The 60,049-nt window shown below is 41.4% G+C and overlaps 2 protein-coding genes across 4 annotated transcripts; one reads left to right on the top strand and one right to left on the bottom strand.

The window, feature by feature from the left end:
• Nucleotides 1–20,019: 20,019 nt before the first annotated feature.
• On the bottom strand, nt 20,020–47,631 carry ZBTB10 (zinc finger and BTB domain containing 10). Its single transcript, XM_010709079.4, has 5 exons — nt 46,417–47,631; nt 39,155–40,052; nt 27,178–27,351; nt 24,910–25,085; nt 20,020–22,749 (listed from the first exon to the last, which is right to left on the bottom strand). The coding sequence occupies exons 1-5, from the start codon at nt 47,329–47,331 to the stop codon at nt 22,444–22,446; spliced, it is 2,469 nt and encodes an 822-aa protein (XP_010707381.2). The 5' UTR covers nt 47,332–47,631; the 3' UTR covers nt 20,020–22,443.
• Nucleotides 47,632–47,663: 32 nt separating this feature from the next.
• LOC104910382 (uncharacterized) lies at nt 47,664–58,366 on the top strand. 3 transcript variants are annotated; one of them, XM_085221331.1, is made up of 5 exons: nt 47,664–48,207; nt 48,485–48,636; nt 50,445–50,547; nt 51,988–52,112; nt 56,506–58,366. In XM_085221331.1, exons 1-2 carry the CDS (start codon nt 47,731–47,733, stop codon nt 48,515–48,517), a joined length of 510 nt encoding a protein of 169 aa, XP_085077457.1. In that variant the 5' UTR covers nt 47,664–47,730; the 3' UTR covers nt 48,518–48,636; nt 50,445–50,547; nt 51,988–52,112; nt 56,506–58,366. The 3 variants fall into 3 exon arrangements, with proteins under 3 accessions (XP_085077457.1, XP_085077456.1, XP_085077459.1); XM_085221330.1 differs by lacking the exon at nt 50,445–50,547; XM_085221333.1 differs by lacking the exons at nt 50,445–50,547; nt 51,988–52,112.
• Nucleotides 58,367–60,049: the final 1,683 nt, after the last annotated feature.

Raw genomic sequence — 60,049 nt, 5'->3', positions numbered from 1 at the left:
GCTTGTGGCAGATGTACCAAGCTTGAGGATTAACAAAATAAAAGTTCCCCCTCCACACACCCTCAGTCAGGTGTCCTGCATCGAGGTCATTTATTCTGAGCAATGTTGTTAGGTTCTTTTATTTGCTTTCTGGTTTCTGAACTTGAGGGTGGACCTGACTCACATTTTCCAAGTACCATGTAAGCTGTAGAGCCTATGGTTTTTGTTCTGTTTTATTTTGTTTTTCCTTAGGAAAGTTCTGTTCTATTGCAAGCCCTTGATTCTCTAACTCAAATATTGAGAAGAAATATCAAGAATGAAATGAGCTGCAACAGAAAGCACAGAAGCTGGCACCTTCCCATTGCTCATTACTTAAACAAAACTGAGAGTCCAGAAGTGGTATGTGGTATTCTGTTTGCTGCAAATTAGAGCAGCACCTACCCATTTATTTGCTGTATCAAAATGTTGAATTCTAGCCAGAAGTAAGAAAGTTTTGGTTAGTATACGATTCAAGTTATCACGTGAACTTTGGCAAGAACAAGCTTGTACTACTCTATGATGAAGCCAACAATTCTTAAACAGTAATTTATAAGGAGAGCTGGCCAAAATGGCCAAACAAAAATCACTGCTCATGCAGAAAATGCCTTGTAGGAGATGAAGGTAGCTGTCCAATCCTAAATATTTACTGCTCCCTCTTGTATTAGATCCCTGAGGTGTGACTCTGCAGCTCACTGACACTTGGCCTTTTCTTACCCCAAAAGTTCATTCTCCAGCAGCTGGCCTCTGTTGCTTTGCGCCCTCCTCCCCAACCAGTTTGACCAGGCAGTACAATCACCTCCAGTCTCCAGCCTGACTGACCTCATTTATTCAGGAACTGTTACAGTTACTGCCCTTGCAGTTCTGGCTACAAAGCTATTATTCTGTGAAGAATTTGAGAGTGAAAACTTTGATCCAAATGCACACAGTGAATTTCCACTCCCTCAGATGAAATAGCCTTGTAGAATTAATTCCCTCCCTTTTCTTGAGGTACAAAGAGGAAAAATATATTGCAACCTTTAGGAAAATTGCTGGAGACAGTAGCAATTTTCCTCAGCTTGATCCCAAATACACTTATTTTATATTTCAAATGTGAGCTCGTGTGCTTGCTCACAGTGGTTTGTGCTTAGAGTGCTCTAGCACGGTTTGAAAAAGAGCTAAGTTTTTACCTCCTAACTCCATTTTGACATGCTGGCTGTCTTAAGTGTTGGCCCAATTTTTATACAGTGTCAAGCGCTGCGACTCTGAAAAAGAAGGCAGCATTCAAAACCAAGTGAAAAGAGTTGTGCTGCTGGCATAACTAGTGCAGAAAGAAATTGCAGAAATCTTAGTAACGTGCAGCTCTTAGACTACAGCACCACTAGGAATGTATTGTTTTAAGGCATCTGACATACATCAAAACAGTAGGCTCTGAACCCAGAGCTGTAAACTATCAGAAAAACGTTATAACAGAATGTTAGGAGATGTAACTGTCATTGCTGAATCAGTTATTTTTTTCAGTTTGCTACATTGATCTAATTCTATATAGTTTCAAGTATCATTTAAGCTCTTCTTAAGTATAAAGTCATATTAAAAATACAACAACCCTATATGATCTGATCTGCGCTTAATGTAGAATCATTTAAGTTAGAAAAGGCCTTCAAGATAATCAGGTACAACCACTAACCTGTCAGTGCTCTGTCCACACATCTTCCAGGAGTGAGGACTCCACCACTTCTCAGCAGTACCCCATGGTTTGGAGCCATACATGAGCCCATTTGGTATTTCAAGCAGAAATACCATTCCCTGGGGAAAGGGATGGAAGGTAAAGGTGTACAAATCTTGAAAGTAAGCTATGTCTCTGTCTATATGCAGAAACATAAAACACAAAAGCACAACACTGAGCAAAAACACAAAAATGCCTAAAACTAGCGCAGTACGGCCAACTTTTTTGAGCTTCCCAGCCACAGTACAAAAATCTTCATACAAATCATTAGCCACAAGCAACTACCTGTAATGAAAATGCTAAGTCACAGCATGAAACAGTGATTGAGTACCTGGGTAGGAAGGCAGGGCCAACTTAGGGAAGCTCAGCTGCATGCAAAGCACCTAAGTGATCAGAAGGGGTGGAGTCAGGATCCTCCCCTTCCTAGACCTCATTTAAGGGTTGGCAGTGGAGGTAAGGGTAGCCTGGTGGAGATCTTTGTCTTTGAAGGGTGAGTAGGTTTTTTTTTTTTCTTTTGTTTCTGCATCTATAGTTGCTGCACTTAAGCTTATCCTCACTTACTGCAGTCTAGGACTTTGCTACCCTCCTATTTCTGCTGTGCTTTCTGTCACACTACAGTGTTACAGTACTGTATTTAATTGTGCAATCAGCAGTCAGGGAGCACTACAATTGATTGCTAGGGGAGAAGAGAGAGTGCTGTGGAGTCCCATAACTGCCTTGCAGGAAAAGCCTGGCTGGAGGTTCAGGTGGGTTCCCAGGCAGTTCTGTGATGTTTCTCTAACCAGTGTGGCTGGCTCACTCCTTCCTGCAGGTTGTCCAGCAACCTGGATGCTAGCCTAGACCTGACCTACACTGGAAATGTTTGAATTACCACTGGGTTGAGTGGACTGAAGCAGATAAAGCATGTCACCAACAGCATTTTCCTCTGCTGCTTTTTTCCTTTTTCTGGGTAAAACTTCAGTCTCTGATTTTCCATCTTTCTGAAAGAATGTAAACTAGAACACATTAACCACTAATGGTTTGGCAGTAGCATTTTGTTGAGGAGGAGCTGCCAGTTTTAACATCATATGTCACATTTATAAGTGTTAGAAAATCCACAGAGATTCAGATATCCTCCAGGAAAGTATCAGTAAGTTAAATTGCTCATAGGTTAAGGAGTTCTAGCACATTGCAATGCTGACTGTTATATTTTAGTGCTGAAAATACTTAAGAAGTTTGAATAAACAAATAGCAAAAGTAGAGGATTTTGTAGATAAGTGAAATTGGGAATTATTAATATTCTGAAGTACAGCAACATGATGCATTAAGTGGTTTAATGTCTGTCAGTGTAAACAGATGAAGAACTAGCTGTGAAAAGAACAAGGTTTTATAGTTTCTGTTTCCAAAGAAATAAAAAAATCTAGATGCCTGTGATAATAGAAAGGGGAAAAACAAGACAAGATGCCACATGCAAATCTTACTTCTCTCTCCTTCAAGTGCTAAAAGGGTTTACCCATGTGGACTCATAGGTATGTATAGTGAGATGTTTACAGTGGCTGCTTGTTTAAGAAGCTAAAATCTTATTAGCTGGGTCATGATATCTGTGCCTGCCTCAAAGCCACTGCAATAAAACTGAATGAGACTAAAGTATAACTTGGGTCCCTTCATTAATATTTCAAGAGTGTCCTGTGATATTTGTGAATAAGTTTTATTTACTTCTACCTGGTTTTTAGACTGAGCAAGTCTCCTTTCAGTGCCTTTTATTCATTGAATGGGTAACAAAAGCAGTGAGTAGTGGAAGCAATGACTTCAACACATGCGCATTCTCCAAAGACTCCAGAGCATGACACACAGCTACTAGGTCTGTATGTGTTTCACACTTTTGGTGAACACAGGCATGCCTAATGATGTTGTTGACTGCCCCTTTCTTCGAATTTTAAGTCTGTGCTCTAGTGGAGACTTAATGCACCATCAAACTGGCTCTGGGGCATCTTGGTAGATTTAGCAGAAGTTGTTTTATTCTTGGGTCTCCAAAAGTTACTTGTCACTTGTTTGAGAACTGCTAAATCATGGCCTGAACCTCTGATTGACCACCTGATGTGAGCAATGAGTCAGCCCTGGGAGTGCAGATGAAGGCAATTCACCTGTGTTACTGGAAGGGGTGGAGCTTGGCTCCACCTCTCCTAGACCTCATTTAAGAGCTGACTACCAGTGGGGAAGGATCTCTTCTGGAGATCGCTCCTCTTAGAATTTTCTCAGCAAGCTCAGGATGAGGGTAAGCTTTCCATCCATTCTTCTTTGGTGTGATAACCTGTCTAGCCTAACTTTCCTGGATATTTCTTAATTATAACATCGTATATTCATTGATTATCCATCATCTCTTAATAGAACAATCAGGATAGAATAAATTGTGTCTTTCTGTTTTATCTGCTCTTGTGCTAACTTCTTTACATGTACTTAAATTATTGACAAGGGTGAGCTGATGCTACTCATGAAGACATGGCTGTGGCTTAGCCATGAGGCTGTTGTAGCATGTTGCTCTTTCAGCTTTCTTGACTGATATCAGCTGTAGCAAGTTCAGCAGACATTGACTGCCACCCTGATATGAGTTGTCCTGAACTGCAGTGAAGTTCCACCGAAGCACAGACAGGGCAGTTTGTTTCAGAGTTATGGTTAAGGCAGAGAGGCTCTTCATTGCAACCCTGATCTTGCTTATGCCCAGATTGGGTCCGTTGTGACAAAATATGTTGTAGAATATGGAAACTCAAAAGATCCCAGAGTAACTTTACCATGTAAGGACCTGGATCACCAAAAGCACTCTTTAATTACTTGCTGTAAGAAACTGGCCTATGTTCTGTGAAGCATGCTGCTAGGACCAATGTCAACGTACTTTGTAAACCTCAAGTTCTTCTTCTCCAGCAGCTATAGAACATTCATTAGACCACTGGCAAACAGAAGCTGGTATGGCCAAGCCAGAAGTCAGAACCTGCCCAGAAGCCAATATGTCAAGATGAAAGCATTTTAATTTCTAAGTTCTCTTGTCTACAATACTACTTTCTAAATTTGTTCATGTGCCATTTTGTCAAAAGACAGTTATCTTTTATGCAGTTTAATCTTTCTTCCAAAGCAAACTTTCAGCTCATCAGTAGAATGGATATTGTTCTTTGAGACAGGGACAAGATCGTTAGCAAACAATAGTGGTGAATGCAAATGTCATGCTATTTTAAACTTGCCATCCTGTTCTGCTTAATTCAGAACATAACTTACACAATTGAAACAGAAGTACAGAAGAAATTTTTGGTGCAAATAATGACTCCAGACCTATTTCAAGAAGTCTACATAAGGAGCTCCAATAGGTAAACTTACTTTTTTGTGTGTGTGCATGCTTAATGCATGCATAACACTAGGAAAATTGAGCCCTTTCACCATGTGGTGGTGCAGTCTTTTGTTACTGTTGATATGTCTTTATCTCTGTGACTAATCACGTAGGAAGAAACACCAGCACTTCAGATACCGATATTTAAGATGATACTGTGATTTTTACAGTGCTTTAGCTAAAACTTACAGAGGAAAGTACCCTAGTAGCTTTCAAACTTCTTTGCTCTAATAATGTGTCCATTGTTAAATGCTCAAAGAGAAAGACTTTACTTTTTTTTTCTTGTTTTTACAAGCACTTGGCAGGTCATAAATAAAACAGGAGAAAAACAAAGGAAGTAAAATTGTGCCAGCCCCCAAAGCACCTCAAGGTTCATTTAATTGTCAGGACTTTCCCAGTGAAGAGAAATTGCTTGTATAAAGCAAGATGTAAATCATTTGATGTGGGCAGTGTTCAGTTTCCCAATCTATCTTATCCATTTTCTTTTATTCTACTGTATCCCTTTATATTTATTTATATATATATATATAAAATGTTAGCAGCTGCAAACTGGTTAAGTTCAGATTACCTTAGTAATGAATACATCCTTAGATATCCCATATTTCTTCCAGTTGCAGGGAATTAAATGTGTTGTAACTGTAGATATAGTTGATAACACTTCTAATAAAAAAATTATATATTTGTGGAACATACCTAATGAGGTTCAATAAGACCAAGTGCAGGGTGCTGCACTTGGGTCGGGGCAATCCTAGGTAATTATACAAACTGGGGGAAGATCTCCTTGAGAGCAGCCCTGTGGTAGATGAGAAGCTGGACAGAAGCCAGCAGTGTGCACTTGCAGCCCGGAAGGCCAACTGTGTTCTGGGCTGCATTAAAAAAGGGGTGGTCAGCAGGGAGAGGGAGGTGATTGTACCCCTCTACTCAGCTCTTGTGAGGCCCCATCTGCAGTACTGTGTCCAGGTCTGAGGCCCCCAGTCCAGGAAGGATGTGGAGCTCTTGGAATGGGTCCAGAGGAGGGCTGGAGCACCTCTTCTATGAGGAAAGGTTGAGGGAACTGGGCCTCGTTTAGCTTGGAGAAGGGAAGGCTCTGGGGAGACCTCATTGTGACCTTTCAGTACTTGAAGTGAGCATATAAACAGGAGGGGGAACAGCTGTTTACAAGGGTGGATAGAGATAGGGCAAGGGAGAATGGTTTTAAATTGAGACAGGAGAGGTTTAGGTTAGATATTAGGAAGTTTTTCACTCAGAGGGTGGTGACACAATGGAACAGGTTGCCCAAGGAGGTTGTGGATGCCCCATTCCTGGAGGCATTCAAGGCCAGGCTGGATGTGGCTCTGGGCAGCCTGGTCTGCTGGTTGTTGACCCTGCACACAGCAGAGGGGTTAAAACTACATGATCATTGTGGTTCCGTTCAACCCAGGCCATTCTATGGCACCTGGAGTTCAAAGTTGGGGTAACCTACGTATTTTTGTGAGAGGGCCTTACAGCTTCAGTAAGAACTGTTAAGAATTAGTACTTCCTCTGGAAGGAGGGGAAAAAACCTAACAACCTGACCTTGAGGAACTTTTCATGACAGATGACCTAGCCATTTCTGCATCTGTGATTGTGTTGTGTTTCTTTAACCCACTTCAGTTTTACATGATTTCCTTTCTTTAGTTCGTTCAGATTAAGGGAAATACTCAAAAGACATTTGCAAGAGCCCATTATATTTCTGTATGTTTGATATTTAGACCTTCAAGATCATCAGTTCCAACCATCATTTGATCTACTGAGTCTTGTCAGTAAAGCACGTCACTTAGAGTTCTGTCTGCACATCAGTACCTCCACTGCTGTACTGAGTAGCCTATTCTTCTCTTAGAATTTGTTACTGACACCACCTCACTGCACTATCCTTTCAGGTAGGCATAGAGAGTGGTGAGGCCACTCCTCAGCCTCCTCTTCATCAGATCAAACAGTCCCAATATCTTTAGTTGCTCCTCTTAGGTCTTGTTTTCTAGTCCCTTCAACTACTTTATTGCTTTTCTCTGAATGTGTTCCAGAAACAAAATACTCATCTTGCTGTGAGGGGCCCAAGAACAAACACAGTACTCAAGGCGTGATCTCAACAGAGCTGAGTCCTGCAGCTCACACTATTTCTGACATAGGTCAGGAGGCTGTTGACCTTCTTGACCACCTAGGCACACTGCTGGCTTACAGTCAGCCAGCTATCAACCAGCTCTCCCAGATCCTTTCCTTCTGGGCAGCTTTCCGTCCACTCTTCCTGAAGCCTGTACTACTATGTGCAGTTGTCACTACATTGGTGCAGTACCCAGCACTAAGCTTTGTTGAATGCCATGCAACTACTAGATGTGGCCAATTGATCCAGCCTACCCATAACCACATGCAGAGCCTTCCTACCCTTAAGAAGATAAACAGTTCTGCCTACCTTAGTATCATCTGCAAACCTACTGGGGGTGCACTTGATCCCCTCACCCAGATCACTAATTTAACAAAGTGAAACAGAACTGTCCCCAAGACTGAACTCTGAGGTGACAGTTTCTAGATAAATGTGTGAGACTATGCATGTGCGAGCTTCTTTATTAAGCATTTTATGAGCAGATATGACAGACTTGACAATAAATTAATGGCTAAATATAATTTTATAGCTACATGTATTTTTATAGCTTCCTGAAAGCGAAGGTTTGTACAGACTTGCTTTAATTACATAATTATAAAACAATTCATAATGGCAAAAAGCTATCAGTTGACATTATCCGTGTATGTCAGCAACAGTTTATTTTGCTGAGCTTTTTCTTAACTCATGACTCCCTCTAATTATTATACTCTGCAAGTCTATCAAAGGTGAATACAGATTCTCACATGATAGATATTCTGATACAGTCTGCATATTATGGTGTTAAGAATGTAATTATAAGAAGCAGGCACTTCTAAGGAAATTCTTATCTAAAGAATTGGATTCCAATCTGAGGATTTCTTTGGCAGATTTAACATTGCCCAACTTTTTTTGACTCTGTTTGCCATGGCTGACTCATACATTTACTACTTCAAAGTTGCCATACCAATTAGTTTTTTGAAATGAAGAGTAAAGAATAGACAGGCTTACTCTTCGGCTCAAATTGCTAACAAAAACCTGGAGTTCTCTGGATTGCTGGAGATGATTGTCACTGTCATTTCCATGCATCCCTCTGTACCTCACAAATCCCATTTCCCTCAACAGAGAACCAGAGGAAGCATCATAATTCATGCCAACATTTAGCTCACAATGTTATTTTTCTAGGCTGTTTTCACAGCAAACTTCACTCCTTTACCTTTTAGCCTCTACTTTTCTGCCTCTTGGACATCCAGAAATTAAAGGACACATCAAATTGAATTGTTACATGATCAAATAAAGACTTTTGCTCCAGATTAAGACTCAAACTTAGGTGTCTACCTATTTAAACTGTGAACAGAACCTATGGAGTGATTCAGCTTACCTAAAAGAACCGCTCATTAACTTGTAGGCTAGATGAAATTCAACAGATGTCTTAGTCCAGACTTCCAATGCACTCAGGGTAATGACTGGCTCTGTACTGTCTCTAATGGCCTTCCAGTACTTGAAGGGAGCATATAAAAAAGAGGGGGAACAGCTGTTTATGAGGGTGGATAGTGATAAGACAAGGGGTTTTAAACTGAGGCAGGAGAGGTTTAAGTTAAATATTAGGAGGAGGTTTTTCACACAGAGACTGGTTGTGCACTGGAACTGGTTGCCCAAGGAGGTTGTAGATACCCCATCCCTGGAGGCATTCAAGACCAGGCTGGATGTGGCTCTGAGCAGCCTGGTCTGGTGGTTGGTGACCTTGCACTTAGCAGGGGGTTGAAACTTGATATCTTTGTGGTCCTTTTCAACCCAGGCCATTCTACGATAACGGGCAGCTTCCTTGGATGCAGACGCTTGCATTTGATTTTTTTTGATGTCAAACCAAACTCCAACCTACAGAATTAATTCAGTCTTTAAAGCTTAAAAAAAACCAAACGCTAAAAAATAAAAGAAAACACATAGGACTGGCAAATACCACTTAGGGTCTACGAGTCACCCACACCCTTCCTTAATAGCAGCTGAAGGTCAAGATTCTCAAAAACATCTAAAACTTCAATACCCATGTTGGGGAGCTGAACTTAGCACTAGCTCCACTTGGAAGGGGCTTATTTTATAATTTAAAAAAAAAAAAGTGCCTCCTGGGTTAAGCTTATCTTGTTGTACAGTAGTCAAGAGGAACAGATGAGATGAACATAGACAATCACGGTGAGATGAGTCTCTGGTGCTGCCACAAATCAGCACATGCCTTCATTTAAGTGAAAAAGTACGCCTGAGCTAAGGCTAGAGATTATGAATGTTTCATATACGTCACTGTAAATTAAGGCTAAGAGCTATATTCCCCAATTCTGATGAAAGTTTACTATTTTAGTTTTAGTAGAGCATGTAATTCAGTTTCTCTTCCTTTAATTACAAATGCTGCCTGTACACTTTTACTTTGTTCATTTTACCTCAGTTTATTGGTTGTTAAGAAGGCTGGTCTCTTTCCAGAAGCAAACTTCAATGTCTCTTCTAAGATGATCAGAGAGCTGAAACACCTCTCCTATGAGGAAAGGTTAAGGCAACTGGGCTTGTTGAGCTTGGAGAAGAGAAGGCTCCGGGAAGACCTCGTTGTGGCCTTTTGAAGGAAGTGTATAAACAGGAGTGGGAATGGCTGTTTATGAGGGTGGATAGTGATAGGGCAAGGGGGAATGGTTTTAAACTGAGACAGGGGAGGTTTAGGTTAGATATTAGAAGGAAGTTTTTCACACAGGGGGTGGTGACACTGGAACAGGTTGCCCAAGGAGGTGATATGCCCCATGCCTGGAGGCACTCAAGGCCAGGCTGGATGTGTCCCTGGGCAGCCTGGTCTGGTGGTTGGCGACCTTGCCCATAGCAACTTGGTGATCATTGCGGTCCTTTTCAACCCAGACCATTCTATGATTCCATGATTCTGACTGCACAACTCAGAGAAACAATGAATTTGTACTCCTCATTTCCCCTTTTTGGTCACAGTGACCAAAGGCAGCTGCATGCATAGGAGGGGGGGAGCAACACTGTACACACAGCACATCCCTGAAATCAAACAGTGCCTCGGAGGCTGGAGAATGGGAGACAGCTGAATGTGAGGAACACAGTGTGATGCAACAATACAGGTAGCTTGAAAATCAATACTGACATTTGGAGGAAAGTAGGCGAAAGGTAAATAACCTCTTTTGAAATTTTGTCAAGGTCTTTTATAAAAAATACATTTATAAAAAAAGAGGTGAAGGACAAAGGGTCTTGCTGCTACTTTGTTTCAACTGATTCCATGCAAATTGCTGCAAATCAAATCAAATGCACTTGCATCACTTCTTGACAAGGATCTAACACAAACACCTTCTGAGGAAAAACTTGAAAGAGAGTAAGAGTTGGGCTTCAGGAAGATATTTCATCTTTAAAAAGAATGAATTGTTCAGTTAAAGCTAAGTCCTAAAAGTGACTTAAATTGACGATTAACATTCTTTAACAGATTCTAATTTAACTGCAAATACATGACTTTTTACTCTTCTCCCTCTCGTTTTCCAAAATGCTATTCAATACATGAATTTTACAGACAATAACCATTCTTTGTGCCAAACTAAAGAACACATTTAAAATCACAGAATCATAGAATGGCCGGGGTTGAAAAGGACCTCAAAGACCACCAAGTTTCAACCCCCCTGCTGTGTGCAGGGTCGCCAACCACCAGACCAGGCTGCCCAGAGCCACATCCAGCCTGGCCTTGAATACCTCCAGGGATGGGGCATCCACAACCTCCTTGGGCAACCTGTTCCAGTGTGTCACCACCCTCTGTGTGAAAAACCTCCTCCTAATATCTAACCTAAACCTCCCCTGTCTCAGCTTAAGACCATTCCCCCTTGTCCTATCATTAAGATGTATGCAGCAGGTATCTGGATGACTGGTTATTTTACACAAATGCAAGCTGCAGGAAAGTTGCTACTAATGGAAGAAGTTACAAGGCTAAAGGCAGTGGAGAATTCCATTCAAAACATCTCACAAAAAAAAAAAAAAAAAAAGAACATGATAGACCCAGCAAGGACTGCACAAAACGACTTTATTTTCCAAAGAATGGCAGTGATGTAATCTTTTCCCCAGAATTGAATTCCTAACCTAGATTTTTATCAGTTGGAAATAGGATGCTCAATCTGAAGCCTTCCAGTCAGCATAACTAGAAAGCATGCAGAGAGCAATGGCTTTCTCTGCATTCTTAGACTGATTCATCATATAACTATATAGAAGTGCTGTGAAAGTAATGCCTCCTATTTGTTTCTATGGAAAATATAACAAAGAGCACAATAACACTGCTTGATAGAGCAAATTCTCAGCTACTAACCACTATTTTTCAACAGTCACCACCATGAGTTATGCATTCTTGGCAGAGATGAACAAGAGCCTGCATGCTGAATTCATAGAAATCTGCACCAGTGGAGGTGTCCCACTGCTTCCCAGCTGCTGTGACAGCAGTAGATGCACAGGAGAATGTTTCTGAATGAGCTTTGCAGAATATAAATTGCTGGGTGAAAATTTACCAAAATACCAAATGCTGTTGTTTGTTCTAGGACACAACGGTGCAGCTCCCAGAGCAGTAAGGAAAGTGTCTTGGTTTGAGAAATGGTGCTTTTATTTCCTTTCCCTCAGGAGAAGCCGATGGATGTGCAGCCTCTATTTGCTCTTCCACAGCCTGCAGAACCACCAGCCAGAAGGCACCTCAGAGCCCTTTCCTAAAGCATTCTCTTTCAGAATAAGTGATTTAATTACGTGAGGAACTGGGCATGGATTATTTTTACAGAAACAGAAAATTATTTTTGTTATTCTGAAAATAGCTGCCTAAGTACAGTAAGTTCCATACAGCTACAGCTCGGAATAAAAGGAGACTCATCCTTTCCACGACATACGTGCCAGTTCTCTCATTATTTCTTTTAAATCACCCTGACAAGCTCAAATTTTACCTCACTAAGATTTAACAACAGTAGCAAACTGATAAAGCTTAAGAGTAAAGTAGCTTATTAACACTGGCAGCTTAGCAGGCAAACATCATAAAAAGGATTTAAATCAGAAATGTAATCCCTGACCCTTGCTCTTTAGTTGATAACAGCAGAAGATATGAGGCACCAATAAACCTACAATATCAGTCACCAGTGACAAGAAGGAATAGTGGTACAAGCGTGACAGAAGTCTGCAAATCTGCCATCCATATCAACTATCTCATGTGATTTCTATTAAAAGATAAAGCTTGGTATCAAAGGTAGAAGGCTGAGCGTGCGCCGCCTCTTATGACACAGGACTTGCTGAATAACTCAAGTCTCAACACTATCATACTCTTCCCAGTGTTACTTAAAGAAGGGTGCAAGTTAAGCAACAGGAATCCTCTTGCCAGAGAGAAAGTACAGCAGCTGATATGCACGCATGTGTCCCTCAGGGGAACGTCAGGAGAAAATGGTGCTCTGCAGAAGATGAGTGCTGCTTAGGAAGATGCACCGTGGCCAAGACTTCCCTGTTGCAGGGCTGTTGGATGGTCCTTTGCATCTCGGTGCCTGAACTTCAGGGATTGATTTTTTTCTACTTCACCTGCCCCAAAGATCTGCTGTACTTGTTGAGATACAGCCACACTGTTTCATGTTTTACTCATACTTACAGCGGTGCCTAAAGACACGCGATTTGGCATGCAACCGCCTGAGACACATGTCCACAGGAATGTCCTTTATTTTAGCATCTGAAAAGCAATGGTTTGGTTAATTTTTCCCTTCTTTTTGCTGAAATTGTGTACAGCGTAGGCTTCACACAGGGTGTCCTTCAAACTATATTTTCAAAGCAGAAGCAGGTGTGGTGGTGGTTTTCATGTTGTTGTTTCAAATTCAGAATTTAAATCAGGCAATTTGAAGACAACGTTCAGCCTTCACATTGCAACAACAGGTTACAGATAAAGCTACAAGGTGCTAGCAAAGCTCTCCTGCACTGTTAGGAAAGATGGGTATAAAAAGCTCAGACTTCTCTGAGCGCCCCAGCACAAAAGTTCAAATTCCAGCAGGGCTGATTCAGCTCTTGCACCTCAGAAGCTGCACACATCCAATCCCATGCAGTTTTACTGGGAAAGGAATTCCTCCAAGCAGGGGTGCTGTGTGAAGGCTGGGATTCCCTCTCCTGTTGTATTTTCATTGCTTCCTGCTCACCACAGAGCTGACTGGCCGGCTCCATCAGGTCCAACCATCACCCAGGCACACACCACTCTAAGAGCTCAACACCAACTTACATAAAAATGACTTTCAGAAGTTTACTGTTAGCTCAATATAGTTCCATTGCAAGTTACATAAAACCTCAACCTAGATTTTAATATACTTCCCTTAAAATATTTTAGAAGAGTTGCTCAAGAAACCCAACATCAAACCCAAAACTAAAAGGTACTGCTCGCTTACAGGTTATTAAGAGCTCCAGCACATCAGCTCTCTATAGGATTCACAACATTTGCAGACAATTTTCAGTGAGAGTTGTTTGTCCAGTGTCCACAACCACTCCAAACATTCACTGTAACCATCTAATTTTCAGTAGATATGGGAAAAGCAAATAATCTTCAGCAACAGGAAAAAAGCAAGGCAGCATCAAAGGGGGGTGTGGGGGGGGAAGCAAAACGCTGGACCCAGTAGGAAATACTTATTTTAAGAATGGCAAAATCCTTTCTATTGTTTATTTTTAGCTCGTACTAATTAAATCAATGATTTCTGCATCTGTCAGCTCGCTTCAAGCCTTACAGACAGCTCTCCCCAGCTCCATGAGGGATTTGTCCTATAGAACTCCTTTCTGGAGCATTCATCTCTCTAGCAAAGAAAGTACGTGGGATCTACATGGCCTTTATTGCCAGCTCACATAACTAAAAAAAAAAAAAAAAAGATGGTTAAGAGCAAAACAAGTCCAAACTGTGAATAGAAATAGAACTATTTCTAGTTTATCTGCAAGATAAAGAGGTATGAATGATTTTTAGAGAGCGGTTGAGACTTTAGCCTGTGATGTGAAATGAGTCACCATCCATCACAATGATGAGACTCTAAAGTTAAACCATTTGATGTGGCAACTTAAAACCACATGTAGTTTTAGATTCTTTTCTGAGCATACATCAAAGAGAAGGAACCTCCATAATGCTCATTAGATGCCACATATTTACGCAGGTACTCCAACGCCTCAGTTCTTAAGAAGTGTTTCTCCCAGTATTTAGGGGTGCTAAAAGGAAGACTGAGACACTGACAGAACTGCATTCATGTGCAGAGGTGAAAACTTCCCTTGGACTGCCTGGCTGGCTATAGCACAAATAGATAGCAGGGCTTCTAAAAAGCACTGTCAGATGCTGTAATCAGACTGTAACATTTCAGTAGCTCGTATTATTCAAGCAGTACAAACAATGACACCTATGGTAAAGCAGCACTGAAACAAGGGCCTATTTTCTTACATGGTGCACAAGCACTAAAAATCACTGTATCAGCTCAGACTGACTGGGGGTCTCCTTTATATTGCCATGCAGGCTCCAAAACGAATGCTTCAGAGGAACATGCAGAACACTCCAGGGGAGGAGCCTACTTTCAGCATGAAGCTCTGCTATTCCTACCAGCTAACCACCTCTTCCACTGCATACAGTGGGCACCACATCTCTTTCCACATCTTCCTGAAAGGGAAAAACAGCATTTTAGGAAGAACCTAGGGCAGAATGACACATTTTAACAGGAAAAAAGTGATTCCCAGCTGTTTTGTGAACATTATGCATTCATATCTTTCTGTTTCTGCAATGTCAATAGATTATATAAAGCTGCAAATTGTGGCAGAGGAATGAAGGTAAAAAGGACCTTGAGATTACAACTGCAGTAGATTTGAAAAAAAGTTGAGTTAAATACAGTAGAAGTAACTTCTGCCAACTTATCCTAATTAGTGGAGTATATCCAGTGCAGTTTATGAATTCCTTGACATATCACAACCTCCATAAGATTTTAAAGCAAATGTCTACCTAAATTCCAATTAATCACAGATTAAAGGTAAACCTTTCCACCTCCTTTTCCAATTACTGGGATTTCTGGGCAAGAAGATGACAGCCACTGTCTGCACAGACATATTAATACTATATCTTATGACCTCGGCAGTCCAATTTCTGAAGTGCTGCTGAGAATAACTTGCAGAAATGTGGTATGACAACATTAAAAATCACAAGCAGGTCACTCATCAAATGAGTGTTCCATACAAAAATAATTACTTACATTAAAATAATCTTTCAATTAAACCAGCACTTAAAAAAAAAAAATACTGTCTCAATTTCAGCAATGAAAAACACAAGAAAAACATACCGGGTAGGACTTTTTTCATGACATACTTCCTTACTGACAACAGTGTCAGATCTACAGATCTACCACCCATAAAAAGGAGCTCAAGGTTTGTTTGAATGCACTGGAACTGTGGGACACAGTACGTAGGGAAAACGTAGCACACACTGCTGGATATCAAGTCTTTCACACAGAGGCATTTCAGGAGATGAGGACTGAGATTTGATTACTGTTTCTTAATGAAGTTGCCTGGCTCTAACAAATGACTGAGATGACAAATGCTTCTTACATTCAAACATGTAAACAATACATTTTCCATTTTACTCTATGCATATGAAGACAATGCTGTCTGAAGTAATCATTGAAGGAAGTTTTCTGTCATATAGAAAAACTGTCAAGTTTTTCTAACAAATGTAGCTCCAATATTTGTGCTTCAGCCTTCCTTTGGAAGGCACAGAGAGAGAACTTGATAATTGTGACATCCAGTGCCAATACAAACCTTAGAAAACACCTGCAGGTACATCAGGTGCTCAGAGCCCCATTCAGCCTGACCTTGAATGCCGCCAGGGATGGGGCATCGACCCAAGCAATGTGCTCCAGTGCTTCACCACCTCTATCATAAAAAATTCTTCCTTATATTCAATATAAATCTCCCTTCTTAGTTTGAAACCACAGGCCTCTCTCAGGTTACCTCACAGCCTTCTCTTCTGTATGCTGAACAGTCCCAGCTCTCTCAGGCTGTCCTCATAGAAGAGGTATTCCATCCCTTGGATCATTTTTGTGGCCCCTCTCTGGATGCATTCTAGCAGGTCCACATCACTCCTGTACCAAGGACTCCACGTCTGGACAAGTTCTCCAGGTGAGGCCTTACCTCCCTCGCCCAGCTGGCTGTACTTCTGATGCAGCCCAGCACATGGTTGGCTCTCTGGGCTGCCAGGGCACACTGCTGGGTCACGTCCAGCCCATTTCACTCAAAACTGAGTTTCCATGACCTCCCTACAAACTTTGCAGTCCATCTTCTACCACATCTGCTGTCCTCATATTCATTTCTATCCAACTGAATTTGCCAAGTTTTCACCTATTTCTTTTTCACGATGCTCCTTTCTAACTACAAGATTAATGCTGTTAAATCTGAAATTCTTAGGCACAAGAACTAAAACTTAGGCAAAACATAATAGTTTACATAAATTTAACAAGAAAACATCACGTAACATTACGCAGCAGACTTATCTATCCAGAACACAGAACTCAGCATTTTCTCTGCAGGGCAAACAAGACATTGAAGTTCTCAAGCCCTCAAAAGGGTACTCTTTGTGTACTCACAAAGGGCTGATGGCTTCCTGAACCAACTGAGGGAACCCACTTGTGCATAACCTAACAAAAGCAACAGTCATTTAGACAGAAGCCTGAAGTTCAAACACATCCAGCTTTAACCACCCCAGCAGCCTTTGAGAAACCGAGGTGAAAGCATTTCTTTGAAGCACCTGAGGTTGGCGTGGCTGGAGAGAAGAAACAAAACACCACGGCAAGGGGTTTAGGCACATAGCACGATCACTTCTGAAGGGATCCAATCTTTGCAGCACCCATCCTTTAAGTCAGCTCAAAATTGAGTTGAAGTTTGCCTAAAATCTAGTTTTAGGTACATATAGTTTTTAAAATGCTTGGAGATATCAGTTATCTGAACGTGATCTGCCTTATTAGGAGAGAAGCTTAAATTATAAAATGTGTTAGAAATTATATGCAGGAAATTGTACATAATCACCCACCAGAAGAAGTCTCTCTGCATCTAGTTGCAGAGGGTGAGGAGGCAGAGCATATAAAACAGATGGAATTAAATAGTTACATTTCAAATTTATTTGCAGAATGGTAAGTTAAAGATTGAGGAACAAATTATTAGAATTCCTGGAACTGTTTACGTATCAATGTGTGAGAAATGATTTATGTCCATGTTCTGAAGCAGCCAATCCAAAACACTTCAGGTAGGCAAAACATTACGTATATCTTAATTTCAACGTTTGTTCAAATTGCAGCAATGTGAAACACAAAGTACTTACAAAATTGGAAAATGAAATTGGCTGAAGTCATAGAAGCCTCCTAATGTATATTTTACCTTTTTCTTTTAACATAAAAATCCTTTTAAAAAACAGTGTATTTTATTTATATATATATTATATATAAATATATATATATGATCTTCAACACCTCCAAGTGTCCAGATCACCACCCCCCCCCCTCCTGCCCCTGGATTTCAAACATGTATTTTCTTTACTAAAAAAGGGCATATTTCGTTATAAACTTGCTAAAAAACTCTATGAAAAACAACTTCTTTTTCAGCATTGAACCTTTACCATCATGTTCAATGAAACACACTGTGCTACTAAAACACATGAAAGACAGATCTCAGTTCTAGGGAGTACACATTTATCGAATAAGAGAACGGACAACAGATTACACCCACAGTGCAGAAGGATGCTACGACTGCAGCGTATGGTAAAATACCTCCAGAAAAACTTCTCAGTGCTGTTAGTCTGGAAATGACCAACAAAACCAAAACTGGGATTCTTGCATAGCGTCTTCATCAAAAGGCTGTCACCAAATTGTGCTACAGAGAAGTACAGTGAAATGTTTGAAACGTTTGAGTAATGAGCAGAACTGTAATAACTCAAAACCAAACTGTTTTCTTATCACATTGCTTCCAACATTTTTTTCCTTTTTCACCTTCTTTTGGCAAGGGGAGTGGGGGTGTTGTTTTCATTTCCCATATTAGTTGCCAAGCCTATTTAACAACAACAAAATAAAAAGGATAAGCCAATAAAGTACAGTCATATGACAACACCTCTGCACCCACATAGAGTCAGCAGGCTGCAAAAATATTACGGATGAAATACTTGCATCACCAGCTGTCCAAAACCTTGAAGAAACCTATTAGAAGCCTTACCAACCTACAGCTAGGCAAAGCTCAGCAGAATGACTGCAGTGAGCCAGTAGAAACTTATCAGATGCCACAGCCTCAAACGTCATCTGGTGATGCTCTTCTGCTCAGAAGGAAGGGGGACAAGTAATAAATGACAACTGCACATCTGCAGAAATATATGTGCCTGCAAAGTAACAGCACCCTTATTAGGACCCCCAGTTTTAACCCTTACTTCTTCAGCTGCATTACTATGCTGACAACCAGGCATCCTCTTGGCTTAAAAACTAGTTATTTGACTAGAAAAAAAAAAAAAGGTTATTTGACTAGATGACGTATTGGTTAATGTAAATATGTATGTTTTCTATGCCATTGAAAAAATCCATTTTGCCTGAAAGCTGCACCTGACATTACAACTGAAAAATACGTGTCAACTAATTCCACTTAGGAACAAAAGACATAACTGCCTTCCTGCCATTACATCTCCTCTGACAGAGACTTTTAATCAAAGTGAATTTACTTAGCGATTCCATTTGGTCTGGCACCAATTCCCTGCAAGAAAGTGCTTTGTGGATTTTTTTCTAGAAGGCCATTACCACTGCTTCAAGGGACCAAAACAAGGAAACCCACTCTCCACAACACTTCTGCCAACAGACAGCCATGGAGAGGGGAGAACTCATTTGTCCATCTCAAATGCGCACGGCCCTCTTCAGAAAACTGCTCTTTCATGACACTGCCCCATATAAGCAACTCTCACTTAGTTTGGAAAGTATCAGGTGTCAAAAGAGAATGGAGCCGGGCTTTTTGGTGGCGCCCAGTGACAGGACAAGGGGCAATGGGCACAAACGGGAACACAAAGTTCCACGTGAATGGGAGGAAAATCTTCTTTACTGTGAGGGTGACAAAGCAGTGGAGCAGGCTGCCCTGAGAGGCTGTAGGGTTTCCTCTGGAGGTATTCAAGACCTGCTTGGATGTCTTTCTGCGTGACCTGCTGTAAGGATCCTGCTTCAGCAGGGGCACTGGACTCCATCTCCAGAAGTCCCTTTCAAGCCCTCCGTTTCTGTATTTTACCAGAAAACAAAATATGTTACTGGATATCAAATTAGAACATCTAGAAGGATAAGGGAGACCGTCTAAGGGCGGTGTTTATTTTTTTTTTAGTTCTCTATGATGTCTATTACAGCAGAGTGCCAGCATTTAAGAGGAAGTGCAAATTTGTTCCTACCTTTTACACTGTTCAAGAAATGTGAGTAGTCCCTTTTATAGTAATTGTTAGGAAATTCCTTTATGCACTCAAAGTAATATATTTAAAGTAATATCTGAGAGCAACAGAGAGCTGCAGATCACATTCAAACAAATCAATTTGGTTCTCCAGCACGAGAAGACTGGATCACCATTAAACGTCTCACACCACCTGCTGAAGAGTTAGCATCACATTGCAGTGGTCATCCCTCTCCCTCCAGCTCTACCAAGAGCAATTACACACAACATCTAAGGACAGCTCATCACTACCAAGGAAACAATGATTGTCACAACGCAACAGAACATTAAGGCCAGTGAGTAATAACCAAATATTTATAAATAACACTGATTTCTATTAAATCCTGCTTTTCCAAATATAACCAGAATAAAGCACAACAATTCTGTAGTGTACCAAGTGTATATTTCAATTTACTGTATGCAGTCTAACAACAAATTTGGTCATAATTTACCAGATATACATAAATGATTTAAGTAGTAAAAGAAGATTCAGTTCCAAGAGAATAAGTTCATACCTCGAGGGAAAAATAAACAAACAAAAAAAATCAACAGAAAAAGGAAGATACATTAAGAATGTAGAGCCAGGTCCAGTTTCTAAGCATTAAGTGAGCAGTATTCTAATAAAGCAGATTTAGGTGAATTTCAGATATATATATATATATTTATATATATAGACAGATCTACCAATTGTAAACTATGGTTTTAAAGGGGATAAATGGGATGGAAAAATCTTTATGCTATACTTACATATTCACAAAGCAGAACATTACTTTAACGTTTAAAATACTTTTTCATTCATATCATCTTTGCCCAACTAATTTCTACTTTGGACCCCACCAGAATTACACATTACTTGTTTCAGTATAGAACAATGAGAATAAAGATGTATTCTTCAGTGTAAAAAAAGAAAAAGAAAAGGCACCCACCCACCCCGCCCCGAGAAAACTAATCATCTGTCAGGTTTACAATAACGTGGAAACTACCAATGAAACAAATTGATGATAAAAAAAAGGTATTTTAATTCCCATATAACTGTAGTTCAAACTCAGCTTCAATCAGCAAAAACAATGTCTTCACATCATGTTACTGTTCTACTGATGGAAAGGACAACAGTAAAGCTCGTCTCTTTAAATACATACCAACTTGGATCAGATGGAGCACCATTAAGATTCTGTCCATCAAAGCATAGTTCAAGGTTATCACACAACTAGCATAATTTAGTTACCTGATATAAAATAGGAAAAATATACTCCTTTTAAAATTAAACAAAGCTGAAGAATATGGTGACCCTCAATTGGTTTTTATACAGTACTGTCACACTGGCCTAGCTATGTGTTATGATAAATGCTCTGCATATTTACTTGCTGTGACATAACAGCACATCAGATGGATTGTTCTGATGATTGCCTGAACTCGTTTGTCTTCGGCTAGACAACACACAAGAGTTTAAGATAAAGATGTAATGCCCTCCCCTCCCTACGAAAGAGGCCTGAAAATCATTGGTACAATATTACAAGCTTAAGAAAAAAAATCCACATCGCTACAAAAATTCAAGTTTAAATGCCTTATAGAAAATTTGAAATAAAGAGCATAGGGAGCAGATCATCCTGAAAAGTACACAACTCAAAGAGCGTTGTTTTGCTTTGGACTTTGTTTTGTTTTCCTTTTTTAAAAAAAGAAAATCCAGCAAATTAAATCGAGTTAAATGTAACTGGTTTATATTAAATGCTAGCAATATCCCATTAAATACAAAAGAATAAAAAATAGTTTGTGTTCATTTTAAATGACGAACAATGGGCACAAGAGCCTAGTGTCCAATTTATATCACATCAACTAGCCAAAAAGCGGACAAGAAATTATATATCAAAAAGTTGTTTAATATGACACTTTCTCCATTCCTTGGACTTTTATTTTGTAGGACTGAGGTATACAGCAGGGAAGTAAAAAATGTGAAGAGGGGGAGCCTTAGAGGGGGAAAGAAGCTTTATTACAGACATTTTTGAATATGACTGTCTCTTTTGACTAAGTGGCAGAAGAGCAGCCCATGCTCTGATCAGTCCATTACTTTGATAACCGGTCATTCCTCCTGCAAGATTACTCTGGAACTGTTAAGTCAATAGCAACTTTCTTGAAAATTCCAAACTGTGAAGAAATAGACTAAATTAATGCCATTATTAACTTCTCCAGTGCTTATCACCTGTACCACCTGCTGGCTTAAAGCCAAAACTTTTAAAACCAAATTTCAATAAATTCTTGGCATTATCCATGATGCATATTTAAGTAATTGGCTTTCACCTATCAGCATATGGGAGAGGTAAAGTTTGTATGGCAAAGACATGCTTGTGGAAGCAAGCCCACTAGCCCAAATTAGCATTACTGGTTCACTAGAAGTATGAGTGGATTTGGGGATGCTGTCTTTGTACTTCCATACCAAGTTGCAATCTTCATTCATGTTAACAGATACATGAATGTATAATGTAAGTACAGTTACTATATCTGAATAGGACCCAAGTAGCTATATCCTATAAATAATAAAAAATACATTTTTCTTTTGATAACTGACTGTAGATGTGAGGACTCTGTATAATTCAACCAAACGGTTGTATGCTGTACAGTCCTGTGCAAATATCATAAAAAAATTAATAATCCTTTTATTTTTTTTGCTATAAGGCTTTGACCCTACATTTTTCACAGCAACTTAACTACCATCCAGCCTGTACCATATTTCACAAGCCTTCAGTCCAAAATTCAAATAGTCAATCCATATAGTGTCCATCTGCAGCACCCTGAAGTCATATGCTCTCGTCAGTCATCTAAAGGCATACAAACTTCGCCAGATTCATCCCATCGAGACTGGTCATTCTGTTCTTCTACGTCATCACCAAGCTCTTCATCACCTTCTCCCACTTCATTTTCTTCATATTCTTCATCCCTAGGGAAATCTGTGTCCTGCACCTGGTCTGCTCCCTCTTGCCCTCCAGGCTGAGATTTATCTGCACAGTCTACACAAACTCCATAGCGTCGAGATCCGTGTCTTATTCCAACACTGGCTGCTAGCATGAAGATCTTCTTACATACCATGCATTTATACTTTTTATCCTTTTTATGCACCTATGGAGAAGAAAAATTAACAGCTGAAAATACATGCATCATACTAGAATACTACTAACAATAATTACTAATAAAAAAAAAAGTATCAATTCAATATTTTTCAGAGAAAGAGTACTACAAGAGATCCATTTCCACTTGAGCTATTCTCACAACCAACCACCACCTTACTGTTCAGCAGATAGCTAAACAGCTGTCCATTTGACAAGCAGTTATTGGCCACTCACTGTTCAGACAAAGCCACTGAATGGCACCGAAGACAACATAAGTTTATGTTGCACACAGTACCATAATAGACATGCTGTCCATTTAGAAAATTACCTTTACAATATAAAGCTCCAGAACCACCACAAACAAGAGTTTAAGTTCTGTGGGAAATGGAAGAGCATTCCACCTCCCCACTCCCACTAGCCAGTCAAGCAAAGCCAAGTTTAATATCTTTTCATTCCATTTCCAGCTTCTTCCTTAGGGTGAGCCTGCACGCAAAGTTGAACTACTGTGGACTAACTTGAGGAAAATAAATCTTAATACGTAGTCAATTAAGCAAGTGTTGCAAAGTTGTGCTTTTAAGAACAGGAAAGAATGAATTTCAGGCTATGTAACTAAGAGAAGAAAAACACAAAATTAGGCCAAAATACAAATAAGTACTTTAGTCCTTCCTTATCTCTACAGGATGTATTTTTCTCTAGCACCTAGACTTATTACCATACTGTTTTACACAAAATAAAATTCTTTAGATGTTCCCTGTGTGGGGTGGGGGAGGAATTGGTGTTCTGAATCCACTGTGCACTGCAGATTAAACAGAGAACTGAACTAACTCTACAACAATTTTCACTTTGTTTGACTTCATCTTTCCTGGAGGAAACATCTTTATCTCCAAGACCTGGTCAGATACTGTAGGACAGAAAACTGAAGTGCCACTCTACTGGACCTGTTACAAGACCTACAGGGTATTGTTGCTACCTCCTGGAGTAAAGCACCTCCATGGTGTCACCACCAAGGCAATAGTGACCTTACTTCTACTTAGTCACAGAACTGCTCCATGCCATCATCACCTTCATCACCTGTACATGCTACAGGAAAAGGTTCTTCAGACTTGGTAGCACCATAGCCCCTGATGTCCTCCCTTCACGCACTTATGTCTTCAAGTAAAAACAGGGGAGCAGGATGAGAGGGAGCAGTTTCATGGTGGAAACATGTTTATTTAAGGTGAGAGAATTCGAGTGGAATGTAAGGAACACCAGATCTAAGATTTACTTTGCAACTATTAACATAAGCTGCCTACCTGTGGAACAGTTCAAGAAATCTGAAAACTACTATGTATCAGTATCATAGAATGGCCTGGGTTGAAAAGGACCACAAAGATCATCTAGTTTCAACCCCCTGCTATGTGCAGGGTCACCAACCACCAGACCAGGCTGCCCAGAGCCACATCCAACCTGGCCTTGAATGCCTCCAGGGATGGGGCATCCACAACCTCCTTGGGCAACCTGGTCCAGGGCGTCACCATTCTCCGTGTGAAAAACTTTCTCCTAATATCTAATCTAAACCTCCCCTGTCTCAGTTTAAAACCATTCCCCCTTGTCCTAACACTGTCCACCCATGTAAAGTCGTATCCTCTCCTGTTCTTCAATACCTTCTAGAATTACATTCTTATAAGACTCTAGTCATCATTTTAAAAAAGGATTCTTAAATGATTTTATATATTATATTATAACAGGTTAGAAAGGAAAGTTGGGAAGCCTTGCAGCTCTTTACTGCATTCATTGCTAAAAGCAAGCAGCATTTTCTACTTATTTGGGAATAAGAAGCCAATTGCAAGGAGGCTACAGAGATCTAGAGGAACACCTTCACGATGAAGCAGGTTTAAAACATGTTGTAAAATAAGAATTGTTCTTATATTTTACTTTGTACTTTTAAGATGACAGCTTGGAGAAATACCATCATCTTCTCAACAACGATATGAAACTACCTTGAAATATTCTCAGTGTTTTTTGATACTGCATGTTCCCAGAAATAAAAAGAGACAGTTATTAAATAGATATATATCTCCATCCAATTTATTTACACTATGATGAATGTAAATGAAGACTCCACTTACACACATGCACTGCACACACACACACACACACACACACACACACACACACTGATACTACCTACCAAGGAATGTCTCTTGACGTGCTCTCTTCGAGTAAACAGCTTCCCACAGATGTCACAACTGAAAGACCTCACGCCTGTGTGAATGAGCAAGTGTCTCTTTAGTGTTCTTCTGTATTTGGCTACGTAATTACAGTGTGGACACTTCAGCTTGTTCATGATTAAAGCAGAGGAATCGCCTACAAGAAAACAAGCCATCAGTAGGAAAGATGATGAAACAAAAGATTTTTTTCAGTCTGTTCTGCCTGGTGAACAAAAATAAGCAAATGCCAAAACAATAATGCACCCACATGAGTTTTCATCAGCCACATCAGGACAATGTCTGCCTGCAGAAAACTACAGCATGTGGGTCCAGCATGCGTGATCTTGCTAGAAAAAACACTGATTTGTAAACAAGGAACATTAAGTACAGATCAATTATTTGGAAATAATAATTATTTCATGAGTCAGAGGAAGTGACCAGTTAGCAGTATTCCACATTACAGAAGTCAACTATAATCAAAACCACTTTGCTCTGGATTCTGTGGCATTCAGACAGTTAAAACCTTCTCCCAATATTTTTCTCTTAGAACCATGTGCAAGAACCACCCACCTGAAGATACAAATCACTATCAAAATTTTAAAAACACTATCAAAATTTTAAAAAGGTGTAACCAAGTAGAAATGAATGCTGACATTGACAAAAGGAGGACAGCACAAGACAATGTGATTCTGAAACAGCTGAAAAGGTGATCAGTTCTGCTCTTAGCTATTCTGCCCTCCAAATCTAATTTAGTTTAAGCATAGAAGAAAAAACGAAAGCAGAAAAGACTTCTGGAAGTAGCAATATCCCAGATCTTTCTTATGAAGAGAGTTATTTATATTGCTTGGACTAGGGACAACACAGCTTGCTCAAGGGTGATCTGCAAAACCAAGGTTTACTGCAGCTGCTTTTTGCTACATGAATCAGAAGAGCTTAGGATTCTGTGACAGTTGTGAAGAAGACCACACAGGAATAAAGACTTTGAGAAAAAGATATAGACTGGACTTACTGTGAGACAAGAATTTATGAACATGATTGTAACCATATACAAAGGGAGCATCCAAAAAGCTCTAAGGCCTCATGACTACGTATGAGAGTTTCTAAAGTTCACGCTGGCAGGAAGAAAGCAAAACCAGCCAGTTACATGCATGCCTCTGTGTAAGATGCACACACAGTCAAAAAGCATCAAAAACTCATAATGACATCCAAGTTAAATTTTGCTAGCATTCAAAAACGTGCCTTGGTATGTCTGAGTACTCATACAAGTTGCACGTCACCATGTCATGTGATGGGTTACATGGAAAAAAACAGTTTTTGAGCTGTAGGGCTTTTAACTGCAGTCTTATATACATCAGCAGGGGTCTGGACAGACGGGCATCAGGGTTGTAGGATAGGAACAGCAGGCAGATCTCAAAAGGCCTCTGTTTTAATCTCTTGCTCACTAGTGAATTTCACCTTCTGATGCCTCTATTTATTCCCTTGTAAAACTGAAATTCCTTGAAGTAAACCATAAACCACATACACAAGTAATATCTCAGTGTTACAGAGAAGAAGCAGGCATCACTACTGTCTGCTCTTGTAAGTTCTTAAGCTCTTCCTCTTCTTACTATGGTACACTTAAAGGATCTAGCAATAACTGTCTTAGATGTGGCGTTTTTGGGATACATTCCAAATGTATTCAGACAAAGTAATTACAGATAATTGTTCACATGAATAGGTTAAAGCACAGAAGCTGTATAATCTACTCTTTCACAACACCAATCTGACTGAAGAGCGCTTTAGTTACAGCTGCACTGAGTTCAAAGCATTTACTGTGATTAAATTTTTATTTATATATATGGAAGAATACTGAGATGCACTTTTTTTAAAAACAGATAAAAAGTTGATTAAGCATTCAAAGTCTATTTATCTGCTGTTAGCTTACTAACGAAGGTTAAAAAAAAACCAACAGAACAAACCAACGTCCTCAGTGGTCTGATTGTTGTCAGGTATCGTACCTCTATATGTAGATACAAGAGTTAAGTCATATTCTGTTTTCACCCTTCCATATATTTGAGTTCATTTCAGTCTCTCCAGAGAAGCAGTTTTATTGACATTAACCAAAAAGGTAAAAGGAAAAGAGGGAAGAATACGTAAACATGTAATCTAATAAATCTCTATGGAAGTTAATCAAGTATTACCAGCAGTGGCACACAGGTTAAAGAACTCGTAGCAGAAGCAAAAGAAAGCTCTGCATCAGATATACTTGCCATTTTCCCAAGCATCTTTTGGCCAAGATTCTGGCAGCAAACCATACTTGAAGTCACTTGAAGTACCCGGCAGCAGTCCATACTTGAAGTCACTTGAAGTACCCGGCAGTAGTCCATACTTGAAGTCACTTGATGTCCCCGGCAGCAGTCCATACTTGAAGTCACTTGATGTCCCTATTACAGACACAATACTACTTCAGCTTTCCTGCTTATCATCAGTCAGTTTGTATCTCAAACTATTTATCTTTCTTGAACTATGACAAAAAAAGTTTAAAACATTAAAACTCTTTCCATAGTCTTTCATACTGAGATGAATAAAGCTGCATTCCTGATTTAAACAAAATTAGGTCTTTGAATTACTCTCCATGGCATCATTTTTTCTCCCCATCTTGAGAAACATTCAAAGCGTCTTTCATACCACAAGAACATTTATGGTAAGGATATTTTATTCACTCACTATTATCATGACAGCACTAAGAAGTTTTCCAGTGGTTTCTCTTCAGAGCTGCTATGTTCAGTGACTTCATCTGGTCTACCACAAACAGAGTACTGGTTGGTACAAATGTACACATTTTCCATCAGAAGTGTGATTTTCTTTATTGCTTTAAACTATTTCAGTGGCATATAAAGTGTTTTACATACCTTTATTTATATAAAGTATCCCTACAGCTACATCTAAATCCTTTTTTGAATAATCATCCCCATTACTCTATGACCACATCAATTCAAGAGATCATAATTATTAGAAATAAACCAGCTTGAAATACTAATTTGGGTATTTACATTTGGTCTTTAGACAAGCTCTTCATGAAGTTTGTATGGTTTTTGTAGCTTTTTCCCCCTTAAAAAAACAGAATTAGTCAGAAACAAACAATAGCTTAAAAAGAAAAAGATATTTACTTCATTTTTACTTGTTTTAATTCTACACTTTTGTAATAAGTAATATCTGCATGAGTGAATACAGATTACATACAACACAGAACTATAAATAGTTCACCAAAAATCGCAGTAGGCATTTGACAATTGTGTTTGGAGGTCAAAGACTCTTCTGGCAAGAGAGCAAATCAATCTTACCCCGATCCCCAAGACAGGAGTTTGCTGGAAAACATGAACTCATAAATCCATTACTTTCACAGGCACAGAGTTGTTAAATAAACAAACTGCAATGGAAACTGGCACATTTCCTTTTATTTGTCCCGATGGTGCTGAGATTCCCACCACACTGGATTCCCAAACGTCACTGCTGTCAAAAACTTTGAGAGGGACTTCTCACAGCAAGTACATCTATTTTTTCTTCTCAAGCCTGAGACGGTCGGTTTTAATAGTCCACAGACTTCTTCACTTGTCCCTATACTGCTCGTTCCAAGGATTTTTCCAGGAAAGGAAATTCTCTCAGAGGGTAAACTACATTTTCATACAGCTAGTGGTAAAAGCAGCACACTGAAACACTCCTAACTCCCGGTTTTACTGGAAAAGAAGTACAGATTATATATCTTCACAGTATTAGGCACAGACATTAGTCATATTTAAGGCTCAAGCGGTATTACAGTTGGCAGCAGCAACTGCAGCTGCAACACAAGAAGACAACAGTTCAAAAGGAATTAAATGAACAAATAGGAAATCTAGAATTTTACCAGATCTTTCACACAATGGCAAACGATAAGCAAAGCAACTGCCAAACTACAGGGTCAGCATAAAGCTATTCCATCTATCTGAGCTTTTCACAAGCTGAGCTAGATTGGACAAAGTAAGAGAAACATCAGTATTTTAATTAATCCACCTAAATATTTTGGTATAAAAAGAAACTAGGGGAGCTACGGGGGAAGAAAGACGCAATCCCCCTCCACTTGATAGTGAGAGCATGAGAACAACAGTTTAATAAAACCCTTTTAAACTACAGACTCTAGTCGTTCTTATGTCCAAAAGAGGCAAGAACTCCTTATGCTAATTTGAAGCTATATACTCCTGCAATGCCAGCTCAACAGCTCAAGCAATAGAACAGATACCCTATGGACATGCCAACTAAACATTCCTTTGAGGTGAGCAGTAAACCTTCCTTCAGCAATGTGCAAGAAATGAAGCAGCACTGTTGTACATCTCTAGGCAACAGCAAAGAAACCTCAGGGCCCAAAAGCCTCCAAATTAAAGCAGGCTTTGGGAGCTAACAGAGAAAAACAAAACTGCAGTTTAAAACATTAGACTTTTTATTTATAAGCTGTCTCTCTCTCTGCCCCAATAGAAATGTCCTGTCTCTTGTTGAACAACAGAAGATCTACAGTTGAAGTACTTTAATCACTTTCCTCTCCCTTTTAAAAGGATTATCTGTAAAATCAACAGATTAAGGGCTGGACTGCTCACAGGTGTAGTGCATACACTGTGTATTGGCATATTACCTTACTTCCTTCAAAATAAGCATACACAAAAGACTGCCAATAAGTAAAGATCGACCAAACCAATCACATTTATAACACTGATGCTTGGAGAGTTCTTCTGGAACTAAGAGGACACACACTGAATGTCATAAGGATCACTTATGCTCACAGATGATATTGAAGTTTGAACAAACTTAAGAGCTCAAATCCCTGGGTAGGCCTAGATCTTAGTCTAAGACTCAGCAGAGAGCCAAAGAGACTTAAGAGCTATAGTCTAGTGCAGATAAAAAGCTACTAAATCTGTCTGCCTCCAATGCAAAAAGACCTACTGCAACATGAAAGAACACTGGTATAGATACCACAAGAGATAAGAGGTTGCTGCAGACATTTCAGTCTCTGCAGAATAAACGACTAAGTAAATCCTAATTACACCTAATACATACTCCTTCTCAAAATAATTGTTGACTTAGAAAGCCTACTTTCTAGATAGAACATATACCCATTGTGTTCAAAACAACTTTGAATGTCCAATGGCTCATCCACACAGGAAAGACAGAGAGTGTGAATAGGAAGTGCAATGCCTAACCTCTAGTAGCTTCCCCAAGATGGACACAGACAAGCTCCATACTGTTGCTAAGCTAGGCATAGGATGGTAGAGGACCCAACGGCTCAGATCAGTCTCTCCCATTGCCCCCCCAGGCTACAGATCCTCTCAAACCTGCCTGCAGCTGTAGTCACTGTCTAACTCGTTCCTGTCAAGGTAACATAACCCAACTGATTTTGACAGGATACTGAGGGCAACAGCATAAAACAGCTGTGCTGGTAGATCAGACAGAGAGGGACGAGGACACAAGAGAACACAGACAGTAGGGAGAAAAACAAAAAAGGCAAGTAATTAGAAGCAATGATCTTCATACCAGTTCATCTGTCTACAACCTTATCTTAACCTAAGCATACCTTTCAACAGCACTGTTCATTTCTAAAACAGGTATAAGCTAATAATTCAGATGTCAAATAGCCTCCAACATCCAGCCATACTCAGACTACGCATGGAGAAGAGGTTTCTACCAGCAATGCTATGCTTAAAAGAGAAACAAAATCAAAAGAACAAGCCACAAACCAAAATGATATGAATAAAGCAACACAAACTGATTAACTATCAGCATTAAAACTCTCAAGATGTCAGTCTGAGAAGAGATTAGGACAGTTCCAAATACAATTAAGCGGTTGCATAGGTTTTTACACAACAGAAAAACTTACAAAAGACTTTTGTGCTCTAAAACGTGCTCCTTCTCAGACAAAAGGATAAACTAGATTCAGAAACTGAATTGCAGTTTTAAAAGGCAAGAGGCGAGGGAGTATCATCAGAAAGAAAACATGTGAGCAGAAACATCCTTAGCTTGACAGTTTTGCTTTTTCTGCATCCAAAAATCTGCTGAACTTCTGGGAAGGAAAGGAGACATTGGGTGGGAGAAGATTATGTAGATCAATGAGAAGATCAATGATAGAAGCCTTTGAACAGGTCATTACAGAAACGGATACGGAGGTAGAGTGCATGGAAGGACACAAAACTTCACAGGAGATATAGCTGTCTGTAATAAATAACTTCTGTTTTCTCTACGCCTACAAGCACTCAAAACAGTGCCAAAAGAGGAAAAGGAATATGGCTTTTCCCTGCAACTTTTCTGACACTGACTGCTTATTCAGACCAATTCAAAAAAGACAGAAAGTAGATCAGATAAGCGATTAGGCCAGAGCTTTCAAGGATTGTAAGGAGAGCACTGGTAATCTACTGATACAATCTGGCTTGCTATTAGAGCTGGATTTGTTGCTTATGTTAAGTAACATGTGACAGAAAAAAAAACAGCACTGCCAAGAGCTACATACTGGCAAGGTGAAGAGAAGAAAATACATTGTACTGTTCATTCCCAGAGTATTACTCACTTTAACCTTGCTTCTGAAAAGAGGTCAAAGCAGATTACTTCTGAACTGCCTCTTGCAACAGAACCCTCTGCCAAACTGAAGATATTTTGCCAATCCAATCTACTAACACTCCAAATACCACTCCCAATTGCTTGTCATTTTTTGCTATTTCTCATTCATGAAAACTGGTTTACTGCTTCAACTACAGAAGCAGAACCACTAAATAACTCTGCCAGATAACCACCAATTGCTGTCAAACAATAATCTATTTATTGTATGTTCCCTCCAAAAGTCTGTCATTCACTGTCACTGCTTATAAAGCTAGCTTACTGATCTCTCCATAAAGGCTACAAAATTGAAACATGAGCTACTAAGGGCTGTCCTGATCCACATCATTTATTAGTGGACGAACTACTGATCTCAGGGAACAGACTCAAGGAAGAACTTAGATCAGAAGGAATCTCTGAAGGTCACTTAGTTCAACCCAGCTCAAAGCAAGGCTAACTTCAAAGCTGGATTATATCTGGCTTTGAACCTTGCCAAGTGTTAAATGTCTACGAAGATGGAGATTCTGTAAACCCTCTAAGAAATCTGCTCCAACAAAACTGCTTTCACAGTCCAGTCTGCGTGCAGGTAGAATTCCCCTCGCTGCAACAGATGCTTTTCAGAGGTGCACAGAGGAAGGCAGGTATCTGGATTCATATTCTATAAAATCCACTTAAGACGGTGACAGACCGCAGGTATATGCCCCTCCAGCTTCCCTATGCTAAATAAATTTTGTATCCCAGCCTATCCTCAACATTTCTCCAGCTCCCTGATTTCCTTAAGTACCCACCCACTGGACTCCCTCCTGCTTAATGATACCTTTCTCTTCCTGGGCTGCCCTGAACTGGGCACAGTATTTAAATGTGGTCTTGCAAGCCCTGAATTCAGGGAAATTATCCCTTCTCACAGCCTACTGGCTATGTTCTAGCTAATTCTGCCAGTATAAGGTTAGCCTTCACCATTGCTATGATGCATGCTGACTCACATTCAACCTGCTGCCCCTGAGGGCCCTTAGTTCCTCAGTTACTACACAGCCAGCCAGTGCTCAGCTGTATGATGCAGAGTTGTAGAAGAAAAGGCATTCAGTAAAAAAGGAAAGTTATCAATAAAAAAGGAAGTTACGCCCACTTCAGCCCTAATATAAGGGTTCTTCACATAGTAAAGCTGTTCTTTCTGCACTGGTAGGACATTGCTATTGCTCCCTATTAATCAGCTATATGTTGTTTTTAGGCCCTTCAAGGAAGAACTAAATTAAATCAAGACAAATATACAAAGAAATCATGCTTCTCCATTAGTATTTATTCTTACATAAAGACACAAGCACAGATACCATTGCTACCTAGATTGTTTTAGTCAGAACAACTTTTTATGCTAAACAGTTTTAAGAAAACATTCAAGAATGCTTCAATTTATGTTAGCTTCTCTACTAGTAGGCAGTCTCAGAAGTAGCAGCATCCTTGAGCAAAATGATTATCTCAGGATCATCCATTCCAGACAGACTTTGCCAAAGCCTGACAAGGACTGCCAAAGCACTGTGTCTTTTTGTGCAGCTTTGAAGAAAAGCAATGTACAAGACTAAGATGTAGATCTGTAAAAAATAGATTTGTACAAAACGAACAAGGAGCACAGATGAAAATCTTCCCAAACAAATAATATAAGCTCGCTATACAGTAGTATCCTACTCAGAGTAGGAAGTTTCTATGATACAAACACACTTCTGATTGTATATATTTACTGATTCCTGCCAGAAACTGGTACAAGAAAGAAATGCTGCCCATCTCAGTTTCTTCCACCCCATGAAATTACACTGTGACCTGTACAATACAACTTCAGGATTCTCACAATGCACAGAAGATGAATGGTTGTACAGCAAGAACTCAACAGGAGAAGCTGAAAACACAGCTGATAGGAAACATTCCCTGGTCAAACTTAACGTCAGTTGAAATGTATAGCCCATTATACTATACCTACAAATGCTGAGGTTGACCAACCCTTTCTCTCAAAGAAAACAAACAAAAGCAAAAGAACAATCAATCAAACCTTAAGGCCTGCCAACTCCAAGAAACTGAACAGCAATTATTCAGTTATACTTCTATAAACTCTTATGAGACAAAGTCACTCTAGTGTAAAAGCACTCACAGGCAGTTACTGTAGTTTAGTTGAATTGAACAGGTCTGTCAATGCAGAAAATCTGGAAGTTAAACAAGGAACTTATTGCCGTTTTTGTGTCAGTGAAGACAAAGTAATTATTAAATGTTCTTCACCAGTCTTCTAGCTTCAATCTAGGAGAAGACATGCATGCGAAGACAAATGTAGGAAATCAGGGAGCTGTGGCAAAAGACTATCTACTTTCTAGAATAACCATTATCAGGAAGAAAGTGTTTCTTTTTTTTTGTTTATATATTAAGTAATCTGTATTCTAAACACACTCCATTACAGTCAGCAGCAATCCAAGAGGATCTGAAACTTCTGGATCAAAATCACTTTCACTGCTCAACATGTTATAAAATTAATCAGATTTGACTTACTGAGCTATGTTTTTGAGGCACAGAAAGGGACACAGCTGAAAGAATAGCACAGCTAACTTCTGCAGCCAGCACTGCATATCCCAAATGAATCTGAAAGACATGCAGCCTCTGCTTTTCTTTATGCAGTTGCTGCCACTATCCTTACCATTTCTTAAATAGCCGAGGTAACGGAAAGATTAAGTCAGCACTTCAGACTGATGGTTTCTTTAATTCAAAATATTGCCTGTGTTTTGATTGCATTCCTTAAAATCATAAGATCAGTTGTTCATTCCATCAGAATGTGGGAATCTACCTGTATTCAGGATCATCCCTAAGAAAGGCAAATTTACTGGGCTGGCTAGATTCCTGGTTATTGGACTCTCTCTAGATGTCTTTCAAAATCCATGGGGCCTTTATTTCCTTATTACATAGGAAATGGAGCAAATAGAGAGGTTAAACATTCATTAAACAATTTTAATCTTTCAATCAGGGTATAGTACCAGGAAAGATGATTGAGGGGAAAAAAAGCTTCCTTTCCTAATGCTGTATTTGTTTTCTTTATATGCCAGACAATCCAGGCAAGCTCATCAGTCTTGATTTCTTCAAGTACAAAGTTACTTAACTCTACTGTAAAATGTTTATCAAGTTACGACTTGAGGGAGCAACATACGTCAAAAACTGTGACTAGCACTACACTTTTTTATAAGCAGTTTTAGACACTACTTGTAACGTTATGAAAAGTAGTTGCTTTTACAGCCAACTGGATTCAAATCCTTCCTACAAATTTATCCAGAAAAACTTTATTCCACAAAAGACTGTTTTCATCCTGTCCTTATTTTGTTACCCTTCTCGGACGCCCTCCAAACTAACATATCACATTACGTAGGCTGAAAATCATGCAAACAAATGGTCTGGTGTTAGCTTCACAAAACCAACTGAGTACACCATTAAAACGTCCCTAAGAATCAACATGGTCAGCTCTGGAAAGCATAAGGAAAAATTCACAGTCTTGTTATGAAGTCTACGAACAGAACGCATATTCCGAAACACAAACTCAAATGAAAAAAACAATTCAGTAATGGTGTAAATGTGTAAAATCTACAAATAGACACTAAAAGTATCATTAATTAGAATCACTGAGCTTTCATGTACTGGAAATTGACTAAAAGATACCGACTGATCGCACTGTTATTTCCCGCATGGTAAATGGTTAATTGCAGGATGCACTCTGGTTGTAAACAGTAAAGGCATTTTTAACAGATTATCAACTGGAAGGGAAACAACAAGATAGACTGTACTATTCAGTGAGAAGGAACTGAGCTATTTTATTTCACATAGTTAAATCTGGGGAGCATTTGAAAGCATCAGCAGAAGTAGATAAACAAAGCAAAAACACCATATCCAATTTCAAACTCATCTCAGCTTTACTAAGTTTTTTGAAGCCCAATGTGCTCCTTACAGGAAAGGTGTTAAATATAAAACCACTGGTAATGCAGAGTGAGAGGAAGGAGAACTGAAGTACCCTCATAGCTATCTGCGGGAAAACTCACATTCACATTTGTTTTACTGGGATAAGAGGCAAAAGCATTATTCAGAAAACTTTTACTATGATTTATCTTCCTAGTAGTGCCCAATCAGAAACTCCACTTAGTACAGAATTTATTTAAACAGCTTTGGGCTGGTTTTGTTTTGTTTTTTTCCTTCTCCCTCTCTATGCATTGGTTTCCATTTTAAGTTTTCATTATGAGAGCAGCAGTCCTTAAATTGGCTTCCCTTCCACCATGCCATCTACGGTACTTTCCCCCCCCCCCCCCCTCACAGAAAAGCCAAACAACCTAAAACCATCATCAAGGACACAGCAACTCACTTTGCATGTAATCAGACATCCAATAACCACAGCTGGTGTTAGGTATCCCCATCAGCACACCACAAAGTGTAAAAGTAGAAGCTCATTCTTTCTCTTTCAGCAACCAAAAGGACAGCAAACGTATTACTTAGCTTGCATTGCAAGAATTCACTATTCATTCTTTTTCTTCTAAACGCATTGTCTTATGTCTGTTCCAGAAAATATTTTCTCATGAGTTTTTAACTGCCTATTCATTTTGGTAGTTTTTCCATCTTCACAAAAAAACTTAATCCACAACTGAAAAGTTATCATGTAACCTGCAAGTTACTCTACAACCCATACAACCCATTCTTGTCATTCTTCCAATTCCCCACTCTTCTCTCTCCTCTCTCTTGCACTTTTTCTTGGGCGTGGAGGGAAGAACTACAGAGTGTTTTGTAGAACAAACGCACATGTCATCTATGGAACCTAACTTAACTTATCCAGCATGAAGTAGAGGAGAAAACACCAGCTACTGAAGCATAACTAAGACTGAAAGTAAGCAATATCATGCTCTACCTCCATCATCTCTCACATAATTTTTTTTAAAGTAAAGGTTTTAGTATAAAGATATTAACGAGGCTTCCAAAGTAGTTCTAGTACTGACAGAAGTATGTAATTATTTACTTAGGACCGCTCATGTTGCAGTCAAAGTACCAAGGAGATCATCAGTTGACAATACTCTGTTTTTTTAGTATACTTAGAAAATAAATTAATTCTCTACAATCATAAAGCTTTCCATGATTTTGGACTGACGCTGCAGCATAAATTCAATACATTTAATTCAGTTATTTTCATCAACACGTAGCATGGAATATATTTTATGACTTAATTCTGCAGTACAATGAATGACTGGAAACCTCAGTTATTTCTGTCCAGAAAACTGAGTAAGTTCACTACTTGTTCAGTCATCACTGAACTGCCCCACCATCTGTTGCTTCGACAACAAAGCTTCACTGCACCTATTCCAAGCCTGCAGAATGCAAACAAGCATTTACTTCTGTTGCTGAGCACACCATTTGTTAGCTGGATACTTACACTGTAATGTTTCAAACAGGAAAAAAACCATAACTGTCTAACCCAAATAAATCAGAAGTAAAAACCACGCACTAAATTGCGTCAGGAACTTGATATTTGTGCAATTTCTGGCAACTCAGATCCCCATTGCTGCTCCAGATTTTCTACTGCTCTTCTTAAAGCTGCTGCAACTAAATGCATGCTAGCAAGTAGTGCCATGCAGCACAAGTAGATCTGTTAATGTGGCTGCTAAAGACCCAACACTCCTACCATACACATTCAGAGCCGTTTTACTTCAGGCTAGATCTAACACTACTGCTGTGGACCCAAGGCCTGTTAGTGGTTGGCACCTAACAAGCACATTTCTAAAACACAGCTTCCATTTTCCTTCCACACAGAAGAAACTCTCCGCAGGCCAAGAATGCTTCAAAACATTAATCAAAGTACACTAAGAGAAGATCAGGAAATCCACTTTACAAGAGTACACTCTCAAGCTAAACTGAAAAGCTAGTGTGCACCTACCCACTGAGTTCGGAGACAAGTAGCCCCACTCAAGCATTTATAGAGTGAGTGTCAGTTCCTCAGCACAGCTGATTTCCCACATCTTGTTGTGTCACACTACTTGCTAACAGCACGTCCATCTCCTGTGTTGTCTGCTCCTGCTCTCAACCAAATATAGGTGCCTGTAGCTTCAGTCTGCAGTACTCTACTGTCACATGTTGTTGTGGTGCTCATGTATATGCGATATACAAATGCACAGCAGTACAGTGCAGCACAGAGATACCTCGTGCCCACTGCTGGACTGCTATTCACGTATTGCCTCCTCACACCTCAGCAGCTGCCAGCAACAGAGATAGACTTCTCACACTGTGGGCAAAGGCATCTTGGGGCCCCAGTACAATTGGCTTGGTCACGGCAATCCTGAAAGGATTTCTTTCAGTCTTGTTTTTCGAGGATACTGGGGATATAAGAACAAACTAAGGTCACCTCTCCTTCCACCAGAATGAAGACAGGTTTCCTAGGCATTCCTGAAAACTCAAGTCGCTTTCAAATCTCCTTTTTTCATCACTGGAATACAAAAATATCCACAGAAATATTCTGTACCCAAAGGTCTGAGTGTTGGTGTTTTTGTTAGACAGTTGAGTTTGGTGGGTTTTTGTTTTTTGTTTTCTTAAGCTAGTTAATTTATGTGTGGGTTGTTCCCCACACCCCAAATTCTCCATTTGAACCTGAGAAGCAAGGGTCATTCACAGGCCTCTGAGATATTTGAAAAAGACATGCATTTTAAAATGCCCCAGAAACATTAGTTTAAAGAACTTTGTTCTAGCTACATCTCTCATCCATGCTCTATTCAAGAGTCAACTCTGAAACTAAAAACATCCTGAAGTCATACTTCCAAGGTTGATAATCCACCTAGAAATGATACAGGCAAACAATAGTATTTCAAATACATGTTTCAGCTACTCATGCAATATAATAGTAATTAAAAACTGCATTACCCCAAATTCTATGTGACAGTATTTACCTAGAACACATTTAACCTTATTCTAGCATTCATTAACCAATGATCCTTGAGGAAAAAAGAAAACAAAAAACCAAGCCCACGAAAAGTCAGATCCCAAGATTTGTATAAAGGACAGTTCAACAAAAAGATCTTCTCTCTACTACGTGTCACTGTGGTATCTCTTCCCCATTTGCTTCGCAAATCTATCTGCCTTAAGAGTTAATAGGCAGCATTACTCCATCTTGTAGCTTTTCAGATATCCACAGAATTAGCAGTATTGGAACACTGATTTCTGCTTCGTTGACACTAAAGGAGATGACCACAAAAATTTCTGCTAACAAAAGGAAGGAAATTAATAAGGCCACCTCCATGCAATCAGCATCAGCTATCACTTCTTGATTTTGTGCCTGATTTTAGCAAGAGATTAAAATGCAGATATGAGGATTTTAGCTTCTACTAGCTGATAAGGACCTGCAACCAAACATCAGTTGTAAAGAACATGTTATGTACCGCATGGGATGGGTTAAACAGTTCTTTTCTCTAATTGAAGATGCACTGCTGCAGCACAAGAGGGAGAACCAGATTGTTGAAAAATGCTAAATACATGCTGATTTTACTAAAACACCCTACCCACCACCATACCTGTAAAAAAAGTTACATTGCCACGTACTTGATTCAGAAATTTAATTTTCAAATTATATGATTGATATTAAGCAATATTTACCTGCTTCTTCTTTAATGAATGACAGATCTTCTTCTGGATATGGGACTGATGGTTGCAACACTGAGCAATCTTCTGAGTTCTCTTCAGTATTAGGCGGTATATTATAAATAAATCTTTTTGCAGTTTGGTTTTTCCTTCTTGCTTTTCCAGGTTCTTGAACTGATTGTCCCTGTGAGCCCATGTCATTCCACACGAAAACTTTTCCCTCACCTTGAGACTCATTTTCAGCCATTTCAGGTGAGCTGTCCTGGACCCAACTGCAGTCATTCATTTGGTAGCTTTCAATTTGGGCCTCATCAATCGAATAACCATCGTTCTCAGTTTTTATGCTACTCGCCAAGTTGGTAAGGTTTCGTGTTGCCCAGAAGCTGGCAACTTTCTGATCCCTTGGAGACATACCATCCCTACTCACAGACCTCCTGTTATAATCCACTACAACGGTCTCCGGAGCTTCTGATTTTATACTTATGTTTAAGGCATCTTTAATGAAATTGCGGCAAGACTGGACAACCTCCGTCATCTGAAGGTAGCTGGCCACTGACATCACTTCAATGGCGTTTTGGCTCGTAAGCACGAGGTTACCAGAATACAAGAAGTCCAAAATGACAGAAAAACCTTGAACAGCAACAACATCTAAATAGGTAACAGTGGTTTGGTTACGGCTTTCTTTGTTTGTAAAGCAATACAGAGTCTTAAAGAAGCGGCTGCCTGCAACCAGGATGTTCTTGTGAGCTCTGAAGACCCTCCCACTCACCACAATATTGACATCACAAAGAATGCCTTTCTTCCTCTGCTCATTTAGTTCTTGCAGGAGCTGATAGCAGTAAGAGTTCTCATTTGGCCTGCTGTTAAAATCACAGTATCCTTCATTATTCAGTTCTGACGGTAACTCCGACTCCTGGAATTAGAAAGAGAAACAATTAGCTTTTCACAAATGTTCTCTTTAGTCCTGCAACACTACTAAAAGGATAAGAAACTAAAGATAGTGTTATTCCAATTTTTCTTAATTAGAATCTTGGTTATAAACGCAGGCTGGAATGCATGTTTGAAAGAACATTCCCATCATCTAAGAATCACATTCTCAGACTGCATCCTCCTCCCATATTTGGAACAAAACCACAAGAAAATTGCCATAAGGACAAAGGAAATAAAATTTGGGCCAAAAGTAAAGTAAGATTTAGCCAAGAATGAAGTACTTGACTTTGTTAACCCACACTACTAAAGATAAGCAGTCTCTTTCGTAAGATTTATCTGGATAGCTCTCACATATGCAGTTCATTCTTCCTTGGAAAACTCCACTTGAAGTTAATAGAGAACCTTGATCCAGACTCAACATTAGCTCATGCTGAGAGATGAATGCATAAAGATGATCAGTTTATCTCCCAACCTGTGTCTAACTGTTCTACACGTTCTAAAGAAACTATAGTACTAGAGTACTTATAACAGCAGGTATATTTCTACAGTTCTACAAATAAGGTGTTTTTTTTTTTTTTTTTAATTTTCCACTGTACAGGCTTTAAACTGAATACTGGTAATACAAGTGAACAGAATGCTGCAGGTGCCCAAAAGTTAGGCTTTCATTACACTACTTAGCCAAGACTTCCTTGAATCAAACTACACTGAAACTTCCCAGCAACACCATCTTTAATTGGTTATCATACTGACAACACGTACTTATATGCCTCTCCATGACCTTTTCAAGAAGTGATCTTAAACATGGCTTCAGACATTTCCAAGCAGTAGAATCAGACAATCCAACACCAAGAAATGAATTCCTAAATAATTAGTTCAGGCAGAAGCTGGTGAGTAACGAGAGGTTTGAAGCAGATTTTACAGTACTTTGTAACTGTTGTTTAGACAGTGATGATTCAGATCTGCTACAAGAGAAGCAGCTAGAAGAAAGCAGAAAACAACAACAAAAAAAAGCTCATACTTACATTAATTGATAGGTGCCATCAAGAGCACTGATGATGACAACACCTTTTTTTTCCCCCCACCAGATCTCTAAGACTCTTCCTTCCTAGCGATAAAGAATAGTTTGGAACTGGCTGGTTCCATTATAATTTTGGATAAGAATAGACTGCATTTTGCAAAATTCTTTCCTCTAACTTTCAAAAATGACTCACAGACCTGAGAGTTAGGGGGCATTAAAAACTGCACTACCTCAATATTACAGGTCAGCTTCAGTTAGTGGGTTTTCAAGAGCTCATGATGTAAACTGGGGCTAGAAAGTATCCTGAAAATGAGTACTACTCTTAATTTGGAATTATAGCAGAATTGGCTAAATAAAGAAGCCATTTTCCACCATACAGGAATTAGTGCCTTAAATCAGCACTTGCTTCAAGTTATAATGCCAGCGTGGATCACTAGAATGACAGCTGAGGTCATAGAATCATGAGGTCAAACTACATACTTCAGAAGAGATTATTTCTATCTCTAAGCAGCAAGCAATGTCCAACATGATCAGAAGAGAAACTTTCCAGAATCTCCTGCAGAGAAAATTCAGTTTGCTGCCACGTTCAAGACACTTCGAAACCTCTACCCCTTTTGGAAAAAAAAAAAAACCTTCAGTGGAAAAAAAGAAAAAAAGAAAGAAGTAGCAAGACAAGAATTAGGCTTTTATGTGAAAATGAGACACAGATCTTTGTCCAGACTCAGCTTACATTTTTCTGCGTGCTCTCTGACAAAGGCAAGCACTCCCTCTGATCAGAGCACTGAAACAGGAAGCACGTCCCAGATGCAACAGCTCAGCCTGCCACCAAGTTCTGAGCATTTCAGAGCCAAGCAAACTTTCTCTTAGTCCACAGTACAGTTTCAAAACTCTGACTACACTCACTTTGGGTCAGAATAAAAACAGAAGTGATGGTATTTAAAGTGTCGTCACTCTGGTCACAGCCAAACGTTAGTGATGTGTCTTACACACTGTCAGGCACATGCCACAATAGCTGACGGGACTTCATTTCCTGAGACCAGGCAACATTCAAAATTACTCTGCAGAAGGCCTTTTCTTTTTATGTTTGACTACACGGAAGTAAGGGATAAGTATCAGCAGTTAACAGAGAGCATACAGATCTTTTTTCCCACCTAACTGTAGTACTGAACACAAGAGGTTAACTGCTGTTGGAAGCCAACAACTCTAATGCTGCACCGTGAGCTAAACGAAAGCCCTGACATCGGAACAGTTAACAAGTCTGTGTAAACCAAGTGTGACAGAGTTAGCATTTACTATAGGAAAAATGAAAAAAATGTAATATCCCTTGGAGACTTTTAAACATCTCCCCTCTCTACAGAGAAAGTATAATACAATTCACTGGGAGGTAAAGTTAAGAAAATAATTACAGGAAAAAAAAAAACAAAAAAATTTGTTTTCAAATTTCTATTACCCACGTTATGCTCCTAGCAATCATCATAAGGGAACTGTTTTTCTGATGAGAACCACAAACTACTATTTCCTTACATGCCAATTATATTTTCAGAATACAAACAAAAATATTCCCCTAGCTTAAGTTACCTCACCGCCAAACAGCTTTGTCCTTGACAACTGATAAGAAGCCCAGAATAGAATGGAAGACTTTCATTCTTGTTTGTGGAATTTCCAGAATCAGCCTGAAAAGCTTCCTTCTGTAGGTGAGATTAAGCAGTGATCTAACAGAACACGAACTGAGCTCCGTTTCAGTTAACTGGTCTCCAAATGGACCCAAAGACAAAATGACTCCTCTGTATGTGCAACTCGGTAATGAAAGCCACCTAAAAGCTAACTGTAGCAGAAAGATGATCTGAAGCACTACTAGAAACTTGCTTCCTTTCTCACCGTGCCACCAGCACACTCTCCTCCTAAGAGTGAAAGCAGGAGGGAGATGAAGGAAAGCACTCTGACCACAGATTCCAACCCTGGCTGTATGCATATTTAAAGCAGTAAAGCCACATTTTTGCAATCCCTTCCCTACTGCCACACCTTGCTCTACAGCGACTTTTCTATGCCCCCAAATTAATTCTCCTCCTGAAAAATAGATTTCTTACGCACGTGTGGCTGCAGAGGGAAATCCTTTCAGAAAACAGCCCCATCAGCTGCACGCAGGATGCTCCACCGCTGCTTCACAAACCTCAGCATCCCTCAGGAAACTCAGCACTTGGGCATTGCTACACTAAGTGCCCAACACCCAACCGACTCTGGGAAGGGCACTGCATAAACCCACTGTAAGTGACCGTCCTTACTCTGAAGGCCTGACTGCCTCCTCAGCCAGAGTAATTCGAGAAGTTAACTTAGAACACTACAATGCAACTTTACATTTGAAGCACGACTTCTATTCATCACTGCACACACAAAGCAAACAATTACAGTTCAAATGGAAAAAGTAACACATCAAAGGCCTTCCTCCTTTTGGAGAGCTTCTGCTCTAAACCAACACGCCTGCTAGGCTGGAGAAAGCTTTTCTGGCACTAATGCCAAAGCTCAGCTTCAAATTATGTCCACATAAAAAAATGTTTTAAGAAGCAGCTTTGAGGATAGGAACCACAAACAGATGATAAATCTGCAACTCACAGATCTAAATTCATCACAGAACTAAAATGTTTGGCAGTGACTTCCGAGTGAGTCTCAATTCTTTTCAATTAGAAGAGAAATATTTCCTCGACAAACCTATTTAATAAAAAAACAAAAGTAGTTTCAGACTGCATTACATCTCTCCTTAAGTTTTACCGTGGCAACACAAACTAATTTAACTAAAACAGAAAAGAATTGAGATTTTTGTCTTAGAAAGCAGCACCAACCGACAGCTCTGTACCCTTGAATTGCAGCAGCTGTAACCACTTGTGTGTTTTGGCATTCCGAATTAAAAGTACCCCAAAAATAAACTGAAATCACCACTCACTTCTTCATGAGCGTAATATCCAAAAGACCTATAGAAGTTTCCACTGCTTTACTGTCTTAACACCTACCATTTCCTTTTTGCACTTGAAGGTGGCACTATGCCATATGTTTATTAGCAGCTGCTAAACATGCCCTGCAGTTGAAAGTTGTCAAGTCAGGAATACATATGCATTGTCTCTAAGGCAAAGAGCGAAAGACCTCTCCCAAATTTCATTAAATTTAAAAGGCTTCGCTGCCTCATTATGTATGTTGGAAATACGGTCAGGGTACAAATTACCTACTTTTGTTCCAAGTATCTGGTATCAAGGCATTAAGATAAAAATAGGGCTATTGTTTTGGCATTAGCTAAACATATGGATTGAGAGAGGAGGAGTGCTATTACAAACGTGAAAGGGGATAATAACGACACAATAAATGCAAAGAAAACACTGATTCCTAACCATATTTACAGTAGAGCAAGTGTAACCCACAAGATGCACCACAGAAAACCTACTGCGTGTCTTGAAAAACTGAACTCCTCTCCTTCTAAGAACTTTCTAACTCAAGTGCACAGAGATGCATCCAGCCCTGTTTCTACTCAAAACTACCATTCTTACAGCTACCTTACAGAAACTTACTTGGTCCAAGCCTTACCATTAATATAGTGCAAAAGAGCCAGTAACACTTACTGTTTCATTCATTATTACAATCATTTTTTCCCCATAGATTGTTAGTGATATCAAGGCAGAGCCTCATTTTATAAAGATTCTCACGACAAGGAAAGGTTAACACTCCAATGCAGGTAATACTTGCACTAACTTTTAGGTTACCCCCCTTCTCCTCCACACCAATTAGTCTTATGATAAAGCATGGAGAGGAGGACAGAAGGAAAGAGTATTACGTTTAGTAAGAAAAAACAGCGTGCGGTATGTTTTATTTACACATAGCTAAGGGCAGTAAAAGAAACTTTCACATGTGACACGAAGTAACAATATCTGCTGGGAGGGAGGCTGCACAGTGACAGGACATACCTCTGTGGGGCAATCACCCACAGCAGGATGGCAAGGAACATACCACACAAACACAAAACAAAAAGAACGTTATCAAAATAAAGATAAACTAAATTGCAAATGAGAGATTCAAAATAGAAACTGAAGGTATTTAAGGCAAGTCAGGCCAAAATACTGCAGAGTAAATAGCGAACCTCAGATTGCAGGAAACTGATAGTGACCTACCGCCATGAAGCGTGCACAACAGCCGCCTCACAAAGCCAGAGAAAGCACTCACCCAATAGGGAGCATTACTCATCTTAGAGGTGATCGTCGCCTTTATAAATCCTAAACAGCGTCTTGCATAACTGCTATTACTCCACAAATCAGAAGGTCTGCTTTGCAATCCTGCAGGAGTTTCCCACAAAACTTGCATTCCTTTACAACTAGCTCTAAGAACATCACACTCACCTAAGGTATCTGCCATCCTAATGCCCTACCCAGAGATTACAACAGCAGCTCTTGTCCAAGGTACCCTGAGCTTCTTAAGGTGCTCAAGCAACACACTAAATGCAAGCACTGAGCCACGAGCTGTACTCTGAGTACGTCTGCACAGCCACGGTAGGGGCTTTAAGGAGAGCTCAGTTCTAAAGTGGGAGACCACAGTGACTGGGGGGACTGAGTGCAGCCAACAGCACCAGGATGAACCTAACCCACGGCACAGCACGCCGCACGCTGGTCAGCCCATCTGAGTGGGCTTCAGCAGTGCAGGCATCCTTGGTGATTCAACGAGACCTCTCCTTAAAATATTTGTGGATGAAAAGCATCGAGTTCACCCCGACTTAACCACGAGAGCAGCCAAGAACTCCAGTAATTCTAAATTCAGCAGGGAACAACAAAGAGTTCGGCCAATCCAAAAGCGTTAGAGATGCTGGCGTATTAACGCGGCTTTCAGGAAACCACATGTTTATCTCAAACAAACACCGAGCAATTACACATTTCTGGCTAAGTAACTCTATCTAAAGCAACCCGTTCGGTTAAGATTGAAACGGTGAATCCCGGCCCGCAGCAACCCGAGCGGAGCACGGAGATCCGTGCGACAGGACGGCAGAACAACGGCGATTTCACGGCGGTGAGCGCCGGTTTCACAGGCCGGACACTGCCCTCCCTCCGCCAGTACCGCAGGAGGAAGTTGTAACTCGCGTTTGTAAATCAGTGCAAGAACACTGCCGTGCATACGCAACTGCCGTCGCGTTAGATAAAGGCAGCCGGGGATGCGGGTCCGCCGAGCTGCGGACAACGCACGGAGCCGTGCGAGGGAACTCACGCACGTGGGCAAAGGGAAGGGGGAAGCGCAAAACAACACAAAAGCCACCGGGAAAAAAAACTGCGAGAAGGGGAAGGGAAGGCTGGCCGCCGCCTACCTGCTCGGCGCTGCCCGGCTCGTTGAGGCGATGCTCGGCGGAGAGGTGGTGCCGCAGCAGCAGGGCCCGCTTGTAGTTGCGGGTGCCTTTGCAGAGCTCGTCGTGGCCGCCGGGCACGGGGCCGCCCGCCAGGATCAGCTCGGGCGGGGCGGCGGCGGCGGCCGCGGCGGTGCACCAGGCGCAGGACATGAGGCCGGTCTCCTGGCAGTAGTAGAGCCATGGGAACTCCTTCAGCCAGGAGCCCTGGAAGGAGACGTGCAGCTTCTGCAGCAGCGACTTGGGCCTGGCCAGCGGGAAGTGCCGGACGCTCTCCCCCTCCCCCGCGCCCACGCTGCTGCCCTCCGCCTCGTCCCCGCCGTCGCCCCCGGACCGCCTGCTGCTGCTGCAGCTGCCGCCCTCCGCGCCGCTGCCGTCGCCGAGGCTGCCCCCTTCGCCGTCCTCCTCGTCGTCGCTGCTGTCGCTGAGCGAGCCGCCGTCCTGCGCCAGCTCCTTGCCCTCCAGCAGGCCCTCTGGCTCCAGGCTCTCCGCGCCCTCCAGCTCCATCTCCTCGTCCGCCCCTCGCCCGTCGTAGCGCTTCCGCGGCCAGGCCGCCGCCTCGCAGCCATTGTTGGCGCCCGGCGGCGCTCCGCCGCCGCGGAAGGCCAGCGTCCGCCGGTTCCTCTCGGCGGGGGGCGACGCGGCGTCCGGCGGCGGCGGCAGCAGCAGCAGCTCCTTCTCGTCGCCGGCCGCCTCCAGCTCCTCGGCCTCCAGCCCCTCCAGCTCCGCTTCCTCGTCCGCCCCGCGCCCGTTCAGCGCCTCGGGGTCCCGCCGCTCCCAGGCCTCGGCCCCTCCACCTCCCGCCGCCGCCGCGGCCGCCGCCGCCGCCAAGCCGCCGCCGCGGAACGCCAGCGTCCGCCGGTTCATCTCCGCGAACATGGCGGGCGCGCGCGCCCCCCGCCGCCTCGCGCCCCTCGCCGCTCCCCGCCCGGCCGACGGCTGCGCCCGCGGGAAGGAGGCGCCGCGGCCGCCCGAGGAGAAGGGCGGGGGGGCGGCGGCCAAGAGAACGCGCGTCCGGGCCCCCCCCCCACCCGGCTCCGGCCTAGATCGCCGCCGCGGGCTGCCCACAATGGATCCGGCTGGGCTCGGCGCCGCTTCCGTCCCGACAGGCCCCGGATCGGGTCGAATGGCAAATGAACAACGGGCGGCTCCCACAATGCACCGGGACGGCCGCCGCAGGGGAGGGGGAGCGCGAGCGGGGGGCGGGCGGCCGGCAGGGCAGGAGGGAGGGGGGGAAAGCGGGGGGCGGCGGGGCGGGCGCGACGGCTACGACGCGTCATGAGCCCCGCCCCGCCCCGCCCACCGCGCGGCAAGCGGAGGGGCGCGCGCCCCCTTGCCCTTCTCTTCTGCCCTTCTTGCGAGGGGCCGCGCTGTCCCCCTCCGTCCGCGCACGCGCGGGGGGCCGTGCCGCTCTCCGTGGCGGCCCCGGAGCCGAAGGCGGCTGTCAGTACGGCCGAGCTTGCTGGGAGCCGCGAGGGAGCGGCCGGTGGTGGCAGCGGCGGCGCGTGCGGGACCGTTAGACGCGGCGCGAGCCCGGCGCGTGCGGCGGCTGCGCACGTGCGGCGCGTCCCGACCCCACCGGCGGCGCCGGGGCCGCTCTCGGCGGGAAGGGCGAAGCGAGGCCGGCCCGGCGGGCGGGGGGCGCGGGGCCGCGATCCGCTGCGCTCTTCGGGAGCCCCTCCTTTAGGGCCATCGTTTACGTGGCCGTCAGATGGTCGGTTTGTTCAGAAAACCGTCCGTTCTGGCCGCGAGCAGGTGAGGTCGGTTGTGGATGAGATCGCTGAGGTCATCCTTGCGCTTTCTCTCGCCGTGCTCAGGGAGCAGAATTCCAACCAGCTGGCCACGATCAGGGCAGGGTGAAAGCACGGCGGTAGTTTGTCGCAGAACGCGGTGGCCCCGCGGCTGTCCCGGCACAAGTACGGGGCTGCGGGTGTCGTGCACTGCGGGCGCACGCGGTCAGGAATAGCAGCGGCACTCTCTGTGTGTCACAGCTCCCAGGAGTTCGCTTTTTTTTTTTTTTTTTTTTCTCCAGAGTCCTGACAGATACTGGGAGAGAAACGTGTGAGGAGAGTTTGCAAGAGTGCTGTAAGTGGTGTACGGAACGCTGCACAGAAGAATGCTTTCCTCCTTCCCAAAAACGCCTTGGGAAAAGTAATTGCTCAAGTAATTGGTAATTGCTACCAGGTACTTAGTGAAAATTTATCTTCTCGTGGTTGGGATTAAGAAAATCTTTCTAAAATTCCAGGGGTGGATGGTGAATCTCTGATGGATTAAAAGAGCTGCCTGAGGCAGAGTCACATTTCCAGGAGGAGGGGAACGAAAGTGCTCTGGATTTCAGTGAGGATTTGGAGATGGGGAGATGAAGCATTACAAAATTTGCTGTGCCTCAGCAGGGCACGGGGTGGAGATAGCGGTTCAAATCCAGATCCCTCAAAGCAAAGGGTTCCCACGATGCAGCCTCTGTGAAACGCAAAGCGGAGCGGCAGTTCCTGTAGTACAGTTCACTGGTGTGTAAGATCCTCGCCTGTCAGCGTTTGTCAGCTGACTGCTGCCTCGCACTCGTCTGCACTGCAGTTTCTCAACCATTTGAAAACTGTACTGCTCTTAAATGCTTGGTGGCGTAGATTCTTTCGTACTGAATCTTTCTTCCTAAACGTTGAAACTAGAATGGGTTGCAGTGAGCTTACATTAAGAATCCCCGCAGGGATCCACATGTAGTGAAGGAGACTTGTTGCAGCCAGGAGCGTAGCCTGCATCCGGGAATGTTTAAAGCATGTCTGGGGATGCACTTGGGTACTTAGAAAATGTGTGAAGAACTGCAGGATAAGGAGCCATAGGTCTCTGCAGTAGAGTGCAAAGATAATCTGCATTTAAGTGCAGTGGCTAATCTAGAATTGCTAATAAAATTGATAGAGAATCATAAAATAATTTAGATTGGAAAGAACCTCTGGACTTCAAAGCGGGACTGGTCTCCGTTACATTGGGTTGCTCAGGGGCAACGTCTCAGCCTCTCCCGGACTGTTTGCTCAGCAAACCTTTAGTGACATAGCTCTTCCCAAATAACCTCACTAATTCCTTGCTTTGTCAGCCCGATACGAGAGATTCCACCTCTGTTCCATGCACTCAGCATGGGGATCTTAGTCAAACTACTGTGGCTGATTTAAGTGGTCCATAGTGTCTCTATGTGATACCACTATTTAGGTTGTATGGGTGAATTTGATTCTTTCTACTGAATGTCTTTGTGAACATAGGTTTCACCTGTTAACTTTCTCTTAACATTTAACACAAAAAAAATTAAAACCTCTTATCTTCATTGCAGAAGTTTTTCTTTTCAGACTTCTTTGTTGCAAATGAAATTCTATGTTAATATTGGGACTAAACATTTGAAAAAATCATTTTGACATGCTGTGGCAAGAATGTGTTTATAGTAACATTAATTCGTTGTTTCTTCATCAGCAGTTTTTCACTTCCCCTGTCAAACCCACACACCGCTGAGTTTTATAGCTGGAAATAATCACTGATGTGCAGTTGGTGGTCATTTTTAACATGCACTTTCCCCCTACAATCTCGTGAGAGTCAGTAGCTTTTGTTAGCAAAGTCCATATATTTAGACATTACCATCAACTGCCCAAGGTGGTTGTGGATGCCCCATCCCTGGAGGCATTCAAGGCCAGGCTGGATGTGGGCTCTGGGCAGCCTGGTCTGGTGATTGGTGATCCTGCACGTAGTGGAGGGGTTGAAACTTGGTGATCATTATGGTCCTTTTGAACCCAGGCCATTCTGTGATTCTATTATTAACGAACATCTCTTTCCTTTTCCATGCTTTGCCAGATAGTGCCAGAGAGAACTCTTCACTGCTTAACTGCCCCGGTCCTATAGATAGCATAGCTGTTTTATTCAGTCTGAAATCCAATTCTCCAGTTACAGCATTCAGCTTTCTTGTTTCTCTGATAATCCCTTGGTTCTTTCCGCTTCTTTCTCTTCTATTACAGAAAGACTTACAAATCTCCCATGGTTCATTGACAAAAATTCATAAAGTGATGTAGCTTCCTGTAAATGAAGAGCTCTCGTGCCTCACATGAGGGAGTGGAATAAGTAAATAATGGATGCTTCACATTACATGTGCTGCTGCAGTGTGGCATTTTGCACCGCATCTAGAATAATGCACACCTGAGCTGTGCTGTTGCCAGTTGCTGGCATTGTTTTGTTTAAGGACAATTAATTGAGCAGGGTACCATGAAAAGGAGCACATATTGCATGAACTCCTGTTTATCACTCTGTGTGCTTATATATACGTACATGAAGAGAGTTATTTATAAAACTGCTTAGAGGATGAATATCATTGCTGAAAAATTCCATGCATAATACTATTACAATTCCATGCTATTTAATTCAATGCTATTAAAATTCCATTAAAGCATTTAAATGTGCCTTTGTATGTTCTGCCGAATTAGGGCTTCAGTGAACAATTTGCAAGCTCCTATGAAAAGAATAGGATCTTTTGCTTTTAAATGATAAAACCCATTGCGTGACCCTGAGGACTGAATTCTCAACCTTGTGTGATCCATGATGGAGAGTATTCTATCGATGAGGGACAGTATGCAAGCTATGGGGGCAGTGAGCTTTTTACACATACCCAGAGTTTCCTTTTGTTGGAGCTGAGGAGAGTACTTGAAGTCTGAGGCAACAGAATTCAGTGAGAAACAGATTATGCTATGAGAGACATCTTGCATTTCCAGTGTATTCTGATCATAGCTTTTTCAGCAAGATGCTTCTGATACAAACAGCATGTTATTTCTGGAGACATTTGTGTTTCCAAATTCCTGCTGTGACCTAACAAATACTTTCATGACAAAACTGGCTTTTCCAAGATATCTTCAAAGACTAAGGGAATGTTATCCATTCCAGGAGCATATTTCTGCAATGGATGTTCATAAAATAAAGAAGATCTTCTTTTTAAAGAGGGTTGGAGTTCCACTAACATGTTTTTTGTGTTATTGGAAATATCTATTCCCAGGCATGTGAAAGTTTCAGATCAAATGCTTCTGGATATTAAGGGATTTTTGAAGCTAGAAATTCGCTAATAGGAGAGGCTTTTCTGTTTCTCAAGTAAAAGCTTGACTCTGGAGAATAAGATGATTTGCTGTGGGGATCACACAACAAAGTGAGTGTGTCTGAATTGGCGCCTTATTTCTGTGGCAGAAGTGAATGCACATATGTCAAAATTGGAAAAACAGATTTTAGCTGAAAACAGTCGGTTTAAACCTCAATGCTTTCACTAGCCTGAGGTTATGTCTGTGCTGCACTTCAGGTGCAGCCAAAGTAGACATACCTGTATAGAGTTTGGCAGCACGAGTTCAGCTGTCTGGGCAGCCCTGGGTGTCCTAAGAAGGAGTGTGTGTGGAATTTCCACTGTGGTATAAGTTGATGTAGGCACACCTGTTATGTCACAGTCCTTGCTTCCAGATCACAATTAAAGAAAGCTTTGGAAAGTGTAATTCCCAATAACAGGAACTCTCACACATTGTGTTCCAGATCTAACCGTGCCATTTGAAGATTTTGCCACTTTCCATCTTTGATGCTGTGATTGCTGCTGCCATGGCTGCTGATTAAAGGGTTTGTTTAAGAGCTCTTTAACTTGCTCCAGGCAAAATGAACAGGTTAGTTTAAACCTTTTTCACTGACTAATCCATCTGACTTGTCAGAAGCACGTGAAGCAGTGCTCACGTAATTTCTTTTGCCATTAGAGCAGAGCGGGTGGAAACAGTGGAAGCTATCAGTAGAGGAGTGGGAAACAACTGGCAGAATAATCATGTCAACAACTGGCACACCTGTCTGCAAACTCAGTGCCAGTGTATGACTTAGTCCTGCATGCGTTGTGGGTATTACAACTCTTCCAAACACGTTCATGCCTTTTCTGTTACACATTCTTGGCTCAGCTTCCTTTTATGCTAAGTACTTTTGTACGGCTCCCGCATTGTAAAACAATTTGAAAGTGCTCAAAGATGTAATTTATGCCTTTCTATTTGAAAGTGTTAAAAAGAGGTAATTTATACCCCTTTTAAAGCTTTCTTCAAAACAATGTGAAAATTGTCTAAGGGGCGAATAGCAATGACTATAATCCTGCAGAATTAAATCCATAGCATTTTCCCAGTACTTCATCCCCAGATTCAGTATACTCCTCAGCCAAATGGCAGTCCACGTGAGGGCTTGGTATCACGTTGATTTTTTTACCACTGGAGAGAAGCTGGCATGGAGCTGGTTGCAGTGTTCTTTCCCTGTTTGCACTTCTCATGCTCACTGTGTATGTATGTGACTCCTCTTACTCTTCAACCTTGATGGGTCCAGTTGCACAGAAGCTTCTCAAGAGAGTTTTGTCTGCCTGGCTGTAAGCAGCTGTCCTCATCACGGTCTTTATATGTTGTCCTTGCTGCCACAGAGCCTTCCCCTCCAGTACCACTACCTGTATTCCTATGGCTATAGCTGTGTCTAGTTTTGCCTTAAAAAATGCATTCAATTCCCTCTTAGTTCCAGCTCTCATTTAAAGTGACCTATCCCTTTTTTGCCTAACATCCTTCTCACTGATCTTTCTGATCCTTTTTCTCTGTCTTTGGTTAGGCCTCTGCTCTAAGTGTTGGTCAGCTCCTAAAGCCATGGGATCTCACCACGTGCCTGACTGAAAAAAAATAATGCCTTCTTGGTATTTCACAACTTTTTTTTCTTTGATGGCTCTCCTTAGCAGTCGGGTATTTTACAGTCTGTATCTCGGACAGATGTGCTTCATCAGAGAGTGAATGAGCTGTGAAAGATGCGCTCAAGGAGAGCACAAAGCTCCTATTCTGGGTGTTTAAACAGCGGTTTCCCTGTGGCTTTGATCAGGGCGTGTTCAGTCAGGGTGCAGCCTCCTCCTAACTTTCTGACTGCTGACTTCAGGTAATCCGATTTGGCCATCTCTTTGTTACAATATCTGCTTTCCATCTCTTGTTTATCCAGGCAACCTGATACACTTTAGCTTATTTCTAAATCTACCAGCAGGTCAGTGATACTCTTTCTTCATCTTAAGTTATCAAAGTTCATAAAACATCATAAAAAAAAAAGTTGAGACGTGTGTCTCAATTAATTTGTCCTCATATTAATTAGTGAGTATTTATTGCAGTGATCGTGGACTGCAGAATCTCAACTGTGTGAATTTAGTCCACACAGCAATAAACAAGAATGAGATTTGGAAATTTTGCTTAATTAAAGAGTCCTTGCAGGACAGTTGTGAATCGTTGTGTTAGGAGGAGTTAGGGAAACACATTTGTAAACATGTTTGTTGTGGCACATTTTGTTAACTGCAGACCTGCATACCAGCCATAATTATATTTGCTGAAAGGAATTCAGGTGGTTCTTAGAAATGCTTTTACAGGGTATTTTTTATCACTCAGAAAATCAAGTTTATTACAAAGTTCCTTAAACAGAGTGAGATCTGCCAGCAAGGATGCTAATACCAGGTTAGTAAGGAACAGGGTCAGCGCTCTCAAACATGATTAGTAATGTACTCATTATAGGATGCTGCAGTCCTACCATTGCAAATTTATGGTCACTGCTAATGCCAAACATGGTCTTGGAAACCTTTTCTTCTCAGTCTTGCAGGTGATGCAGAGGCGTGGCTGCAGCCCAGCCACAGTGTAACACCAGCAAAGAACAAAGGCAAGTGTCTCAACTCAAAGGCTGTCATGGGAAGGAAGGACAACCTCTGCTGAGGCCTCGTGGCAAAGATTCGGGAAGAGCTTTCCTCAGGGCCAGCAGCACTGTCACTAGTGCTGGCCCAGAGCCCAGAAAGCCAAATCCCAGAAGGACAGGAGTGGGCCCACGGCCCTGACACATAGCTCTGTCCTCACTTAAGTCCCCTTCCTCCTCACCAGTCATTTGCTGACCCAGCGCTTGCTTCTTTTCCCAAAGCAGGCTAGTGCAAGAGGGTGGTAATGCTGTCCTTAGCAAAACTTAGGACCGCCTTTGCACTGTCCTACTGCCATCCTTCTTCCTAAGGTGTGTTTCCCAACCCCATAAAGGCCTTCAACCATACCAGCATGCTCCTCTCCACCTAGAGTGCTGCATGGGCTCCTACAAATCAGAGCTGGTGACCTTTTGCCTACTGCATTCTCCTATTCAAATTATAACTATAGTAAGTGATATTTGTAGCCTTCTTAGAGTACGTTGTTCAGTGCCTGGCAAAGCATTGCCCATATATTTGTGGCTGTTGCTTTTGCTATAGCATGAACCTGGAACATGTCCCAGAAGCATCAGCAGCTCTGAATGCTGATATCCCATTCTTTTACATCCCGCTGATAGCAGTTGCTGATGCCTGCCCAAAGTATTCTTGCTTAAAACCTTGTTTCCCCCCTCTCGGTGATGTGGACAGGTGGCAATTAATCCATGCACCTGAGACTGCAACCTTATGTTGCTATGGGGAACAGTTGTTTTCAGGAGGATCTTTGAGAAAGTTATGTCTATTCTTACTAGGAAGAAAATTCATTTTTACAGTCCTGGCTGGGAGACTCCCATGCTGACATACCTGTCTTGCCTTTTCTCATATTCCTACCACTCCTAAGTTGGACAACAGTCTGTCAGTGATTCCTGGCACAAGGGATATCCATGCAGCATGGGAACATCACAGAAGCTCTGCACAACAACGGAGCTACTTTGAAGTATGCTTGACAACTACTTTACATATTGCATTGTCTTGAAGAACACTGACAGAAATGTGTTGTTAGCATGTGGTATTATCAGGAAACCATGATCTAGATAGTGGTATCCAAACTTTTTTGGTTACACCCTTCATGAGTAAAAAATCTTGAGCATGCACCATCCATGATATACATTCAAATGTACATATAAATGTGTATATTTATTTATTAGTGGATTATATCACTTACAGAAGATGGGCTAACGCTCAAGATAAGTAAGACAAAAATCAAGAGAAAAAAAAAAGGCTTTACTCTTTAGCATCAATGTATTCCACTTTGGAGGTTAAAGGCTTTTAAAGTCTGGGCCCAGTATGGAATGAATTCCCTCCGGAGCTGAAGAATATCACAAAGATCATCATCTGAATGTAAACAAGATTTCTTTAACAAGCCTCTATGACATAAATGCATTGCAACATGTACATTAAAGAAAAGCACCCAAATTATCAAAGCAAATCATTCCACAATCCTCTCCCCTGGGGCAGAGGAAGGGAGAGCAAACAACATGTTGCTTAATGCAGTACTGGAAAGAAACTGGGTACTGCGGCAAGAGCGTGAGCAGACTTGTGTGTAATAAAAGACTCTGTCTGTAGCCATTTCCACTCAAGATGAAGTATCTACATCAATATGAATGAAATGTTTATTTCGGGTCAACAAGTATTATGTATTCATTTCTTAATTGGATGCTACTTGTTTAGGATTCTTCTATTGTTTTGTTCCTTCCTCAGTGGAATCCTGACTGTGGAACTGTGAGTAATTTACTATAAATCATTGACTCTAGATGTGTCTGGCTGTAAAACAGGCTAATTTATTGAGCTCAGTTTAAGAGCTTTTTTTGGGTCATATTTCAGTACAGCTAGACTGTTTCGTTGGCACAACTCTAAATGTAAATCAATCTGTAAACTACTCACCCCCAAAATTTATTCAAAGAAGTATTCTGAGTCAAGTAAGCAGTTAATACACATCTAATCCTGGAGTAAGGTAAGGTAGACCGCTGTTTTATTTGAAGGGTAAAGTTTGTGTCATCTTTGATGCCTGGTTGACTCTCTTACTCATTGCACGAGTTGGAGTGATCCTGGAGTCAAAATTTCTTTGCCCTTTCCACAAGGGAAAATAGTAGGAAAGACAGGCTGTGTGCTCATTTACAGCAGCTCATTCACCCAAGTCCTACTTTGCAGATGCATGTAGGAATGACAAGAAAACACTCTAGATTTGAGAAGTGATTTGCCAGAAACTTGTGTTTTGCATTGAGACGTGTACTTTATTAAAAAAAAAAAAAAAAAAAAGGATGGGATTTTAATTATTTTTTTCCCAACTCCTCTGTTAGGCTGATGTTCCTGTGTTACAGCTCTGCTATAGCACTGTGCCCTCCCTCAGACCTCCCTGGCTGATGTATTACAGAAGATGTGGTGTGACCAGCTTGCCACGCCTGTGGCAAAGAACAGGATATCTTTACTTGAAGCGACAAGCCCTTTCAAGTTAGTGGAGCAATGGGAATTGAAAGTTTAGTATTGAGATGACTGGAAACAAAGATTCTCTATCATTGCATTAACGCGATTCTCTACCCTGAAGTTTCCTGATTAAAAGCTTTGCAATTTGTGCTCTGTTCTTTTCCAGGATGTACCTTTAAAAAGTCAAATGCAGCTTCTGGAATCTTTGAGAGTAGGAGAGTAACAGCTGCTGAGAAATACAAATAACTTGGCTAACTAGTGTAATCATCAATAGAACTGCAGCAGAATTTGCATCTATTGCTGAAATCTGATTCTCAGTGATGAATAGCAGTGGTTAGCGTTGGTTTTATGTAGGAAATGTTGAAATGCCAGCTTTTGAGGGGAAGATAAAGCAGGGTGAAAGTGGATACTGACACTTCCTAATTTCCTGGTGGAGTAGGGTTCTGAATTTAACTTGATGTATAAAAACATCTCCCTTGACAAGTTTTACATAAGCCTATAACTTGGCTTTTCCCAGGTATTATTAAATGCCCCATCTGAAACTGATCTGACTATGAGGTAAGGCATTTCAGTTGATATTTCTATAACATTTTGAGTAATAGCTCAGTAAGTATGCTAGCAACTTGCCTCTTGTCCAGTCTGTCATAAATAATACAGTTTGTATCAAAGCCAATGTTTTAAATCTACAACAGACATAGAAGTCACAAACAAATGTTCATGTGGGAAAACAAAAATGCGAGATGAATTCTGCTCATATGAACAATCTGAGTCTCAAACATATTAATCCTTGTTTTCTGAACAACTGTTAGCTCTGAAAGCAAGAAGCTATCAAACTGAGTTGTGATGGAAGGTACACTGAACAGCTGTGACTAAAAGAAGTACAACATTCTCCTGTTTCTAGAGAAGTATGTCTGAAGAAATCCTATTTCAATGTTACTAAAGTGCCTGTTGCAGAATTATTTTTTGTGGTTTTGTTTTGTTTTTCTGAGATTATTGGCTAAAATGTTGCCAATTTCTTGGCTGTGTTTCTCAATTAAGAAATGCACTCAATTAATTTTCCTTTTCTTTTGAATGAATGAATGAATTCTTGACAGTGCAATGCTTTGAAAGCAGAACTACCAAATGTGAACTACAGTGACCCATGACTGCTCCTAAAGGTCTAATCGAAATTATGTTTGGCATAACTAATCTGTAAATGACACTCGAGTGTAACGGGATTTTACACGGTGGAAATTTTGCTTCAGACCTTTGGAAAAGAATCATTGCTGAATGGTTCTGCATATTTATTTTAATTCTGGTTTACTCTCATCTTTAAAAAAGAAAAAAGTCATATTGTCAAGTTATGGAGGAAATTGAAATCATATAACGTTCGCTACTCTCACTCCCTCACCTACTAGCAAAGGTGGTTTCACACTTATTTCCAGAAGGCTTTTGGCCAGTACGTGCTACCCAAAGAACACAGATGCAGACTCACTCCTTTGAACTGAGACTAAACGCAGCTGCTGTCTGTGCTGGAAGCAGTCACAAGAATGTTCTAGTATTACATGGCCTGGAGTGCGTATTACACCAGATGATGCTAATGGGGAGAATTACAGATCCTTTAGCTTCTCCCTGCTTCCCTTCCCCTCCAAATATGTTCATCTCTGGAAATCGCTGCTACAACTTCTACTATTTGTAGTATTACATTCATACTGTGGACTACCATCAAGTTCAGGAGAAATAAAACTGCAAATTTGAGTGTGCTGTTCCAATTAAGCATTCAGTGGCATGAAGCGTAGGCAGAATGCACCATCAAAGCCTGCTTTCAGAGATCATTTATCATCGAGAACACGTTCTCTTTAGTATCCTGTGTGCCTGATTTAATACCTTACAAGTTTAGGGCTGCTAAATGCAGGAACGGAGCAGCCTCCTCTGCTGCATCATGTAGGACTGCAGTGAGAACAGAGATGGGAGGAGTCTGCAAAGCATGGCAGACTGAGAGCCTTGTGCCCAGGGACTGGCAAGGGCAGGCAAGCTCTCTCACATCTCGTAACATACACTAGTTAATGCTAGTGAGCTTGGGCGTTTTCTCCAGAAATCCCATTAAATGCTAACTTAGAGCAGACGCTAGCTGAGGCATGGTTCAGTAAGCAGTGATGTGTGTTAGGCTGCCTCCTCCACAAAAAGAATGTTTCCTTGATCACATCCTGCTCAGAGATGTGTGGAAAGGGGTTGTCCTATACGGCAGGAACTCAGGAGCTCAACTGGAAGGAAAATCTCTTCCCCTATCCTTTCAAAATGCCCTCAGTGATGTTGGTGAAGTATTTTTTATCTGTGGTATTCAGCTTATGCTCTGCACTAAGCTCATGTGGCCTGCAGTGTCACGGACAGAATGCCACATTTCTTCACAGTATTACAGTTTTGGCCACTAAACCAAACCACACTTGGTTGAGCTTCTTTTACATTACACCATGGCTGGAAAATCTTCCCTGCATAATGCTATCAGATTCATTGCCATAGCATTTCCTGTAACTAACACAGTGATCTGAGGTAGGGTGTGCTTTCCTTGAGCTGGTTGCGGACCTGTGTGTCTTACCTCTGTAATTCTTTGTCTTCGTTACTCCTGCTTCACGTTCTGGCATCTGGGACACTCCTTAGCTGTGACTGGTTTCTGGTTTTCATCTTGCTCACACCTTTGGCTGCTGAATGGCGCTGGAGAAAGTCCAGACTTCTCTCTAGTGCCTAATTCTTCAAATTAAACCCATCTTTGCAGGTTTTGCTTTAGCTTTTATTTTCAGCCAATGACAGTGATACCAGCCTCGCCTAACTGTGATACTTATCTTTGCAATTTTTTTTTCTAACTTTAAGTCTTTTCCAGGGTATTTTGTTTTACTCTCTTGATGCATAGATGCATTTTGCTGCATTTTTAACTGTTACTTCACTGCCACATCTCTTCTCCTGTTTATGGCCTATGCCATAGAATTTATCCTTTGTATTTCACTGTGTTTTCCTGCCACTGTGTGAATAAAGCAGTCAAAAAACAGCTACAGTTTTCTATGAAGTTCTGATAAAATTTTCAGCAGACAGAGTCAGAATAGTGGTCTGTAAAGGTCTAACCCTTGCAAAGGATCCTGGCACAAAGATCTTGGCCAGAAAGATGTTCCTGTGTCCCAGCTGCTTGAACAGCAAAGAGGCTTCCCAGATACGTCCTACTTTTTGTGGCAAACTTCCTCTCTTTCTTCCTTCTTTCCTTCCCAGCTTCCTCCCTCCCTCCCTCTCTTCCTTCCTTCCTTCCTTCTTTCCTACCTTCCTTCCTCAGCTAGACCCTTCCCTGTTTTCAGTCTTTCATGCCATTTCCTCTTGCAAATGGCACTTTGAGGAAGATTTTCTCCAAAACCCGTTGCTGAAGATGTGATTGCATCTCCTTTATGATTCTTCCTT

Source organism: Meleagris gallopavo, chromosome 3, assembly GCF_905368555.1.
Source record: "Meleagris gallopavo chromosome 3, MGAL_WU_HG_1.1, whole genome shotgun sequence".
Taxonomy (NCBI): domain Eukaryota; kingdom Metazoa; phylum Chordata; class Aves; order Galliformes; family Phasianidae; genus Meleagris; species Meleagris gallopavo.
The sequence above is the reverse complement of the archived record's forward strand: the minus strand, read 5'-3'. Positions and strand labels throughout refer to the sequence as shown.

Coding starts and splice junctions, on each gene's coding strand:
- ZBTB10 (XM_010709079.4), bottom strand. CDS start 47,331: ATGTTCGCGGAGATGAACCGGCGGACGCTGGCGTTCCGCGGCGGCGGC. Junction 27,352..39,154: donor ATTCATTAAAGAAGAAGCAG/GTAAATATTGCT, acceptor TGTCTGTAATAG/GGACATCAAGTGACTTCAAG. Junction 25,086..27,177: donor AAAAGATGCTTGGGAAAATG/GCAAGTATATCT, acceptor GTTTTCTTGTAG/GCGATTCCTCTGCTTTAATC.
- LOC104910382 (XM_085221333.1), top strand. CDS start 47,731: ATGAGCCCCGCCCCGCCCCGCCCACCGCGCGGCAAGCGGAGGGGCGCG. Junction 48,208..48,484: donor TCCGTTCTGGCCGCGAGCAG/GTGAGGTCGGTT, acceptor TTTTTTCTCCAG/AGTCCTGACAGATACTGGGA.